At 35.3% G+C, this 71,767-nt stretch overlaps 5 protein-coding genes and 1 pseudogene across 8 annotated transcripts; 4 read left to right on the top strand and 2 right to left on the bottom strand.

Moving 5' to 3' along the window:
- The first annotated feature begins 2,629 nt into the window (after positions 1-2,629).
- LOC132188310 (Core-2/I-branching beta-1,6-N-acetylglucosaminyltransferase family protein) lies at positions 2,630-7,082 on the top strand. The gene is made up of 2 exons (XM_059602734.2): positions 2,630-3,888; positions 6,093-7,082. Exons 1-2 carry the CDS (start codon positions 3,370-3,372, stop codon positions 6,729-6,731), a joined length of 1,158 nt encoding a protein of 385 aa, XP_059458717.2. The 5' UTR covers positions 2,630-3,369; the 3' UTR covers positions 6,732-7,082.
- A 1,071-nt stretch (positions 7,083-8,153) lies between these two features.
- On the bottom strand, positions 8,154-12,190 carry LOC132187770 (IAA-amino acid hydrolase ILR1-like 4). 4 transcript variants are annotated; one of them, XM_059602192.2, is made up of 6 exons: positions 12,108-12,190; positions 11,601-11,890; positions 11,318-11,443; positions 10,494-10,808; positions 8,958-9,086; positions 8,154-8,800 (listed from the first exon to the last, which is right to left on the bottom strand). In XM_059602192.2, the coding sequence occupies exons 2-6, from the start codon at positions 11,805-11,807 to the stop codon at positions 8,393-8,395; spliced, it is 1,185 nt and encodes a 394-aa protein (XP_059458175.1). In that variant the 5' UTR covers positions 11,808-11,890; positions 12,108-12,190; the 3' UTR covers positions 8,154-8,392. The 4 variants fall into 4 exon arrangements, with proteins under 4 accessions (XP_059458175.1, XP_059458176.1, XP_059458177.1 ...); XM_059602193.2 differs by having other exon boundaries at positions 12,078-12,145; XM_059602194.2 differs by lacking the exon at positions 12,108-12,190 and adding an exon at positions 11,999-12,101.
- Positions 12,191-21,585: 9,395 nt separating this feature from the next.
- Positions 21,586-24,134, top strand: LOC132187835 (protein neprosin-like). Its single transcript, XM_059602270.2, has 7 exons — positions 21,586-21,735; positions 21,885-21,971; positions 22,533-22,730; positions 22,860-23,018; positions 23,199-23,243; positions 23,345-23,491; positions 23,754-24,134. The coding sequence occupies exons 1-7, from the start codon at positions 21,586-21,588 to the stop codon at positions 24,132-24,134; spliced, it is 1,167 nt and encodes a 388-aa protein (XP_059458253.2).
- A 5,557-nt stretch (positions 24,135-29,691) lies between these two features.
- LOC132186058 (protein neprosin-like) lies at positions 29,692-31,751 on the top strand. Its single transcript, XM_059599835.2, has 7 exons — positions 29,692-29,813; positions 30,031-30,117; positions 30,200-30,394; positions 30,551-30,709; positions 30,920-30,964; positions 31,087-31,233; positions 31,323-31,751. Exons 1-7 carry the CDS (start codon positions 29,718-29,720, stop codon positions 31,698-31,700), a joined length of 1,107 nt encoding a protein of 368 aa, XP_059455818.2. The 5' UTR covers positions 29,692-29,717; the 3' UTR covers positions 31,701-31,751.
- A 10,331-nt stretch (positions 31,752-42,082) lies between these two features.
- LOC132187833 (protein neprosin-like) lies at positions 42,083-44,682 on the bottom strand (annotated as a pseudogene).
- Positions 44,683-64,800: 20,118 nt separating this feature from the next.
- Positions 64,801-67,418, top strand: LOC132187832 (protein neprosin-like). The gene is made up of 7 exons (XM_088517519.1): positions 64,801-64,950; positions 65,101-65,187; positions 65,503-65,718; positions 65,875-66,033; positions 66,259-66,303; positions 66,806-66,952; positions 67,041-67,418. Exons 1-7 carry the CDS (start codon positions 64,801-64,803, stop codon positions 67,416-67,418), a joined length of 1,182 nt encoding a protein of 393 aa, XP_088373645.1.
- Positions 67,419-71,767: the final 4,349 nt, after the last annotated feature.

Here is a 71,767-nt window from a genome sequence, read left to right as displayed (position 1 = left end):
TGTTAATGTTATGGCATGTACAAGGTGTTTGTCAGAAGTAAAAGCTAGTTGACTGGATTGTCTAGATATGTGTTTACTTTTTTTATTGGACATGACAGTCTGATGATCATGTGTCAATCATCATTGTGAAAACATTAAGGGAACGGGTACTAAAAAGTTATTGTATAATAGTACAATTTTTAGAAAATAATTAAAAGTGATTTTATTAAATAAAAAACCTAAAAGAATAGTAGAGCATTTTTCTCTTAATTAAATGTATGAATTTTGAATTTGGGCAATTAGAACTTAAGGTTATTATCATGTGGTCAATCAAGCTAGTTGAGGTTAAATTTGTGAAGAAAACAATAATTTCTATAAAATGAAAACACACACAACACCAAAAGGTGATTGGACAACACTTAGTTCTGTTTCGAAGGTGATTGTACACCCATTAATAGAGTTTTAGTGGTAGTTTGTCTGGGTTTCAAGTTGGTTGGACCACCACCTTGGATAGTGGTAGGCCACTTTCAATTTTCTTTTGTTGTTAATTTTTTTTAAAAAATATAATAAAAAAAAAAATATTTAAACTTGTATCATTCATATATATATATATATATATATATATCATTGAAAACTTAGAAATTAGGTATAAATTTCCTTGGGGTTCTTATACTCCTTAATTCCACAAATTTCATCATTTTGGCGTAGAAACTAGTTGGATTTTGCAACAAACAGACCACACTTGAACACTTAACCATTGACAACTGTTAATCGATTAAGACGGAACAATTAACGGTGGTAGGGTAGGCAGATGTGGCTAATAATAGCTCAAAACCACATCATTTGGGTATAGAATTTCATATAAAAACAGTAAAATATGTTCAAAATAGACTCAAAACCGTCCAAAATAGACAGATAGTTACTCAAAACTGCTAACTCTTTAAAGTGGTGTGGTTAGCTTGTATGGCCCTACTAGACAACTTCATGAATTGAACATTCCTAATTTCCTAATGCAGAAGATATTAGAACTGGTTAATTGATCGAATGAATTATTTCTAGTAATGGGAATTATATGGAGCATTGAAATTTTGATCTGACCCCACTTGGCACAAGAAAATAACAAGAAAAACAAAGTATAAGATCATTAAGACAAAAGCTTTCTGTCAGCTTACTGCAACTGGATTTTCTTGTTGTCCTTCCTCGGTAGCATAAGAAACCTAACCTTTAACCTAATAGAGAGAGAGAGAGAGAGAAAAAAAAAAAAAATACAAGAAAAAAAAAAAAAAAGGAAGAAGAAAAGAAGTTGGTGGTCGAAAAATAAGCATACCCTAAGCCTAACATTATAAACGAAAAGATTTAGAGTACAAAATGGCTAAATTAACTAACATCTAAAGCTCTGTTTGTTGTGGTGTAAAATAATTTTTGAATAACATTTTTTGTATTTTTTGATATTTGGTACGATAAAAAATAATAGTCAATAAAAAATATATTTTTTAAGTAGCCCATTTGGAAAAGTAAAATATCAATTTTTAGAAATAAAAAATGGTGTCAGAAAAGAAAACCAAGTTTGCATTAGACATTGTTTTTTTGCTTTATTATTCAATATTTCTCTCAAACAATAATTGTTAATCAAATTTTGTTGACAAATTCAAAAATCTCAATCAAGAAGCCTTTAAATGTTACACATATTTTCATTTTCATATTGTTTGATGTGTCATTAAAAATTACTATTAAATTTTAGAAAAATCAATATTGAATTTTGAATATAATAGTTTTCAGTGTCACGTTATAAAATACACATTTAAAAAGGAGTGAGAATGTGTGTTATGGAAACCTTCTGCCATTATCACTATCTTAATATTATGGCTCGCTATCATTAATTATATAATTTACTTTAATTATCACCATTACTATTTAGTAAAAAAAAAAAAAAACTATAACCATTGTCATTATCATGATTTTTAAGTATCAAACATAAAAACGATAGCATGCTCCTCTCTTGTGATTGAAAAACAAGTAAAGTTGGCAGTACAACACTAATCATAACCTAGCTAAAATGTTCACGTTGTGAGAAAATCATGCTGAATTTAAACAAATAATAATAATAATAATTAAAAAGAGAATAATAGGAGGTAGGATTGAAGTTGGAAACTCAACCCGAGGAAAACTTCTACTGTTCTCCTCTTCTCAATTATTATTATTATTATTATTTTTTTTTTTTCAAAATATGATTCTCAAATAATGTGCTACGATCTTATATAATTTATTATTTTAAAAAATGTATTACATTCTCATGAGATTGTGACACATCATTTGAAATCAGACTTTGAAAAAAAAAATTTAGAAAGTATAACATTACCGCATAAAATTCCCAATAAGCGCACACCCACGAGCTGATCCGAATTTTTAGCAATTTGTTACGATTAAGACAACAAAAGTGAGAAAGTATCTTTTTAAGTATTCAACTGTCTAAAGAAATGGATCGCAGCCCAAAATTTGAGAAAGTATCTTTTAAGTATTCAACTGTCTAAACAAATGAATCGCAACCTAAAATTTATTTGAACAGATATTATATATTAAACTTTCATACATTTAATGCCTAAATTACTAATCATTTGGGGCTGAATTTTATATCCCACAAGAACTCACAAAATATACACATCAATGGACAAAATCAAAGTAATCAACCGACCCTGTAGAGTTCCCCAAGGAAGGGACAAAATCCATAAACCATGTCCAGAATTCTAGGTTTTTCCATCTCCAACCCTGATTATTGTCTTTCTCTGTCTCTACTTGATGCTTCGGTTTCAACAAACACCCCCAACGTAGATATCGAAGTCCCTTAAAACCTCTCCAATCACCCGCCCATTAATTCCACATTCATTGAGAGCTGGCGCAAGGAGAGAAAGAGTGAACTGATCCCCCACATTGTTTCTCTAACGTCTTTGGTATTAACTCAAACCTCTTATATGTAATCCATACCGTCTAAGTACCCACATGCTAAAATCACTGCCACTCTTTTCTCTTTTTCCTCTTTTATCACCGTCTTTCATGTTGTTTCCATATTTGCCAAGAAATTGGAACATCAAGTTTTGATTTTGTTCAAGGGTTTCCTTTTCTTGAGAGCAACCGGGTTTTGGGGAATTACTCATTTGGTGAGGGGTTGAGTTTGGTGGGTTTGGAATCTGTCTACTATATAGATGTGTGCTGTGATTCTTGATGAAAATCAACTACCCATATGGCAAAACCAAACTTCCTTCGCGTCATAATTGCCGTTTTGAGATGAAATTTCAGTGTTATGGTTTTGCCGCTGGGAGAAGTATTGATATGAGGTGATGTTGTGAAAACATAATGCCCAGAAGCCGAATTTGATTGAAATTTTAGGTGAAGATGCAATCAAGATTGATGGCATTGGAGGAAGGCAAGAACCCTACCACTACACTGAGAACAAATCAATCCAGGACTTTACCTTTGAGACTCCTCCAATGGTTCTCGTTATTTTTGGTTCTGGGTTTTGGAGTTTCAATTGTTAGCATGTATATGATTCGATATTTTAAGGTTGCGAATGTTGCTTGGATAGGACAGTCCCCTCTTAGGCCATGCTTTGAAGAGCTAAGAACAATCGAGAGTTGGATTAGGCCTCCATCAAATCTGTTGCATATCATGAATGACACTGAATTGTTGTGGCGGGCTTCCTTTGTTCCTCGAATAAAATCTTATCCGTACGAGAGAGTTCCCAAGATTGCCTTCATGTTCTTGACAAAGGGGCCACTGCCAATGGCACCTCTCTGGGAACGGTTCTTTAAGGGGCATGAGGAGCTTTATTCAATCTATGTTCATACACTGCCATCTTACAATGACAGCTTTTCACCTGCATCAGTTTTTTACAAGAGACAAATCCCAAGCCAGGTATCAGCAACCTTTAATTTTTTGATATATTCGGTGGCGTGAGTTGCTGTACTCTTTTATCAAAAAGCAATTTATTTTTTCTCTCTCAATATTATTGTTGTCTCGTCAATATCCGTTAAAACTTTTTCTATAGAGTTCTTAAATATAATTTGGGAATACTGAAAAATTGCCCTTTTGAGGTGCATAGGGAGCCATCAGCTACAGAATTTTGGAAGGAAGCAATGCTTGTAATGGCCCTTTTCTACATGAATGCTAATGGGATTTCCATCTTGATAAAATTCATAATTATGTTCTTAATGTTCTAGTCAAATTCCTAGATGTTGGTTTCTCTCTAATTTGGGCAACAGTAAAATAATTTTGATATTGGTCATTTCAGAGGTGACTTTGATACTTGATAAAGACCATATAGAGTTATTTTGAGATGTTTAAGCATTTGTGTTGGAAACTATTAACTGAATTGGTGAGGAATGACATGTTTTAAGTTGAAAGGTGGGAAATGCGAGAGAGTTGATTTAGTGCTTAGTGGAAATTCATTGATGGCATGTGGTTTAAAAAAACTCTGTTCCATTTGAACGTTGAAAGGTGATTCATTTGGCTGGCTCAAATGGAAAAAAGGACTCTTTTAGTTGACCTGCCCAAATATTTGGGACAAGGCTTTTTTGGGTCTTGGCTCAATTTGCTAAGGAGGTATCATAGAACCGTATTTGGTTTTATATCAAAGCTTTTTGGCTCCTTCTCATTGCAAGACAATGTGTAGAAAGCAAAACGAGGCCTTATTATTGAAAAAAATGATATTAGTATATTCTATACATTGCCTATGTTGTGCCAGTTATTGGTATGAAACTTCCTCATTGGCAAGTGTGCTTCGGCATTATCTTTTGAGCAAAAACAATGGAAAGGGTGTAAAAACTAGTTACTAATGCTACTTACCATTTGCTACATGGACTTAGCACCATGAAACTTATAATTATATGTTGTTTAATCAGCTGTTGCTTAATCCCAAAACCTCTCCAGGAAAAAGTAGAATACTCGTTTTCATTTGAGCGTTTTGTTTTACAAGTATGTGCTCTGAACTTTTGACAACTTCTTGACACATGGTGCAAGCCAACCTGTGACCAGGAAATGCTTGTGGCTGGTTTCTTAAGTAAATATTTTATAGGTTTTTTGGGACCATTTCATGCTTCCTGTCATCACTCATTTTGAGCATAAGGCAGGGACTCCACTCTTTTGGTTAACTGCCTTTCAACCATGGTTTTGTGCCTAGATGGGGTAAAATGTGAGAGCACGTTTTGCCAATCCAACCTTGAATTGAGCGTGGACATTATTTGAGTTGTTTGAGTTGCATCTCACAATAATATGTTGAGGTTCTAGCATTTGGAGTAGGAAATAATTGGTGACCACGATAGAAGTTGTGGACCATGCAACCATGCGACATACTTGTAGGATTAGGCCTTTCATCCCAACCCACTGCTTTTCTTAATTTTCACTATAGTACTCTTCAGTGATGCATTATCATAGAGCTACTTATGCTTTACATGCTCCTATTATTATTGTTAAGCACTTTGTTATAGGTTGTTGCTTCTCCGTTTATGTATGCTGCTTTGTTTTTTGGATCATGTACTGGATTTGGATTGACCATTGATTTCCATTTTCTATACAAAGAGTCTCTTTTAAGCTCCAAAGGGGCAACATTTTGAAATTTCAATGAGAAATATAGATGCATTTTTTGTTGCCCTCGAATCTGTGTTTACTGCATTGAACTTAGAGTGTGAGCAAGAATCTTTTGTTCAGCGGGGTATATTTTGTTGTTTTAACTTGCCTCCCCTCTTGATGAAAATAGCCTACTATCAGAGATTGTATACAGTCATCTATGTGCCTTGAAATTCCTGTTCAGCAATGGTATAGCACTTTCTTCTCATCAAGCACTTGTATGCTGACATCATTAGGGCATTTACTTTTGAAATCCAGTTTGGTTGTCAAAATTATGCTAGCAAGCCAGTTTCTTGAGAAGCTTCCGGACCCTACCCTGTATGCTTTTTCTAGCTGGATTTTACTGTTTCTAAACTGTTACTCAAGCACATTTTTGTTTCAGCATTTTTTCTTTCATAAAAAAAAAAAAATTAAAATGAATAAATAATAAATAAAGAAATCATCATTTTTTCGCTTGTTGGAAATTAGAACCACTCATATTCCTGTGGCGGCAGGTGGCAGAGTGGGGAAGAATGAGTATGTGTGATGCTGAAAGGAGACTCCTAGCTAATGCATTGCTTGATATCTCAAATGAATGGTTTGTCCTCCTGTCTGAGGCATGCATTCCTCTCCACAACTTCAGCATTGTTTATCGCTACATATCAAGATCCAGGTACAGCTTTATGGGTTCATTTGATGAAATTGGACCCTATGGGAGAGGGCGCTATAATCAAAACATGGCGCCCACGGTCAACCTCAGCGACTGGCGTAAAGGGTCTCAGTGGTTTGAACTTAATCGGGAACTTGCGGTTAAGATAGTTGAAGACACCACTTACCATCCCTTGTTCAATGAGTTCTGCCAGCCAGCATGTTATGTGGATGAGCACTACTTCCAGACAATGCTGAGCATCCAAACTCCACATCTTTTGGCAAACAGGAGCCTTACTTATGTGGACTGGTCAAGAGGTGGTGCTCACCCAGCTACATTTGGCAAGGCTGATATTAAAGAGGAATTTTTCAAGAAGATATTTGAAAGTACGACCTGCCTATACAATAATCAGCCATCTTCACTTTGTTTCCTTTTTGCAAGAAAGTTGGCTCCAAGTGCTTTGGATCCTCTGTTGGAATTATCACCCAAAGTTCTAGGCTTTTGACATATGGATATTTGGATCCTCTGTCTGACATGCATATTTGGATAATGCGATTTGGAGCATTTCTAAACCCAATTGGTCAGATGTTATTGATCTCTAGTTACTCCTTCACAAGATTTTGAAACTTCAGTTTTACAGTATTCAGATGAATAGAGAATTAGAACCTGAAATTAGCATCTATTTCGAGCTCAGGCATACTGAATATTATATTTTATTGGCTGTCAGTCGATTAATAATTAGCATCTGGGTGGATGCCTTTTCAGCTTTCCACTGAAATTCTTTAAATTCTTGTAGTATGATGATTGCATGGATACCTTTACAAAAATTTGAAGCAACTGGATTAAGTTAGGTGGCTTTTGGGAATATTTGATCTACTTATTAGATTTTTACTTAAATCACTACTCATATTTCATTGTTGCTTGCTGTTATTGGTGGCAATCTAGCCCGAGTTTGGAAGCATGCGAAATCCCAAATCCTACTCTCATTATCTACTCTTGAAGGGTCGAAGTGAAAGGACTAATGAGTCCTGAAAGATTGGTTGATACTAATACATCAGAATTGTTAGATAGTTGTTGAATACAAATGTACTTTATACCATTACTTTATATCATAAGGGCAGATGGTACTTCCATTTCAAAAACTATAACATATGGTATCTGTAGTGACTATTGGATGAAGCTACTATTATTGGAATATTTTAGCATAAGAAGGTTCCTTTAACTTCCTGCTTTACTATTCCTCTTCCAATTTTCACGCTTATTTTCAATGACTACCTTAAAATTTTATTTCAAAAATACATATTTTTTGAAAACCTCTTAAAAATAGCAAAAAAATATAAATAATAATAATGAAAAAGAAAGAAAAGGTGGGTTATAGAGGAATTCACTAAATTCAAACAATAGTTGATTTTTGTCCCATGGTGACGATTGGGTGAAGCAATATATATATATATATATATATATATATATATATATATATATAAACACTTGTCACAATTTTACCATGCCAATTATCACAATTTTAACACTCCTACAATTTGCCCAATGCAACCTTTGATTTTATTTTCTTTTCTTCTCTTTTTGGGGCAAAAGCAAAAGAGGATAAGTGGAATGGCCGAAAGTTGACAATTCTAAATTCTTACCTGAAAGTCATCATGATAGAACCTTGCCTTGACTTGCAAGCTGTGAAAAACATTAATATAGAGCAACAATTCTAATGGACTTGAATCAATTTGCAAGAGTTGACGATATAACTGGCTTCAATTGGTTGATCATAATCACATTTAAAACGTATCCCTGACAGCAGGTTGTTGGTATACGCATGCGAAAAATGATCAATAAAGACTTACTGATCTTTTAAGCATGCTTTTATAGTGTTGGATTAGTGTGCAAAAGAATGCATTATATATATATGAATAGTCTGTAATTGAATTATTCAAAGTTTTCAACTTAAAACAAACGGTCGAAAGTCAAAAAGAATGCTTGTAGAATGTGAAATACACAGGATTGAAGATGTGAAAATTGATAACTTTCTAGCTGCTAAACATAAGAAATCAACAGTGCTTACACTAATGAACCTAAAGTATTTGACAATAATGACTTCCAACTTCAACAAGAAGTCATCTACAGCTGATGCCTGACGAAAATTTGGTCATGCAAAAGCATTTACAATTCATCATGATGTTTTGTGTCTGAGAAAGAAACTTCTGGTTGGAATTCAAGGAGGTACCTAGCAGCCAACGACGCATGAAGTGCAGCACCATAAGGAAATGAGTCTTCATTAATTTGGAAGTATGGTGAATGCGACGACTCTAGCCGTCCACGTGTCTCATTCTCCATTCCAAGTAAGAAAAAGTATCCAGGTATTATCTCTTGGTAAAATGCAAAATCCTCTGATCCTGTCAGTGGTTTCAAGTCCTTGACTTTGTGGGTGCCAAGCATATCCCCTGTGACATTAAGGAAGTGCTCGTGCAAGCCTTTATGGTTTATGGTTGGAGGGAAGAAGGGTTTGTCTTGTGTAAAAAAATTCACAGTTGCATTGCACCTCTGCACAGCAGCCTGCCCTGTGATGACCTGTTATGGTGAAAAGAGTGGTGATTGAAAGGGAAATGACTATTGGAGAAAATCATTTTCAGTTATGCATGGAGAAGAAAAGCTACTTCTTGCCAATTTATTAGTTCCCAATATTTCACTATCAATTCCAAACTATGTGATATTCATATATGGCTACCTCCTCAATCCGCAGTCGGAGTTGCATAAAACTTTCCCTTGAAAATGCACGAAAAGTGCCACCAATCGTTACAGAATCTGGAATAACATTAAATGCACCACCTCCCTGGAATTTTGCAACAGTAACTACCTGCAAGGGCATTGAGCAGATTTACAGGATTATCACAATGAGGATATGTTCCACAGATTCAAAGTCCGGCTTGCATGAAAACGCGGTAATAGAAAAAGCAAATGTAATGGATTATTCATAAAATAGGGCTCTCAGAGATTATTGAAGGGGGCAACAAATTAGTTAAATGTCATGAATTTCGTAAGACGTTCAGGAGATCAGAAGAGAAGTTTTCATTGAAAGTTAAATCAAAGTCATGTCTTACATAAGGTCATTACCCACTGACCGTCTCTTGAAAGCAGAGTTCAAAACTTGAGATCTAGACAGAGTCCTAACTAACCTTCAGCACTTCATATGAAATGGCTGAAACTTGACAGCCTGAAAGTTTTATCAGTGCTCAGCTAATGCCCCTATCAATATCATTTGTCTCTTACTTAAGAGAGTGTACAGGACCTTATACTTTTGATTTTTGTTTTCTGATCTCAAAATAAAAATATTAACAAACAATTCAAAATACCAAGCACTTTCTATAAATCTGAATTCTTCCCTTGTTGTAGGAATATTTGACAAAACATGTGCTTACCTTTTGCTGAGGTAAGAGCTTTCTTATTATTTAAAAAAATTAATTTTTTTTTTAAAAAAAAAGAAAGATTAGACTGGTGGTGGTGTGGCCACCTTCTTTTTTTTTTTTTTTTTTTTTTTTTTTTTTTTTTCCACAAATAAACAGGTGCACTCAATAGAAAATATTTTCTCAAATGTGGATCCTACTAGAAAACACTTCTAAAAACAGTTTTCACGTTTAAGTCACGTCAAAACACTTATTCAAACAAAAAACCAAAAACAATTCCCAAAACATATTAACAAATATAACCAATGTTTCCTCTTAACGTTGTTTCCTGTTTCAACAATTGTTGTAGGCATGACAAGTTCTTGCTACAAATCTGTGTTCTACTTTAAAAGGGTACTTAAAAATTTAGTGATTAACCCTTAATTTACTCTCAGCAACAATAACGATTCCTTCTTCTACAAGCTACGCAGTTACTATTGTTTTGCTTATCATGATTTGTTCCTGTACAATTAATAAACGCAGATGACGATTTTAGGGTTGGTTTCTCAACAGTCGCACCTGTTGCCACCCCGCAGGTCAAACCACATCACCTTAGAGGAAGTGTTGCAGTCACTTTACCATGAGGTACAAATCTCTGTTACATGCCTACATAGGATACCTTACTTTTTCCCCACCAAATGCAATAAAGAACTTGAAATAGGAGTTATTGAGGAAGCTCTATAGCATATCAGGTACTGTAGATAGTGGTGCACTAGAAGTTAAAGGGCTCTGAAATTTCGCTAAATCATTTTATAATCTTGGATAGAAGGAAAGGGGGAAAGTAACCAGAAATAGATGTAATGTGAAGAAATGAAATGTACCTGTGGGTCCAGTGGATCGGCTTCACGTGAAATCAGGTGTTGTAAGCTAACAATCACGTTAGAAGCTGCCAATATTGGGTCCACTGAATGCTGAGGAATGGCTGCATGCCCTCCTTTTCCACTTATTACAGCTTCAAAGAAGCCACTCCCAGCCCCTATGGGACCAGCTCTGGAGTGAACTTCACCTATAGGTAAATTAGGTGCAACATGCAAGCCAAAGATGGCATTTACATTCTCTAAAACTCCAGCATCTATCATTTTCATAGCCCCTCCACGACCTTCCTCAGCTGGTTGGAAAACAAGCACAACTGTACCCTGGCAAAAGTTAAATAATACCAGTAACCATAACAGGGGGAAGAAAGAGCCCTTGAAGACCATCTGAATTAGAAGTGACTTGACTTGGGCTATTAGTTGGAGGGCCAGATTTTCTTTTCTAATACCTAATAATTGTTTTTAGCACTTCTGAGCCCCTTTCAAAAGGAATCTCACTGTAGAAAATTGACTTTTGCAACAATAATGGATCCTGAACCCATCAGCAAAATTGGCCATGTGATCTATACATACTGGAAAAAGGATATGTCTCACGAACCAATAAAACATCCATGTACAGTTCTAAAATTAAAAAGCCAAAAGAAAAAAAAAAGTTTATACTTGGCATGATTGCACTGATCATTGAATAATCACCACAGCTAGATTATCCACAAAACCTAAAACCTCATGGCAAGATAACAAGGCCGGCAAGAGATTTTTTTTTTTTTTTTAAAAAAGATCTATTTTTTAGTTGACAGGTTTTGAAATGAACAAGCAAAAATGAATCAACAGACCTTTAACTCTTCGCGATGCTCTTGAAGAATCTTTGCAGCTCCAAGAAGCATTGCAACATGGGCATCATGGCCACAAGCATGCATCTTCCCAGGATTTCTACTCTTGTGCTTCCACTCCACCATTTCCTGTATTCAAGACCGCATCAACACTGGTGCCCATAAAAGCACTCTTTTCCCAATCTACGGATTCAAATCATCGAAAAAATGGCACAATTTTACAACAACTAAACTCTAATAAGACAATGCATATATCAAATATATTTATCAAAAATTGGTGGAAAACCTGCATAGAAAGTGCATCCATATCAGCCCTTATGGCCACAAAAGGCGGTCCACCAGTCCCAACGAAGCCGATAACACCAGTAACTGCAACTGGGTACTTGTAACGAATACCCATCTTATCCAATTCTGCTCTGATAAGCTTACTGGTCTCAAATTCCTCAAAACCCAATTCAGGGTTTTCATGTATTTCCCTTCTGATTCCCACCATCCAATCAAACAGTTCTGGCTTCTTGGCAAATTGGAGAAACCTTTTGGGGATTCCTGAGAGCCCATTTGAGGTTGAAGAAGAACCTGAGAAAGCGGGTTTTGAACAAAAGAAGTTAAGGACAAAAATAAAAAAGACCCAATTGAAGAAACCCATGATTTCTCTGCAATCTAGCTAATTGGGATTGAAAATACCAGGAAGAGAAAAGCTTAGGAGAAAGCAACATGGGGTTCAAGCATTTTTTATACAAGAACTAGCATGAAAGTGACGCACAGTTTTAAAATGAGGAAAATGCGGAATTACAGAAATAGAATTTTCAAGACTCGTGCAAGAGTAACGAGACGTGGTCCACCCAACCATGAAGGAGTGTTTGACGGTGGTGGCTGCAACTATCAGTCACCGCTCGACACACGTGCTAAATTCTAATGCCCACATGTTGTTTCGAAGGTTTTTTCTGTTTATTTTAATATTCCTTTCATTTTCTGGGAAAGAGAAACGACAAGGGGGACAATTTCTAATTTGCTTGTCCTCTCCCACTTTATTTATTTATTATTTATCTTTATTTCCCCGCCTCTTCGTTGTGCCAACCAATCTCGTATTATAATCTTTCACTGCAATTTTTGGTTTCTACAATGACGAATGATGACGTCGAAATTTTACATCATATTGTGAGATTAAAATATAATATATGAAATTACTCTAAGTCTACTTGCTCGGTTGTTATGAAGGGCACTATATCCTTTATAATAAAATGGTATATTTGTCTAAAAATCCATCATTTAAATGCCTAGAAAAAAAAAAGAGTTTGAGGAGGTGCAAGTATTACAACATATTGGGAATATTTGGTAAGCTTTTATAGAATAATCATGGCTTGTTTTGTTAGGTCAAACCAATGTCAAAATAATTTCAAATAGATTTACATGTAATGATATGAGTGAAAATGCCGTTACGGTTAATGATTATTGATTATAACTGTTAATTGTAACCGCTTAGGTGGTTAGTAAAATTTACTAACTGCGTATGCAGTTAGCCGGCAGTTAGTTAATAACCACTAACTGCTTTTTAAAGATAAAATTAAAAAGTTCAAATAAAAAAAAAACTAAAACAATGTCGTTTTATAGTAATATGATAATACCCTACTATATACGACATAATTTCTAGATTTTTATATATATTTAAACAAAAAACGACATTGTTTATATATATATATATTGAGAGCCCCTACTATGCAGTTAGTGCATAAAAATGGGTGTTTTGTAGCATCCACTCATGTGATGACACATCAGCAAGTACATTTTAACAAAATAAGATCAAAACACTAGATAACAGCCAACCCAAAAAACCAGACCCGACACCAGCAAAACCAACAACCAAACCACCGGCGCTGGCCAACAAAACCAAACCACTGGCGTGACCCACAGCTGGGTCACGGTAGACCCAGCCAGACCCACGGCTGGGTCACCATCTTCGGCCAATCTTCGGCAGAAAACACCCATCTCCGAGCCATTTTTCTGTGAAATTGATCAATTTCAAAATCAGATTTTAATGCCTCAAAACTAATTTTTGGATTCAAAACTAAATCGTAGAAGAAAAGGTTAACCCTTTAGGGATTTTATCACCCTAAAGGGACTCACCGGAGACGGAAGCCGCTTGCCGTGACCCAGTCCTGGGTCACAGCAGCGTTTCAGTAGACCCAGCCACCTGGGTGGCTGGGTTTGGCCGGTCGTGAACCTACGGCTGGGTCACGACAGCATCTCTATGGTTGGGTCTTTCTCTCTCTCTCTCTCTCTCTCTCTCTCACAGCATCTTTCTTTTCTCTATCTTTCTCTGTTAAATGAAGAATAAATGGAAGATAAGGAAGAAGAAATTGAGGATAAGGAAGAAGGAATGGGACTTGTCGGTAGATAGGTAAGGAAAATGAAGAAAATGAAACCCTTTAAATATAGTGTTTTAGGTTGTAGGTTAGTTTTATGAATTTTTTGTACTTTTGGTGAGGTGTCAACCTACTATTGGGGGCTGCAAAAGTGGTATTTTGCAATATCCGCATATGAGGTTTATATATATATATGACAAGGCCTAACTGCTTTTGAAGGCGGTTAAGTAAAACCGCTAACCGCCTGTATATATAAGAAAATATATAAAAATACATGAAACAATGTCGTTTTTGTGCTTAAAATTTTAAATATATATAAAAATATAAAAACGATGTCGTATGATATTATCGTATTACCATATAAATGACATCGTTTTAGTTTTTATTTTTTTTAAATATTTTTTTAAAAAAAGCGGTTAGCTATTATTAGAGTTATTAATCTCTAACCGTTGGTTAACCGCCTAAGTAGTTAGTGAATTTTACTAACTGCCTAGGTCGTTACTGGTTTTAATAGAATGCCTTTGCGACACTTGTATTAGCTTCACTGCTACCTTAAATGCATATGGTATGTAAATGACACATCATTAAAAAAAAATCTAAAATTTATTTCCAAGGATGAAAATTATACAAAATCATATCGGCTAATAAAATATTGTCGTCAAAAATCAAACCCAAATAGGTGCAGAATTGATGGATACGCATAAATAAAGCACCTTAACAAGCATTAATGAATTCACAAAAGCATGTTATACGTATGCTCTTAAAAAATAAGGGTCGAGATTTAATCTAATCAATCGTTACTTTCTCCTTTTTCTCTCCATTTCTGCTCTTCCCTCTCTTTCTTTTTCTTTCTTTCTTCTCTATGTTTTCTTCGATATTTCTCTGTTTCTCTCTCTAAAATTCTCTAAAATTATATAATATAATTGAATGAGAAATCTAGAAGAGAAAAATTTCAACCCTTCATTTTTAACAGCATACGTGCCGTAGTTTTAATTGCAGCATGTAAGTTAGATCCGTATGAAAAATTGTCGACCCTAATTAAGACCCAAAAAATTCATAATAGGCTTGAGAAGTTGCACCCAATAACATCATCCAAATAAATCTAAACAAATTTGTTTGTTTACCTAGAAACTATAGGTAAAGAAAAGATAGAGAAAATTTTGTTTCTTAATTGTTTTCGACAAAATCGAAGCCTGCCCATTTGAATTTCATGCAATTGCTTATAGAATTTTTTTTCTTTTTATAAAATTCACGTCAAATGTAATAAATTTATCCCTAGGATCGTCTCAATTGCCAAATGGGTATGCTCCCACATTGTTGGTCGAGATTCAAGTCCTGATTGACCTAGTTTTATAATTGGAAATATTTTTGGTTGGTTTCTTTTATTTTTATTTATTTTTTTTTTTTTAAGTAATCGAGAATACGATGAACCCCACATTTTATAATTCAATTCAATTATAATACGATGAATAAAAGGTAACAATCTATATGGGTATCAAGCTTTAAGATATATAAGGAGTAATGCTAGATAATGTTGACGTAATACTCCAAATCAATCATTAACTTTACTTTTACTTAATAATAATGAATTTAATAGTTAATTGAGAATGTCTTGTTAGCCTTATTTGATGAATGTTGAATAGAATTATAATATTCCTTGAGTTACAAACATCTCGTGTCTACAAAAATCTACTCATACACAAAACCTGCAATATCTTTATGGGGCTATAAAGATGAGAAAAGTTTAACATCAGTACTTTATATAGGATGTAACGTATTTTCACTGGTATTAGGAGAGTAAATGAGTCAAGCATGAGGGAGCTTCCTTTGTTCGGGTTCGACTCGTTTAAATTTCACTCGAGCTCATAATAAGTTGAGCTAAGCCAAGCCAGCTCACGAGCTGACTTTTATATTTAATGTTTTTTATTTTATAAATTTAAATTTTAAGTACTTTTAAATGGCTTAAGAAGCGAGCTTGCATATAAGCATTTGCTTAGCCTAAGTAGCCGAGTATGGAGTCTGAGTCAATACGGCAAGGCACTTGGTTCAATCTCCCTCACCAGTCACAACGTCTCTCTCTCAATCTCCCTTACCAATCACCACGCATCTTCCACCCCAACTCTCATTTCCCACTCTCTCACTCTCAAAAAAATAGTGCAGTATTTGAGGTAATATTTTTCTAATAGATTACACTATCAAATTTTGGTATAAACCCATAACACAAAATTTGTTATGCTATGATCTCTCTTGAAGATTTTCAGAGGGTAAACGAGAAGGAAGATGAAGTGCAGGGTATTCTTCAAATTGACACCTCCTTTCTTTGGAAGTGACCTCCCACAAGTATCTTTAAGATTAATTAGGATGTTGCTGTGGATAAAGGGCTTAGAAGAATTGGTATTGGGATTATTGTATGAGACCATGATCACAACATTCTAGCCGCATGTAGCACGACAAAAAAATTATCTGGTTGAAAGGTTGAACCGACTGTTGTGGAAGCTCTAGCAGGCTTACAGGTGGTGGAATTTAATAGGGAGATGGAATTTTATGATGTTATTGTGGAGGGAGATACCCTACAAATTGTTTAATGCGCGCAGTTAGAGCGAGCAAACAAAATTGGAGCAATTTTGAGAATATTGTAGATGGTATTAAAAAAAGTATGCGTTTACTGAGACCATGAGAACATGTTATTGCAATCAGTGAGCAAACTGCAACTATTTGATTTTTTATCTACAAATCATCAATGAAGAAGAAATTTGTTAAAAAAACAAAATTAAATCCTATGAAAAAAAAAAAACAGAAAAAAAGAGATAAGTGGCGTTCCCATTGGGGAGCATCTATTGAAATCAAAAAAGAGATAAGTGGTTTGGTAAATCTCACGTTACCATTGGAGAGCATTTATTGAAATTAAGAGAGAAAGAGATAAGTGGCGTGAACTTTATTTAAAAAAGAAATAAAAAATGTTCATATTCATGACCAAGTGCACCTTAAAAATGAGGGAAAATTATAGTTTAACACCTAAAAGTTGACAGCGTTTTTTAATTCGAACATTAAAATTTTAATTTTTGCAATCCACCCTTATAGTCAAATGGGGTGGCCGGCCACCACTTTTTTCCTTTTTTTTTTTTTTTTTTTTTTCATTCTTTTTTAAATAAAAATAACAAAAAAACTAAGAGACATTATGAAAAATCAGGGATGAAGTTGGGGTAATTTAGGCATATTCTGTTTTTAAAGGCCAAAAGGACGGAATTTTTAAATGGAATGGTTACATTGAAAAAAAAAAAAAAAAAAAATTTGTTGGGTACATTGTCAATTTTTAAGCATTGAAGGTAGATAAAAAAAAGGTACAACTTTTGGGAGTAAAGTGTAATTTTTTTTTTTTATATAAAAAAAAAAAAATAATAAAATTTGAAGATAATTGGTGGAGCTAATTTTTGGTGTTTTGAAATTCAAACTTTGATAAGATAACAAGACTGAGTTGTTATTTTAAAACTCAAAGTCTAACTTAAAAAACAGTACCATATATATAGCAGGATAAGGATAAACGTTCCCCCCGTTTTTTTTTTTTTTTTTTTTTTTTTTTTTTTTAAAAAGGTCAAATATTAAAAAACCCCCTAGGGTTTGGACACTTTATTTATTTTTTTTCCCTAGGTTTTGATTTGTATCACAAGAGGTACCTGCGATTTTGATAAAGATCAAATTGGTCATTCCATCCATTGACCGTTAGTTGACTTAATAGAAGTTCATGTCACTGACACGTGGACCAATTAAAATTCGACACCTGACATAAGTGGCTACATCATCAATGATGACGTGGCCACCAAATTATTATTATTATTTTTTTTTTTTATAAAAAAAATATATTTTTTCAAAAAAAAAAAAGAAAAAAAAGAAAAAAAATTTTGGGGTGGCTTTGATGATGTGGCCACCTAATTAAATTTTTTTTTAAAAAAATATATTTTTTCCAAAAAAACAAAAGAAAAAAAAGAAAAAAAAATTTGGGGTGGCCGAAACCACCCCCAATGGGTATTGGGGGTGGCTCATGGAGCCTAGGGGGTGGCCGAAACCACCCCCAAACCACCATTGGGGGTGGTTTCGGCCACCCCCTTGGCTCCATGGGGTGGTCGAGCCACCCCCAGTACCCACTTTGGGGGTGGTTTTGGCCACCCCCATCCGGTTAGATGGGGGTGGCCAGGCCACCCCCATGGCCAAAGGGGGTGGCCGAGTCACCCCAAATGGCCAAGGCCACCTCCAATTTTTTTTCTTCTTTTTTATTTTATTTTATTTTTGAACAAAATATATTTTAAAATTTTTTCTTTTTTAAAATAAAAAATTTAATTAGGTGGCCACTTAATCACTGATGACGTGACAACTTATACTGGGTGTCGAATTTTAATTGATCCATATGTTAGTGACGTAGACTTTTGTTAAGTCAACTAACGGTCAATGGATGAAAGAACTAATTTGGTTTTTATCAGAATCACATGTACTTTCTGTGATATAAATTAAAACTTAAGGGAAAAAAAATAAAGTGTCCAAACCCTAAAAGGGTTTTTAGTATTTAACCCTAAAAAAAAAAAAAATTACTAGTAATAATCTACCCTCTAGTTTTTCAAACTTTGAATTTTGCTCCACAAAAATCTTTTAAAGCAACTACATGGATTTAAACTTTATACATGTCTAAAATACCCCTCCCTACTATTCAGTTTTAGTGATCCCCTCCCTACTATTCTAGTCCGAACTTCCCACAAAATTATTAAATGAAAGTCTGGGTTATATATATATATATATATATATATATATATATATATATATATATTTCTAAGCAAGCAAGGGAAAGGGGGTGGTTACATGAAAGTCTCGACTCTCTCCTGGGGTTTGGTATTTGCAACTTGCCCAACTCAGCTTCTGTTAAAGCTTTAGAGAATTCAGCCCAGCCCAGCCCAGCTGGTCTGCTTCCTAAAATTTGTTAATTTGGAGCTCTTATTTGCATTGGGTCATCTATACGGTGATTTGAATTGTAATTCTAGGTTCAGTTTTGTATCCGCGTAAAATATGACTAGGTAGATAAGTTCAGAGTTGTGTAGGCCCATTAGTATGATTCGGTTATTTTAGTAAAATGGTATCAGAGTCACATGACGTGACTATGATGAGAACGTCAGGAATTTAAGGGAGGGAGTTTGTAACACCCCAATCTCATATTGAGAAGATGAGCGGTCCATATAAAGAGTGAGTGATTTATAAAAATATTCGTAAGTACTAAGTCTCCATATTGCCTACTTAGTTGGTAAAATTGTGATTTTATTTTTTATTTTTTATTTTTATAAGTGATTATATGAAAACTTTAAATTGACCAATCATTTTAGGGTAATAACACATATGTGACAATCACCTTTCCTGAGGTCATTAAAGTCACTTAGTAATATCATGTTAGGGGTTTAAGAGAGAGTTTATACCACACCGATCACCTATTGGGATGATGAGTAACTCAATTTTGGTTTTTATTTATTTAAAATGAAAAACTCTCTTCAAATAAGTATTTAATTGATAATTTTTTTTTTGAACTTTTGAACTTTAGACTACGACAATATTCTTAATTAATAACAGATCCGACTTATGTTCTGTAGTCACGTTAAAAAATGAAGGGTAAAGTTTTAATCTAATCAATCGTTAGTCTCTCCCTTTTCTCTACATTTCTGCTATTTCCTCTCTTTCTTTCTTCACTGTGTTTTCTTTGACATTTCTCTGTTTCTCTCTCTAAAATTTTCTCTTAAATTATTTAATATAATTGAATGAGAAATCTAGAAGAGAAAAATCTCCTGTACGGCTCAAAAGAAAACAAAACAATATTATTAAAAGAGTTTCACAATAAAACCTGTCATAACCTACCAAAAGAAGAAGACAATTCCAATGAAATGAAGGGGTTGTGCAACAAAGTTACCGAGATGAAAGATAGTCAATTTGATAAATTTCGAATCCAAATTAACCACATATAAGAAATGTGTTGATATTTTTGTAGAGAATAATCATTAATGAATAGAAGAACCCCGGCCCCTAGTGGGATTATCATTGCACCCCTAATTGTTTCTCTTTGAATTCTTGCTGCTTTTGTGGTAGGCATATTTCGGCCTATCCTTCCTTAATCCTTATTATGGTCCTATTATAGTAAGAAAATGAAACTCTTTGAGAATTGATCGACTCCACAGAAGTTTTACTTTGCACTTGTCCTCCAACACTACCTACACTTGCACCAAAGACTCTCTCACAAATCACATGGTTTTGGTGATTCATGACATGAAATCTTGAAGGGCCTCGTCCAGCTAATTTTAAAGCTTATTGAGCTCATACGTACGTCTGGTCAACTAAACTTTACCTAAGGGTGAAAAGATGATTACGATTACTAGTTATTGGCTAAAACTACTAACCGTAACCGTGTAGGCGGTTAGTAAAATCTACTAATTGCCTTAGGCGGTTAGTAAAATCCACTAACTACCTTAGGCGGTTAGCGGTTAGTAACTTTAATAACCGTTAACTGCTTTTTAAAAGAAAAAACAAAAAACCAAAGAGATGTCCGATATCGTTTCTAGATTTTTATACATTTATTTAAAATTTTAAACACAAAAGCGTTTGATATATATATATATATATGCGGTTAACGGTTAGGGACCGCAAATCGCTAGCAGCGGCTAGTGGTTTTGAAAAAACCTATGCTCACCATAACTGTCTCGGCGGTTAGCAGCTTTTCCTAATTGCCTTCAAAAGTAGTTAGCAGTTAGCGGACTATTAATTTTCACCCCTAACTTTACATTCTTAAAAGAGAACCTAGAATTAAAAGTAGCAAATTTTTGTTTTTACTTTTGTTTTTGTTTTTTAATAAATTAACAAGTAATTTAAACCTAAAATACTCTTAAAAATATAAAAACAGTTAATTCATCTCGGAACACTTTTTTTAAATAAAAAATAAGGTTAAATACTTTTTTGCTTCATGTGATTTAACAACTTTGTTTTTTGCCTCTCAGTTTCATTTTGTATCATAAATGGTACATCGATAATGATAAAATCAAAGATGGTATCTTTGTCTAGTTTCCATCCAAATTTGACGAAAATCCACATCAACATTCTTAAAAAATATCGAAGGTGATCCTCCACGGAATGTTTGGCTAGAGACAAAAATAGGGTCTTCGGTTGTTTTCTTAAAATAAAAAGGGTATTTAAAACAATTGCAAGTAATGATTGTTTTATAAAAGTGTTTACTAGAAATATTTGTTTTTTTCTTAATGGCCGTGATTGGATTTTAAAGTTTTAGGGCATCACAATAATCAAACTTGACCACAATATTTTGTTAAGTGTATCCCTCTTACTTAGCAATAGGGTTACTAAACTCACATATTTACAAACTTTTTCGTAAAATCTCACTTTTCCTCCCGAACCTCATTCATTTGAAAAATGATTTTCTTTCAAAATTAATCTTCATTTAAAGCATGCATGTACATCACATGGCAACATAATTTCATATTCATAAATATATTTAAATATGCAAGGGTCAATATCACAATGAAAATTAAAAATTAAATAACTATCCGATCGATCTAATTTTTTTTATATGAATTAACATTTTTATAAAATTCTGTTTATTATTAAGTTCTCAAATTAGTTTATGTTTATCCGTATAGAAATTAAAATTAAGCTAATTATGTAAATGGTTCTCGATTAAGCTAAAATTTGGATGAAGATTGAATGGTTTGCTGACTGCCTTACCTTAACTTAGTTAAATGATTTTTATTTATAGAATATTCAGTTACAAAGGATTGCTACCAAAAAAAAAAAAAAAAAAAAAAAGCTTTGTATATTATAGAATGTTGATATGTTGTAAATATCAACATGCAACACCAGCACAATTTTTTTTTTTCGATGGCCAATCCCAAACTAATTAGAAGATGCATAACTTTCTTGCTAGCCCTATCTTTTGTTCTGAGTGATAGATTTGTTGGTGGAAAAAGGATTGGGGCCAAGGAAAGCAAAGAGTTTGTTAAGCATAAAGGAACTCTCAAAACTATTGAGGTCATAATGAATTTATTACATCTTTCTTAATTTTTAATTTTTATTTTGACTCGATCTCTTTCTTTCTTCTTCTTCTTTTTAGCAGCTATATATTTTTCAAAAATTTTCTGTCTTGCTTATCAATGGTCTAGTAATTAAAATCTTTGCAGGGTAAAGATGGTGACATAATAGATTGTGTAGATATCCATCAACAACCTGCTTTCGACCATCCATTACTCAAGAATCATACCATACAGGTTTCTTTATTGTTTTTTCTAACTCCACTTGATGTTTTACACTAAGTTGTAGCTTTAATTGAAAACATAGTTTAAATGTACAGTTTTTCTTCTCTTTGGTGGGCTGTCATTTCATATGATCATGTTATATATACCATGCAACAAAAGGTTACCTCCAATGGCTTCAAAATCTTCCTCAACATAAATATTTAATTGAAATTATGGGTTAATTATCGGAGTAAAATTTTGTACTCAAGACATATGCAGTTTTGATACTATATTAAATTACAAGTTGCTTTAAGATAAAAAAAATTATAAATTTTTTATTAATATGCTAATTAATTAACATGGATCTTGGGAAAGTTGTGACAGGAATTAATTAAGCTAGCTAACTAATTAAAAACATAATAATTTTCCTATATATCCTTTCAAATTAATGCATCATTTTCGAGATCTAAATTGATCAAATTAATATGAAATGCATTAGAAATTCTGGGGTACGTTGGCTTTTTATTCCGGTAATTGATCAGGACTAAGACTATAACTATATATAGTAATTTGCATTAATTTGTGGTTAATCAGATGGAATCCAGTTCAATTCCAAATATAATAAATGGAGAATTATACAATTCCGAGCTTTCTCAAAGTTGGCATGAGAATGGAGAATGCCCTGAAGGAACAATCCCAATTAGACGTTCACGAAATGATGAACATTATGCACCCCATAATACTACACCATCAGTTACAGCTGATCCAAATGATGACGCTAGTAGTAAAGAGGTAAATCATATATATATATATTATCATGAAAAACTAATTAAAATTCATTAAATTAGTAATTTCAAATTAGGTTTCTTTGATTTATTGATCATATATATATATTTTTTAATATTATTTCAAAATATATAGAGCGCTGTTGTTTATATGAATGATGGCCACTACTATGGAGTACATGCAGCACTTAACGTATGGGCCCCTGCGCTAAATGACGCGGACTATAGCGTTTCTCAATTATGGATTTTTTCAGGTACTTCGGCCGAACAAAACGTCATTGAAGCTGGATGGAAGGTAATTAATAAGTTTGACCAAATATAGTTTAATTAACAATTGCTTTTGATGAATTTTGGGTATGTGGAGAAAGAAAATTGATGCAATTATAATTAAAGAAATATTTCAAAACAAAAATCATATAACCTACAACTGAAGCATTTGGAGTATAATTTCTCACCAATAATTTCATGGTTCCAGGTAAATTATGCTTCCAAGGAACCCCAGCTTACCATATACTGGACTGTAAGTAATCCCCATCAAAGCATACACTTTTATATTGCATGCATGCAATTAATTACATCTAAGCTGATCCATAATTAGCATGCTATGTATGTGTTTGTAAGAGTGATGGCTACAGCAGCACTGGGTGCAGCAATCTCAACTGTCCTGGTTTCGTGCAAACTAGCCGTAAATTTGCACTCGGTGCTTCCATAAGGCCCGTTTCAAGCTACATGGGAAACCAATTTTACATAGAGATAACTGTATACAAGGTAATATATATAAGAAGTGCTAAAGAGTCAAATAAATAAATCCAAAAAAATTATCAAACTGACGTAGCAGACTGTGAGTGGCAGACACGGAAGAGAGAATTGCATTTTTTTTTTTATTTTAAAAACTCTTGCCACGTCAGTTTGAAAAATTTTTCTGGGTTCATTTATTTGGCTATCTAGCACTTCTCAATATATATAGATATATTTATTTATTTCTTGTAGATTCATTTCCTAGTTCATGAGTAATTATTATGTGCTTCAGAATTTCACAAATTGGAATCTACGAGTGCAAAATGAGGAACTTGGATATTGGCCTGGAACCCTCTTCACAAATTTAGCAGTCAGTGCTGAAAAAGTGGCCTTGGGTGGAGAGGTTTCCAGCTCAATGCCGAAAGACGGTCATCACACATCGGCTCAAATGGGGAGCGGACATTTTCCGAGTGAAGGCATTGGAAAAGCAAGTTTTATTCGCAATCTTCAATACATGGATGGGGATGGCAAATTCAATGATGCTATAGAGGGATTGACAACACATGCAACAAAACCTTCGTGCTACGATGTAATTTTGGAGAACAATAAGAATGGAGTCTATGGAACCCATTTATACTTTGGGGGTCCGGGATATTCAGCAACATGTCCTTAATTAGAAAGGGAAGAAGAAAAATAGATAGCGTTAGTACTAATAAATCACATATTGGAGGAGTCAAAATGTCCAAAAAATTACTGATGTTATCACATCCGGTGTCCTTCAATATTTGTATTTTCAATAATACCCTTAATAAGTACTTGAAATTTGGTCATTCCATAAGCTTTTGTGCGCTTATACCTAAATGTCAAATGACAAAAACAAAAGTATAAACAAAATCTCCACACTATAGTGACTCCAAAGTGCTCGAGATCAACTAGAGGAAGATTATGCAAATGTTGGACAAATTTTGCCCATTAATTATTATTATTATTATTATTAATTCAAATTGTGTTGTTAATTTCATTTTCTTTCATATAAAACTCAATCTTTGAAATTGATACAAGGAGGAGTGCCTCCGATACCAACCGACGTGAAAAAGTGAATGTCATATTCCGGGAAAAATGCTAGCTACATTTGCGCCAAAGTTACAATTGGAGTTTTTTTGAAATCACTTATAAAGTCTAATCTCACTTATTAACGAGTTAATGTCAGACTTAGTATCCATGTAATGCAACATCATATATATGAGTTAATGTCAGACTTAGTATCCATGTAATGCAACATCATATATATATATATATATATATATATATATATATATATAAGTTGAATCGATCAAGAGAATAGCTTACAATTATGACAAGTGACAGTCTAAAATGATTACAAGTATCACTTTAAATACAGTATATAACTGTACATCATAATATATTATGCTCTAAGGGTGCGCTTGGCAATGCATTTTTGAATGCGAAAAGCACGATTTTAATTAAAATTGCAAAAATGATCCCATTTGAGATTGTGATTGAAAAAACACAGTGAATTAAAAACGTAAAAATGCTACATTTTTGTGTAGCACGGAATGAGATGCTTATTTGAAAACGCCAATTTTAAGGTGAAGCAGTGTTTTCGCATAGCGCAGATCAGAAGTGTTAGTTATAAAAAATGCCCTCATTATTTCCTAACGTCTACATTTTGATATGGCAATATGTTAAGGAGCGTGTAATGTACTGTTAAACGTGTTAATTTTTCTGAAAAGTCAAGTTTGAAAACCAAACATTATTTTCACCAACATAACTAATGACATTAAAAATAATAATAATAATAATAATAAAAAGAACAAAAGAAAAATTAAAAGACAATAAATATCTTCCAATGTGCTGCTTGATCATTATTATTAGACATGTTTATGAAAAATGTGAAGTATATATGTCCATGTTGATAAGTTGTACAAAAAATACACCTTTATATCAATGTTATCCAAATACCAAATTAATAGAAACAACAAGTTTTAACAAATAAGTAAATAAATGGGGGAATATGTTTTCGTCCTTAATGTGCTATTATAGGAAAACAAATAATTAGTAGTAACCCATCGAATAAAAATTTATTTGTTTGTATTTCTTAATTTACTCCTCCTAAAAAAACTGTAAGTTCCTGCTTGATCGATACCTTCTCTTTGAATTCAAAATAATTAGCATATTTACAATTAATGGTCACAAAATAAGGAAAATGTTTGGCTACTACAACTTTTACTACAACAGTTTGAAGAAAGCCAAACCGATTTTCCTCCGACTCAATTTAATCCAGCCGAGGCTCGGCTAAACCCAGTTCTAGTACTTTGCTCCAACCCATTGAAAGGGATGCAAGACTTGAACCATGTAACTGCAAAAGCATGATAAAAAGGAAGGAAACATCTTTATATGAAAGAAGGCCAAAGAGGACATTAAAGACATTCAGCAAGTTGGCAGAAAACATGTTCTGAAGACAACTAATGCATGTATATAGTAAACAAATATAACTTGCCACTTCCATGCCATCAATGTAAACTCTCTTAGAAACAACTGTTCTAAGCCTCTTACAAAACCATCATATGTATGGCTTGATGGTTACAACCTGAGACTTTTCATCTAGACAAGAATGGACCCTTACTTTAGTACAAAATTAGAGGCTGATTTGATTACGAAAAGGAAAAAGTGAAGCAATAATGAACACTGAAAACAAACAACAAAATTACTTATGCAAAAGAAGAGCCCACTGTCCAAAAGGGCCCCTGCTTCAACAGCGACATTGCGACGTCTCCACCGCCCCAGGCTCCCATAGCTGACAATCATCGGCTTTAGAATCCATAAATTTTCTACAAATTCGCAGCAAGCAAACAGAGAACTAAGGTAGTAAAGATAAAAAGTCTTGTATATTAACGCAAATGAATCGGAGCTTGAACCATTAATGCCATTATTTTCTACTTTATAGCTGAAAACCAAAAAAAATAAAATAAAATCCTCCCAGGCCGGACCACAACACCACCGCCCAGGCCAAGTGGAGCAACCACCAGGAGCTTCTAACAACAAGTCAAAGAAACGATGGAAGAAAATATTTCAACATGTCGCATTACGAGATGGGCATTGTTGAAGGAGAAGAAGTTGTGTATGTGCGAAACGACTGAAACGCCCCTCACAAAAGCGAGTCAACTGTGAAGCTCAGTAAAGGTAAAAGCGTAAATAATACAGTGCACAAGAAAATAAACTGTAGACAAAATGAATGAAAAGACCAAAAACACTCAAAAATAACTTCTACTCTTTACAAGTCAAGAAGGCCAAAACAGTAACTAATGTATTTAAAAGACAAAAATGGTCATATAAATTCTTAGCTCTTACGCATTCAGGAAGGATTAAATTGTCATTTTCACCTTCAAACAAAAAGTTATTAATCTTGGGTCATAGCTGCTTTTTATATAGATTTAAGAATATGTTTAGATTGCGATTTTGAAAGAATAATATGCGTTTTTAAAAATTATTGTAAAACGTAAGATGTTTGGCATTGTGATTTAAAAAGTACTTAATTTAAAATTAAAAAAAAAATATGCGATTTTTATAAGCAGGCTAGGGAGTGCTTATTTGAAAAAGCTTAAATTTAAATCAAAATGACAATTTCTTATAACAAATATTTGATGAAAAAATAATTTTTAACATGTTTTACTAAACACGTACTTTTGTGATTTTAAAAAAATAACAATTTCAAAAGCGCAATTTTTAAAATCGCACTTATTGATAATTAAGTATACGAATTTGGTGAGCTTTTGATAAAATAATCATGGCTTATTTTGTTAGGTCGAATGATTTTTAAAATATGTTCAAATAGATTTACATGGATTTACGAATGCTTTGCAACAATTTTGGTATAAAATTTAGGAAAAAAGTTGTATTACTAGCTAGGGTTTGACCTTTTATCGAGTTACTCTTTAGGGTTTAAAGTTTGAAAAGTATAATGATTGATGATACGTTTAAATTTTAAAATTAAATTAAAGGTATTAATGAATACACGCAAACCTCCTCAGCCGAAATCCGGTAGGATACCTCACATTCACCTCTGGTGCTTCCTGGAAGAAAAATCCTAGAGAAACGACTTTTGAATGCAGCTTGATATATTGTGGAGGTAGTTTTCAGTAAAATTTCAAACTCCTCCAAACTCATATATATGAATTAAAGACTTTGGTAATATATAGTGTTTTATACTTGGAATTTGAACTCATATATATTAAACGACATATTAACAATTTGAACTTAGGCGGCAAGGGAGGAGGGAAACCCTCCTTCTCCTCCCCCCCCTTCTTCCTTTCTCTTCCTCTTTTCTTTTCTCCTTTACTTAGATCTGCCGCCGTCCAGACTCTCTACCGGTATGTCACATTATGTGCACCGCCATCCTATCTGATCTGATAGGGTTTCTAGGTCTATTTTCTTCAGAATCAGATCTAGACTTCTTCATCAGTTCCATCCATCCACTCAACCGCTTACCGTTCTCGCCGGCCACCCCTTCTTCCAACCACCGGCCTTCATGCATCATTCTGCTGACTACTAGGAATGTGGTGTTTTTTACTATTTTTTTGATTCTCTATTTTCGTTTTTGCTTCTAAATAAGACAAGTCTACTATTGCTCTGGCTGTAGTAGGCCTTGGATTTGTTGTTTTCTTTATGTTTTGTTTAAGAATAACGAAATGATTTCCAATAGGTCTTTTTTTTTTCTTCTTGTTCTTTTCTAGGAGCAAACTATTGACTGATGACGGATGAGTTATCAAGTTTATGAAAGAATTGTCATTGGCGGAAGAGACAATGACCAGAGACGTGATTTGTCGATTTATGCCGTAGATCTATATATTGATTGTGATGATGACATTTCTATGGTGTTGTTTAATTTGTAATAATCCTAAAGGCTGTACGTATTAGATATGTCATAGATTGTGTTGGGACCGTGGAGTTTTCAACTTGTATATTTGATATTGTATGATGAAGATAACTCGTATATTAAAAATAAAAATAAAAAATAAAAATTAGAACTTGATTGAAATTATCACCTAACGGTAAAATATATTTTTCCTTAAAAAAATAGTAATTTATAAATTAAAACATCAACCTAAAATCACAGTTAACTAAAAGCTGATTGTTTATCATTTTTGTTAATGCATCCAAAGTGGTCAAACCCAATATATTTTTGTAAGCAAATAAGGAAAGAGTTACATGGATTAAAACACTAAAAAAAGGGTAGGCTTCCTAACAATAGACTCGATAAGAAAATTACAGTGAGAAATACAAAAAAAAAGTAAAAACTAGGTCATAAAATGATCTGGTGCTCTAAACAAAGGCTGCAAAAAGCGGTTTAAACACCAAAAAAAGAAAAAAGAAAAAATGAATAGCTTTAATTGAGTATTGCTGAAATCATTTAGTTAGCAAGAATTAGTTTGAACTCCAGCTATATATGAAGACCAAACAAAAATTCTTTCCAAAATTAATTTGCAATAATTTTTCTTTACTCATTCTGGATATTAATTTTCTGAGTTTCCAAATCAAGACGGCTGAAAATAGGCTATCTAACAAATGTCTCAGATGCCAATAATTAGTTAATACAGATGGAATTGGCCAACTAAATGACATCATTATTTATCTAATATGCAATTAAGTTTCTATTGTATTAAAATATATGTTTTAAGAGCTCCTTTGGGTATACATAAATAACAAATTGCTCGATACTTTCAAATTTTGTCAAAAAAAAAGACCAATTCCGTTGAGCCAATAAAATTAAGAGACGTGTCAAGTACTTGTCTATGGTTAGATGTTTCTTAGAAATTGGTTTGTAAGAGTTTCCTATAAACTAGCCTTGAAAATGATATGTATTCTTTAAGCATATATATGTGCATGCTATTAATTAAAAAAACATGTAAGAAGCACATGCTATTAAAAAAAAAAAAAAAAAGCTTAGATACTAATTAAGAGACATATGTCATTTTTAGAGACTGATTTATATATAGAAAATTTCTTATAAACTAATTCTATCGGTTGTCAAGGGTTCTCCATAAATAACTTCTAAATTTGCGGTTGTTTTATCAGTTACTTAATTTGGTACCTACCTGAACAAGCTAATTCGGTAAAGTATATATATATCTTTGTGAAACTTGTTTTCAATAAGACAAGTTTTCAACTTTGTTTTTCAATGGCCAATACCAAACTAATTAAAAGATGCATATTTTTCTTGTTAGCTCTATCTTTCATGCTGAGTGATAGATTTGTTGGTGGAAGAAGCGTTGGTACCATGGAAAACAAAGAGTTGGTTAAGCCGCATAAAGGAACTGTCAAAACTATTGAGGTTATAATGAATATATTACATCTTTCTTAATTTTTAATTTTTATTTTGACTCGATCGATCTAGGTAATCTCTTTCTGATCTCTTCCTTTTCTTTTCAGTGGCTATATATATATATATATATATATATATATATATATATATATAGTTTTTTTGGAGAGTATTATTCAGGCTTGCTTATATATCCATGGTCTAGTATTAATTATTAAAATCTTTGCAGGGTAAGAATGGTGACGTAATAGACTGTGTAAATATCTATCAACAACCTGCTTTCAACCATCCATTACTCAAGAATCATACTATACAGGTTTCTTTATTGCTTTTCCTAACTCCAGTTGATGTTTTCCACTAAGTATTCTGGTAATTTGCATTAATCTGTTGTTAATCAGATGGAATCCGGTTCAATTCCAAATGTAAGAAATGAAGAATTACACAATGTTGAGCTATTTCAAGATTGGCATGAGAATGGAGAATGCCCTACAAGAACAATCCCAATTAGACGTTTACGGGCGGATGAACATTATGCACCCCATGGTACTACACCATCAGTTGCAGCTGAAACTGATAATTCTAACGGTTATGAGGTAATTAATTAAATCATATATATTATCATATAAAACTAATTAAAATTCATTAAATTATTAATTTCAAATTAGGTTTCTTTATTAATTTATTGATCATTTTTTCCTTTTATTTTTTTATTTTTATTTTTTTAACGTATGAATTATATTTCAAATTAGTTCGCTGGAGGTATTATAAGAGATGGCCACTTCTATGGAGCACATGCATCACTTAATGTATGGAGTCCTGCGCTAAATGATGGGTTCTTAAGCGCTTCCCAAGTATGGCTTATTTCAGGTTCTTCACCCGAACAAAACCGCATTGAAGTTGGATGGCAGGTAATTAAGTTTGACCAAATATAATTTAACAATTGCTTTTGATTAATTGAGTGTAGGTAAGTAAATCTAAATGTTGAAACAATTATGTTGGATTTCAATTGTGGGGTACTGAGAAAATTATAATGAAATATATATTTTAAAACAAAAATCATGTAACATACAAATCAAGCATTTGGAGAATAATTTCTAACAATAATTTCATGGTTACAGGTAGCTTCGCCTTCTAAGGAACCCAAACTCTACATATCCTGGACTGTAAGTAATCCATCTGCAGAGAGAAGGATTGAGATTACATAAAATTCTCTTTAAATTTAAGATTCTCAAATTCATAAATCTAAGCTGATCCTTAGCATGCTATATATGTATGTGTTTGTAAGCGTGATGCCTACAAGAGCACTGGGTGCTCGGATCTCAATTGTCCCGGTTTCGTGCAAACTAGCAATAAAATTGCACTTGGCTCTATCATAAAACCCTCTTCAAGCTACAATGGAAAACAATTCGAGTTTGGGATAACCATATACAAGGTAATACCTAAACCTTGTTGTAAATTCATTTTCTTGGTCATGAGTAATAAATATTTCTCCATGACTTAAGTAAGTATTATGTGCTTCAGAGTTATGGAGATTGGTATCTAAAAGTTAAAAATGAGGTACTTGGATATTGGCCCATGTCCCTCTTCACACATCTATCACATAGTGCTGAAACAGTGTTCTACGGTGGAATGATTTTTAACGCAAGATTGAACAATCATCACACATCAACTCACATGGGGAGCGGACATTTTCCGAGTGAAGGCCATGGAAAAGCAAGTTATGTTCGCAGTATTCAATACATGGATGGGCATGGTAAATTCAAGGACGCTAACGGGAAACTGGAAATAGATGTAACAAATCCTTCGTGCTACGATGTAAATGTGGTGAACAATAATGATATAGTCTATGGATCCCATTTATATTTTGGAGGTCCTGGCTATTCAGAAAAGTGTCCTTAATTAGAAAGGGAAGAAGAAAAAATGATAATGTTAGTACTAATAAATCATGTATTGGAGGGTCAAAATGTCCTAAATCACATGTTGCCATTAATTATTATTATTTCAAATTGTGTTGTTAATTTCATTTTCATTAAGAGTTACTTTCTCCACAAGAAAAGTAACTTTTGAGTGGAACTTGAAATATTGTGGAGTGGTAGTTTTTAATAAAATTTCAAACTCCTCCAAACTCTTATATGAATTAAAGACTTTGTTGGAACTATATAGAGTGTTTGATATTTGGAATTTAGAGTAATTTTAAAAGCTATTCGTGTTTCCTTCTTGTGTCACTCTAAGAATGAGGTGACTTTTAAAATTACAATTTGATCAAAATTCAATAATGATTAATTATAAGGCCAATGTAGATTTTAGAAGTTGCATCATTCTTGAAGAGATACAAGAGTGACTTCTAGTATTACTCTGTAATTTGTTTAATTTGATAAGGTTTATGAAATGGTATACCCAAAAAAAAAAAAAAAAAAAAAAAAAATTGGAGCTTTATGAAGAATCTAATAAGTACTCTTTCAAAATTCCCTCTATTTCCACCAAGAAATATTGGATGCAAACAAAACTAAGGATCCATTTGTTTTTGACGTAAAATGTTTTCCGTTGGAAAAATGATTTTTTGAAAAATATTTTCCGGTGTTACGCACCCACGAAAAATCACACACACACACACACACACACACACACACACACACACATATATATATATATATATATATATATATATATATATATATATATATCAATCATATTAAATTTTAAATTACGAAAATGATTCAACCAAGCCCTGCAAGTCACGATCGGGTCCAAGCGGGGTCCCAACGGAGTCTCAATTGAGTCCAGGCAGTGTCCTAACTACGTCGCGGTCAGCTCCCGACCGAGTTTCGACGGTGTCCTAACCAGGTCCAGATGGTGTCTCGGTTGATTCCCAATGATGTCCTAGTCAGGTCCCGGTGGGTCCCGACCCACTCTTGGAGGTTTCATAACTGGGTCTTGACGGTTTCTTGATCAAATCCCGAAGGGATCCCGTCGGTGTCCTGGTTGGTTCTCTGGGAGGTCCTGACGGATCTAGACTAGATCCTAACCAGCTCTTGGCATTGTCGTAACTGGTCCCCGATGGTGTTCCAGTCAAGTCCCGACGGGGTCCCAACCGAGTCCTAGCGGTGTCCAGTCATAGGTTTCTAACCACATAAAAGTCACGTTTTACATAAGGCCATTAGTCACTATTTGTCTCTTGTAAGCAAAGTTCAAAACTTGAGATCCTAGACAGGTGGCAGTCTAAAATGCTTACGCTATTCATTTAAATATAATATATAACCATAAATAATTTTATATATATTAGAAATCTAAATCAAGTAGGATTTCTTTTGTATCATAATATTAATAGGTAAAGTGTTATTAATCTCCAAATCAAGTAAAAAAAATACAAATCAAATTAGATTCAGGAATTTAGAGCAAACAAGAAATTTATTCTATCTGAATTTTAGGATTTAATCAAATAAGGAAATAAATAAATACATAGAGATTGCTAAGTTAAAAAAAAAAAAGAAAAAAAAAGAAAAAAAATATTTGCTAAAGTTCATGCCTCTAAATTTTCAGGTTCATGTTTGTGGAAAGATAACATACTTTTTTGAAACAATTTGGATCCAAAAGGATCTACAAGAAAAGTATTCTTTTTGGATCTCCATGGACCTTGGATCAAATAGATACAAATAATTGCCAAGTGTTCCCTTATAAACTAAAAAGTTAGTAGAATTAGAAAGAAGTAAGAGGGAGTTTTAATTCCGTACTTTGAATTAGATTTATATGTCATTGCATTGCGATCTATAGTAAGCCCTTTTTTTGGATTTAAAATAATACAACCGTAAAGGGCCATGTCTAGAACTTGTAAAGACAAAAGCATCATATATATATATAAAGCCGAATCACTCTCAGAAGTGCTTTAATATTGCGATATGTGGTGTAAATCCTTTTTATTTTAATGCTAAATCGGTTTTTTAAGGCATAATTTGTGAACCGGTTATTTAAGAGTGAACCGGTTTTTACTTAAAAAAAATTGGTCATTAAATTAGTGTAATTAATAGTTTTAAGAGTTTTCCATATATAAATTATTCAATAAATTAAGTATTAGTAGGGCTGTTAAGTGAGCGAAGCGTCTCGCGAGCAAGCTCGGGCTCGGCTCGCATAGGCTCGGCTCGTGCTCGACTCGAATATTAAATGAAGCACTTCATGAACACAAATCCTAGCTCGAATATTAAACGAAGCAAGCTCGGCTCGACTCGGCTAGGCTCGTGAGCAAGCTCGTTTAAGCTCGTGTGTGTCTGTATATATATATAAACTAAGTAATACATAATTAATTATAAATCTCATAATTATTAAAATCTTAAAATTGCATTTATATTTAAGCGTTAGAGAATGAAAAATTTTAAACCCTTCGTGATCAAAGAGAGAGAGAGCAATCATTAAAAGACCTCGATTAAATTAGAGCAGACCCAAACGAAAGGAAGAAGAATCAAGCAGAAACTATTGAGGGAGATTGCAAAAGGCATAAACTATTGAAGAATCATACAGACCCAAACACTATCACTACCTGTTTGATGAGCGAGAGCGAGAGTGAGAGAGTGGGAAATGAGAGTTCAGGTGGAAGATGCGCTGTGAATGATGAGGGGGATTGAGAGAGAGACGTTGAAAAGATAGTTTTTTGTAGGGGGCGTTGTCCCAATACAGTCTGAATGCAACCTATTAACTTGTCCCACATTGTTAAGAAAATATTATTCTCCAAGTTTGCTTATCTATAAAAGGATGCATATCCTCTCTCTTTAAAACCAAATGCCTTGCTGTATTGACTTAGGCTCCATACTTGACTAGCCAGGTTAAGCAAATACTCATATGCAAACTAACTTCTTAAGCCGTTTAAGAGTACTTGAAGTTAATTTAAAAAAAAAAAAAAAAAACATTAAATATAAGAGCCAGCTCGCGAGCTAGTTCGGCTCGACTTATTATTAGCTCGAGCTCGATTTTTTTGGTTCGCCCTTGAGCTCGAGTAAAATTTAAACGAGCCAAGCCTGAACAAGGGAAGCTCGCTCAAGCTCGGCTCGTTTACACCCCTAAGTATTAGTAATGCCAAAATCAAATAAGAAAACAAATAATAAAAATCAAATTATTATGTATTATTATGTTCAATCACTTTAATATGTATATAACATAATATTATATGTTATAATTGAATTAGATGAACTAAATGATAGGTTGTAGAAACAAAATTACAAAATAGAAAAAAATTTCATTGCATTATTAATCAAAAATAATAAAAAACTGGTTTAAAAATACTTAAGTACTTTTTATGGTCTTTTTTTTTTTTTTTTTTTTTTTTTTTTTTTTTTGAGTACTTTTTATGCTTTTGAAAGCAAAAGAAGGCAAAATTTTATTTGATTATTGTAAGTGTAAAATCACAATGGTCATCTTGGGACATATTTTTTCTTAATATCCATTAGTTTATAAAATCGTTAATTGTTCGATATAACATGCTTCTTATTTGATATTTGTCTGAGGCCTATTCCCCTATGAGATTTTTTGTTTATTTGTTTGATTTTCCCGGATTTTCATATTTTTTCAAAGTACTTTTATGCTTTTTTTTTTTTTGGTCTCTAACTATACTAGTATTTTTTTTTGAAAAGAAACATATTTCATTCATCATTGATGGGTTTGATCAGCCATTACAGACTCATGAATATCAGATGGGAGATTGTCCAACCAGAGATATTCTTGGCCTAATGAAAGGGCTAGCTTAGCTAAACAGTGTGCCACAACATTGCCTTGCCTAGATACATGAAGAGCCCGCCAGTCCAACATACTGGACAGTAAAGTTTCTGTCTCGTCCACCACTGCCCCGTAGCTCCCCATCCACTTATCTTCATTGTTGATCAACGTGATTACAGCCAAGGCATCACCCTCCAAGATCACCTTCCTCCATCCCAGCTGATGACCGATTTCCACCGCCTTTCGGGCAGCGAGAGCCTCTGCTGTGGCTGGGTCCGTGATATATGGCTAAGTTGAACAGAAAGCTGCTAGAGTCTTCCCTTCATCGTCCTTACCTATAATCCCCATTCCATCCTCTTTCCACTTGCATCAAGAGCCGCATCCCAGTTTATTTTAACGTAACCAAACAGGGTTTTTTTTCCAGGTTGCTGATATGGGTCTCCCTCTAGGAATGATATGGTTATAAGCCCGGACCTGCTCCCTTGCAATACCTAGAATTGTGGCTAGAGTCGTTAGCTCACCCCCATGGATCACATTGTTTCGACGATGCCAAATTTGTCGTGCAATTACAGCAAAAAACTGCAGTTCGTCAAGATCCAGTTTGTGGGTGAGGTGCTCAAAAACATCAGCAAAGTTTTCCCCTGCACTACTGCTTTTCTGAAACTAGGGACAGCACTCAAGCCAGATGTCTTGAGCAGATGCACAGCTCCATAGTATGTAACCCAATGTCTCTGTCTCCCTTCCGCAAATGGGACACCGTGGGTCCTGCAGTATACCCCGCCTGTGTAAGTTCTCCCTGGTGGGCAGTATGTTGTGGCATGCCTTCCATAAGAACATGTGTACCACACCCGGAACTCGCACATTCCACACGTCCCTCCATAGTTGTCTAATTCTATCATGATCAGAACATGTTCTTGCGTTTCATTCCTGCATGGATACTGCAAGATGGTACCCGCTCCGGACTGAATATACCCCATTAGTGGTTCCTTGCCAGACTAACCAATCTTCACACCCCACTGTGCTAAGAGCCATACCACAGATTCGTCCAACCTCTTCCATAGAAAAGATTGCCTGAATGAGTGGGATGGTCCACCCCTTGGTATCCGTGTCAATTAGTGCACTAACCATTGTATCCCTTGGGTGCAAGTGTGGAGGTGTTTGAATTTTGAAAGTACTTGGAGCCATTACCCATCGGTCTTCCCATCTTTTAATGGATTGCCCATTCCCCACTCGCCAGATCATGCCTGCATGGAGTAAGTTTTTAGTCTGCCATATGCTCCGCCACGCATAGCTGGGTTTATACCCCAATTTAGAACACATAAAGGACCCTTGAGGATAATACTTTTCCCGAAATATTTGAGCTACCAAAGAATGTGGATTTTGGATAAATCTCCATCCCTGTTTGGCAAGCAGTGTCTCATTAAAAAGTTCAAGGTCTCTGAAACCCAAACCGCCCCTATCTTTGGCCTTACCCAACCTTTTCCAGCTCAACCAAGAGATTTGGGAGGTATTTTCCTTGTGTCCCCACCAGAAACGAGACATCATAGAATTGATCCGATTGCATAAAGTTTTAGGGAGTTTGAACACACTCATTGTGTAGGTGGGAATGGCTTGAACCACAGCCTTTATGAGCACCTCTTTACCCGCCTGAGACAAAATGTTTTCCTTCCATCCATTGAGTCGCTCCCAAATTCTCCCTTGTATTGCTTTAAAGGACCGGGTGCGGAATTTTTCGATTAGAGCCGGGAGTCCAAGATACTTCTCATAAGAGTTAGTAGAATTTACTCCCGCAATGGAGAGAATATTGGCCTGTGTGGGTTCCTTGGTATTTTTGCTGAAAAAGATTGAGGTCTTCTTTCTATTTATTTTTTACCTTGAAGCTTGTTCATAAACATCAAGAAGCCCTTGTATTTTAACCCATTCCATTACGTTTGCCTTACAAAAAAGCAAACTATCGTCAGCAAAAAATAGATGGTTAAATCTTGTTCCTCCCCTAGTGATAGGAAGCCCTGTGATTCCCCTATCTTGTTTCGCTCTGAAGAGCAAATTGCTATGTCCTTCAGCACAAAGTATAAAAAAATAGGGGGACAAGGGATCCCCTTGGCGCAACCCTCGTGAAGGGGTTATTAGGCCTTGGGGCTGTCCATTCACCAAAATAGAGTAAGAGACTGTGCGCACACAAGTCATCACTAGATTAACCCATCTCGGAGCAAACCCCAATCTATGCATAATTTCTTCCAAAAATTGCCATTCCATCCTATCATATGCCTTACTCATGTCTAGTTTTAAGGCCATAAACCCCTGTTTACCATGCATTCTCCCATGCATTGTGTGAAGCATCTGAAAAGCCACCAATAAATTATCAGTGATGAGTTTTCCAGGTACAAAGGCACTTTGGGTTGGGATATAATATGGGGTAAAATCTTTTTTAGCCGGTTGGCTAAAATTTTTGCACAAATTTTATACAGTACGTTGCACAGACTAATTGGGTGATATTCAGAGACACTACGTGGATGCTTCTTTTTAGGGATAAGAGCTATATAAGTTTTATTCAAAGTGGGGTCAAACAAGTCATCATTTAGGAAACCAAGAGCTGCTTCACATAACTCCTTATTCATTGTGGGCCATGCTGTTTGGTAGAATCCTGCAGTGAAGCCGTCCGGGCCGGGGGACTTCAAGGGGTGCATCTGGCTAAGAGCTATCTCCACGTTCGACACTGTAAATTCATCCAGCAGCGAATTGTTCATCTCCCGAGTAACCCGTGGCTACAATCTTGTAAGGCAGTCCTTCATAGCACTTGTACCACATGTGGTGAAAAGGTTGTGGTAATACTGGGTGAAAGCAGCATTCACGTCCTTTGGAATGGTGCACTCCCGGCCAGTGTCATCCAAAATAGACTGAATTTTGTTGGTTCTTCTACGTTGAGATGCCCATGCATGAAAAAATGGGGTGTTCCGATCTCCCTTTTGATACCATGCTTGTTTTGCTCTCTGCCGCCACCTAACGTCATCTTTTTCTAACAGCAGATCATGCTCAGTTTTTAATCGGCTAATTTCCTCTCTGTCTCTGAGGGTCTCTACATGTTGAAGCCGTTCTAGCTTTTCACGTGTAACTTTTATGCGTCACCCAATGCTTCCTAGCTTCTCTATGCTCCATTTTTCTAATGCTAGCTGACACCGGTTGAGCTTTTCTCCTACTCCTTGCATCCCCGATTCAACCCTTTCTTTCCCAGACCACGCCTCACCCACTACCGACTGGAAATCTTCTTCCAACGCCTAGCATTTTTCAAACCGAAAACTTTTTTTCCTTCTCACTTCTGTTGCTTGTTTTCTGAAATGAAGAAGTAATGGTTTGTGGTCTGAAGAGAGTGCCACCAGCACTTGGGTTTCCATCTGTTGAAACATCCTGCACCATTCCGAATTGGCCAGCGCCCTGTCTAGTCGTTCTTTGATGAATTCAGATCCTTCTCTGCCTTTGGCCTAGGTGAATTTTGACCCAACAAACCCCAGATCGCTAAGAGCACATTCACTGATAGCATCTCGAAAACCTTCCATTTGGCTTTCACGTCTCAGTGACTTTCCCCATTTTTCAGATTGGTCAGCGATTTCGTTGAAATCCGCCACACAAAGCCAAGGTCCCGGTGAGAAATTTTTTAGGAACTTGAGGAGAGCCCATGATTCATGTCTCTTCGAAGCCTCTGGATGCCTAGAAAACCCTGTGAGTTTCCATACATCACCATTCGCCTGAGAGGTAATCGTAGCATTGATATGCCTCATAGAATAATTTTGTACAGAAACATCACACTCCTCCTGCCACAAAAGTGATAACCCCCCACTTCATCCCACCGAGTCCACTGTAAATAATCCCGCATAGCCCAGCTTAAGTCGAATTCGTTCCATTGTAAACTGAAAGCTTTTTGTTTCCATTAGAAACAAAAAGTTGGGTCTCTTTTCCTTTACTAGTTGGCAAAGGTCCCGAACTGCCTTTGTGTTCCCAAGCCCTTGGCAGTTCCAACTAAGGAGGATCATTGGGAATGGCGGGGATGCACCGCAGCCGCCACCAATTCTTGGGTTGTTTTCTCCGATACCCCATCAGTTTTCCTCCCCTACTTCGCACTGCCCCCCTCTCTTGCATCTGGCTCACCTGCTTCAAATTTTCGCTTAGTAACCTCCTCATTTCCAGTTCCCATTAGCAAGCCCATATTAGCCTTTGAACGGGCTTTCCGCTTCCAAGTTTGCACATTATTCTTTGCATGGATCCTTTGCAGGGACGGATCAGGCCCACCATGCAAGTGGGGTTTGCGCACGTGTGCCTGCATCACCAGACTTTGGTCCTTGCTTTTTATAACGTTTTCCTTTTGGGCCAGAGTTCGAGTGGCCCTTAGAGGCCCTTTTTGTGACACCTGGCTGATCACTTGGTTTCTCCATAGAAGATCGCTAACTGAATTTTTTTGAATCAACGACAGCATCCCGCACATCCTGTTCTTTCCTCTGCCTCGAAGAATCAGTTAGGGTTTCTATATGGCAGGATGCGTAACAGCTGCTTTCCTTTACAGGAGTTCTGGATTTCTTAGGGTTTCCTGAAAATCCGCTACTTGTCATCCCTGGAGATTGAGTTGTGTTCTGGTCACCGTTAGATGAGAAGGATGCCATCGGCATGTCGTTCCGATCAACAGCTTCTCTCTTAACTCCGATATCCTCCATTCTCCACGGGGGATCTTTTGAATGTAGCCACACCCCCCACTCCTTCACGCCCTCCTCATGGTTAAGGCGATGCCCTTGCATGGTTGGACATCCCTTTTCACCATGGATTATTCTACAGCAAAAGAAGCAGAAGGTTGGGAGTTTCTCGTACTTGAAATCCACCCAGATGGACTTACCTCCCATCTATAACGCTCTACCCCACTTGAGAGATTTGGTCAGGTCAAGATTCACTCGGATACGTAAATAACGTCCCCAACCCATCCCTTCTCCATCCACATCAATATCGTCTAGATCCCCCAGCGTCTTCCCAATTTTGGTGCCCACCACCTTTGTCATACAGTATAGCGGCATTTTATGGATCTGAATCCAACAGGGCGAGTGAATAAACTCCATCAGGGTTGGTGGGGTATTGCCGTCCAGTTCATTGATCACTAGGACTTGCATGTTGAACTACCATGGGCGTCCCTCCAAAACTCTGCACTTCTCGGCTTCATTTGAGAATTTGAAACACCAAACGTTATCTTGCAATTCCTTGAACGTCACCTTTCGGAAGTACGCCATAGTTTTGTTAACACTGACTTAAAGGCTTCCTTGTTAAATTTCTTGTCAGTCCAGAGTTTTCCAATCAGACATTTGGAACCTTTCTTCCGAACAACTTCGATATCATCATCTGTGATGGGAATGCCTTCCTGCTCCCTTTCTATCATAGAGAACTTCAAACCTTTGTTCTTCGTTTCCATGTGTTCACGTACAAACTCCCCCTCCATCATATGAGGAGACATAAACTTACAGCCAGATCTCCCAGGAAAACCTTAGAAAGAGAGCCTAGCGTAAGACAGGCTGGCTGAGGAATTCTAGCCGTACTCTTTTTATGCTTTTGAAAGCAAAAGAAGGCAAATTTTTATTTGATTATCATACAAAAAAAGGAACTTCGAAACACTTTAGAGATAATTAAGATTGAATATCATTTGGGATGATTATTTGAATGCATTGTTGATTGAATTTTTTTTTTGTTATTTTGCTATGTACTATTTTTAAGGCTCATAATTATATGGGTGTATTTGTATGAAATATAATAGGTATAACACTAATAATATTAATGATTCTTACTAACTTTTTATTAATGCTTTGATAATCACAATCTAAGTTTTCTTTTCGCTATTTTTTTTTGTTTATATTTTTCATTTTAAGCTATACATACGGGAACAAAGATTTTAACATGTTTTAATTTATATGGATTAAACTAATTAAAGTTAAAGGCCTTATGATAGTAAAATTTTATGCAACTTATACATTTTTGCAATGTTCTGTGTATGATTGTGTTATTATGTTGAGTAATATATTGATATATAACCTTTAGTATGTCTTTTTTATTTAAAAGGGCATGAAAGTTTTTTTATTTATTTATTTATTTTTTATTTTTTATTTTACAACTTATAATGAAAATTTCAATAGAGATGTGTTTAAATTTTGAAATTAAACTATAACAAAGAATCTTGCGTTTACTTTTTCTACAACCAAAGTACTTTTTTTAATGTTCATAATTTTGAGTTTTATTTGTGTTGAAATCTAATAAGTATTACACCAACAATATTAGAGATTCTTTACAATTTTACATTAATGTTTTGATTAAGCAAAATTCAAGTTTTCCTCTTGCAATTATGAAAAGTAAATTTCATAATACTTACGAAAAGTACGATTATAATATTTTTAAATTTTATAATTCAATTGTAATAAAAAATCATGCGCATTGCGCGGGTTATAACCTAGTTAAAAATAGTATTGAAAATACAATACAGGTTGTGGTAATATTCTTTTGAGGACATTTAGATCCCTCCTATCTGTGATTTATTACTATTAGTTTTTCTTCTTCCCTTTCTAAGACGGACATATTGGTGAATACCCAGGACCCCCAAAATAGAAATTGGTTCCATAGCCTCCATTCTTATTGTTGGAAACACTTATACTATAGCATGAAGGTTTTGTTGCATATGCTACCAGTCCTTGATCAGGGTCATTGAATTTTCCTGTGTAATCCATATATTGAATATTGCGAAAATAACTTGCTTTTCCATAGCCTTCACTCGGAAAATGTCCACTTCCCATTTGAGTTGATGTATGATGTCCCCCTTCCCCTTTGTTGTAAATCTCTCCACCCCAGCTAATTCCGGTAGCACTACTAGCCAAGTATGTGTAGATTAAGTGAGGCCAGTATCCAAGTACTTGATCTTGCACCCGTAGCCACCAATTTCCCTTATTCTGAATCATATAAGTTGGGGAATTTAGTGAGCAATATGTAGAGAATTTACAACAAAAATGTCAAGAATCCCAATCCTTGCATATTACCTTGTATATGGTTATCCCTATCTCATATTGCTTTGAGTTGTAGCTTGAGACAGGCTTAATGGGAGAACCAATTGCAAATCTACGGTTTACTTGCACGAAACCAGGACAATCAAGATTGTAGCACCCAGTTCTTTGGTACCCATCGCGCTTAAACCACATGTATAGCTTGATTAGTGATTTGACAAACATACACGCAATATGTAACAGTGTTTTGATGGGGATTCTTACTGCAAATTTAAGTGTTTTTTTTTTTAAATTTTAAATTTTATTATTTTTTATTTATTTAAAGGATGACAGTGCTACCCAAAAAGTAGTTGGGAATGAGTAAAATAAGTGATCTGACCCAAAGGGGTAACTGAGGCTGCCGTAAAAGGCTATAAGCGTAAGTAGGGTTTCGTAAACAGAACAGGTATAAGATGGGGCATAACTGTCTTGAAATCCTTAAACCCTACCCGGATCCTCAATGTAAGGGACACAAACAGGGATATGACATTCAAAATACCTTTCAACCATGCCCAAACCCTTAAGTGGCAATAAACACGACTAGTTCAATATATGCAAATTTAAGTTATTTCATGGAAGGAATTGAAATTATCCAACTTACAGTCCAGTATATGAAGAACCTGGTTTGCTTGTCACGGGAATTAACCTGAAGCCATGAAATTATTGATAAGAAACTATCCTCCAAATGCTTGATTTATATGTTACATTTTTGCTTTGAATTTCATTATGATATCAATTTTCTTCCCCACTTTTGAAATCCAAAAGTTTCTAATTGCTTTAACATTCAGATTTACACCTAAAATCAGAAGCATTTGCTAATCTTAATGATGTTTTTATCGATCAAACTTACCAGCCATCCAGCTTCAATGGTGTTTATTAGGTTCTTAGGACCGGATGCAAGCCATATTTGAGCAATGCTAATTTCCCCAGTATATGTTGCAGGGTTCCATACGTTAATTGATGCATGTGCTCCATAGTAATTGCCACCACGTAGATCAACTACAGCGTACTAATTTGAAAAATAATTCATAGGAATGAGTTACGCATTAATATAGTAAGTCTCTCTTGGTAAAAAATTTAGTACCCTTAGCATTTTTCTAATTCATATGTAAAAAGGAGAAAAAACAAAATGATATACCTCATGACCACGATTATAATCATAATCAAGGCTGATATTAAACTTTTTCCGATGTGCAACTGGGGGTATAGCACGATGTACATCATATTCATCTTCTCGCGCTGTCGAATTGGGATTGTTCCTTCAGGGCATTCTCCATTCTCAAGCCAACCTTGTGAAAACTCGACATTGTTGAATGCTCTGTTTGTTACATTTGGAATGGAACTGGGTTCCATCTTATTAACCACAAACAAATTACTATGTCAACATTGTGAGATCGTTGTGGGATAAAATGTGGTTTATCGCATTACCTTTTAGCAAGATTCAAGCATATATATGTCTCTTGTGCAATGACAAAAAAACTAGTTATTGAGTTAACTGACATCCATGGTCAATTAAAGCTCTTTGTTTTTTTTTTTTTTTTTTTTTTATATTTGTTTTATTTTTGTTTTAACACCCTCCATCCCGAAAGAAGAAAAACTGTAAAAAATAGAAACTTTTTGGGTATAAATTTTAACTATGTTTTCAATTATACAAATTATTTAAGCAAGAGAATGATTGAGACAATAATAAAGCAACTACATAGCACTGTAAAACATCAACCAAAGTTAGGAGAAACAATAAAGAAACCTGTATAGTATGATTCTTGAGTAATGGATGGTTGAATGCAGGTTGTTGATAGATATCAACACAGTCTATTACGTCACCATCCTTACCCTGCAAAGATTTTAATAGTTACTAGACCATGAATAAGCAAGCCTGAATATATATAGCCATACAAACGAAAAATAAAACGAAGAGAGGAAGAGATTTTCTAGAATCAAAATAAAAATTAAAAAAGATGTAATATATTCATTATGACCTCAATAGTTTTGACAGTTCCGTTATGCTTAACTAACTCTTTGCTTTCCTTGGTCTCAATCTTTCTTCCACCAACAAATCTATCACTCAGCACAAAAGATAGGGCTAGCAAGAAAAATATGCATCTTCTAATTACTTTTGTATTTGCCATTGAAAAACAAAGTTGCAAACTTCTCTTATAATTTTTGAATACTTCTATTTTGTCAAGGATATGTTTGCAACATCATCTCATGCTAGCAAAATAAAAGAGGATTCAAATCAAGAAAAGCACACTACTCAACAAGCCAAAGATGAGTTTAATGTATAGTTTAATTATCATATGTAAACAGCTTTCACAAAGACATATTTATACACTCTTTACATCAATGTCCTTTGTAACTGAATATTCTATAAATACAAAGCCTTTACCTAAGTTAAGGTAAGGCAGCTGTCCCAAACCATTATGAGTTCAACACTTTAAATAAACCAATGAAATGCAAACCACAGTTACAGCTTAACTCATACTTAACAACAACATAGCAAAATTTTTTTTGTTATTTTTTATTTTTTTATTTTAGAACAAACAGACAGATAAAAACAAACAAACAGACAGAGTGTCTTTCCATATCCCCAAACTCAAATTACACATTGTCCTCAATGTGCAGTATAAAAATACATTGCCCGAAGTAAGGAAACAACTGAGTGTGAAAAAGGTCAGGGCATCCCCCAAACTTAAACACTAAAACACCTGTCAACAAAACTAACATCAATATTTTCTCACATAAACAAACATCAAACAATTAATTGCTGTTAGAAACAAAAATAAAATGACAAGAAATAAAGTGAAAAAGGAAAAAGGAAATAAAAAATGAAGTGCAAAAAAAAAAAGAAAAAAAATTACCATACTTTTCCCGATCACTCGGATGTCCAACTAATCCCTTCCACCATTTCTTCTTTAAAATTTGATAGCATTCTAGAATGGTGTTTCACCATCTTAGGTAGCCAATTTGCTTGCTTCCAAGGATTTTCTTCGGAAGATGATTCCCAAATTTGTGCACTTGTGTGCATAAGTCCTTGAAGATCTTGACATAATATGGCTCTTTGAGACATTGAAGCCCTGAAACTTTAGGTTCATGATGTGTCTCAAGAGAGACTATGAAGAAGGAAGGAACTTCAGTTCTCACTTCCTTGTCCTTGGATAGACTAGTATCTGCTGGGGACTTAATTTGCTCTGGGTGCTCAACTTGCGCCTCTTTTTCTTCCTCCTCATGGTTATCCACAATTTCCTCACTTCCAAGTGTGGTGAAAAAATAAGCTTTGACAAGCTCATGATAAGAATTACTAGTATCATCCACATCAATCATGTAGTATCTATTGAATGGACATTTTCTTGCATAGTGATAAGGTTAAAACAATATGAAGATGACTTATGTGGTGCATAAGTGTGCGGAAACTGGGCATGGGCAAACCTAGCTGCCATGAATTGGTTTGCTCTCCCAGCTAAGTCATCGATGTGAGCAGTTGGAAAATGTTCCCCACCACAAGTGGAATCAAGTTGCACCCAATCAACATAATGGTTGCTTTAGTTCGGGTTATAAAAACAATTGCTAATATGATGATAAGGATTAGAGCAGCGTGAACATGGTCCATGTGGGTAAAAATTGTGAGGGTAGTTGGTAGGAGCTTGTGTGCTACAGCTAGGAGAAGCATGTTGTACAGAAAAATCATTAAAATTATCAAACAAACAATCCATGCTTCACTCTCACTCTTTAGCATGCACATATCTCACATGAAACACTCACAATTTTTTTTTTTTAAAAATAAAATAAACAAAAACAAAAATTATAAAATCAAAAATTATTACTAACAAAGAAGCATAAAACTAAAAAAAATAAAATAAAATACCAAAACCTAAAATTGAAAAACTCACAAAAGGGTCCAAAATAAATTTTGGCAAAATTCAGCTACTGCCAGTTTGTTGGGGTTGCCCACAGCGTTGGTGCACTCGAGCGCAGGCGTGCTGATCCGTCACCAGTGCTACCTTGAGTGCTGCTGCGCTCGAGTTGACGCAGGAAGTTGTCAAGCGCAAGTGCGCTCAACTAAGCCAGATGCTGCCTTGGCCGCTAATGCGCTCGAGCGTACTAGGTGTGCGCTCCATGACACTTGAGTTGTGCACTCCATCGCACTTCCGTTGGTATGCGGAAGGTGCTGTTTGTTGTGCGTTGGTCTGTTGACTAGTGCTCCTTGTGGCACGAGTGTGCTCAAGCGTTTTGCACTTGCGCTCGATCGCACTTGAGTTAGTGTGCGGACGAAGGTCGGTTAGAAGCTGCAAAACAGGCCAAAAAGGAAAAAGAAAAAAAGAAACTCTTTTTTTTTTTAAAATTTTTTTTTTTTTAATTTTTTTAAAAATTTCTTTTATTAGCAACAAGAATTAAAAAAAAAAAATCAAATTGCAAAATTAAAATCCTAACTATAACTACTAGAACGATAAAATCAATTTAGAAATAAGTTGTTTTCAAAAATCAAACAATTCTCTGGCAACGGCGCCAAAAACTTGTTGTGAAAATTTTAATGTACTCGCAAGTGCACGAATCGTTTGCAGTTAATGGATTGCAAGTGTGATGTCAATCTCCCAGGGAATTCTATCTTTGAAGAACAAATTATATCTAAACTAATTAAATCCTAACCTAGTTCCATAATAGATTTGATTTTTTGTTTGCAATAAAAAGAAACATAAACTAAATAAAAGGAAAATAAATCAAGAGATAAAGTACTAAGGTTTTGGAATCCACACTCACCAAATCATAGCAACATGTTCCATGTTCATCCATATTATCCAAAGTTCTCACAATAAAATCATAGGTTTGTTTTACTTTCGCTTCAAAGAGTTAATCAAAATCATCTCATGTATCCATTCTTTTACACAAATCACAAAAGAAATTTAATTTAAATCAAATCATCAAGTGTATCTATAAATCACAATAGATATCCAATTTAAATCAAAACATCAATTATATCCGTAGAATAAATCACAAGGGATATCCAATTGTTTTATAAATAAAAACCCAAGCAATCAATTATGTGAAATTATCACAAATCATCAAATGTATCATTGAATCACAAAAGATATCCAAGAATCACTCCACAAATTGATTAGAAGTAAAACAATTGAAATTTTAAAACTCAATAAAATTGGATAATATTAACTTACATGAAAACAATGTTGCGCTTCATTGATGAGGCTTCATTCTCAATCTTAGTTGAGAATTTAGCTACACATGATTATGAAAAATAAAACCTAAACCTAAAGAAAAACTAAACTAAAGGGGAGAAAAGTGGTGGAATTTCGTTCTCTGCAGCCCCTCTAGCCTCCTCTAATGTCTCTTCTATTTATAGAGCTATTTCTAGGGTTTTCTAGGGCTTTTTACCTTCAAAACGGCGCTGGGCTTTGAAGCTACGAAATCTGATAAGTGACCTGTCCAGACACATTTGCTTCTCCCGAGTGTGCTTGAGCGCGTGATTAGTACGCTTGAGTGCACACCTGTTCGGATAGTCGTTTCCAATGTCCGAACAGGTGCTGCTTTTCCCTTAATGAACTTTGTTCAAAACTCTGCATTTCTCATCTTAAATCAGCAGTTTTCCTTTAGCAACCTACAAAATACTAAGAGAACAAAACTAACCCAAAACATCATATGAAAACATAGCTAAATGATTAACAAATATAAATTAAGGGGCTCAATTATGCAACATTTGGCACTCATCAATACATGCTATAATCAAGAGAATCAATTATAGTTCAACTGTATGGTCTACTCGAGATATTACCTGTTCTCAATGGGGCTGGTGCTTTCCCGAAGGAGCTTTAATACAATGCCGAGGCCTCGACCATTGTACGCTACCGTCCATAACACTAGTAGCCTGACCGAGTTCAACCTTGGGTGGCCCACGCTACTAATGATATACGTCTTGTTGTGACTCCCCCGTTAAGGTTGCGCCAGTCATGAAATAACTATTGGATCTAAGGCCCTTATAATACACACATTTGACCATAGAGTTAACATGTATAGTAAGCCCATGGCCATTATCGCGCATGTACTGATGTACAATGTCATACGATGGAATTAGTCGTGTCTGTATTTTACATGTATACTTTTACAAGTCTAATTGTTCCATTATCTTGTTAAGTTGCAAATTTTTACAAATGATAGAGTTCATGATGCAGTAAAATGTATTTAATTAGAGTTGTAAATATGCATGTTTAGTACACAAAATAGTTGTGTAATGCGGGAAAAGAAATGGCTAGCATTATGTGAGTTCGTACTCACCCGGGTCGTATAAATCCTCCAAGGGGTTCGAGTTCTCCAAATCTGTGGAAAACCTAACATTAGTCCTAAGTCCAAACTAAAACGAACCTAGAATATAAAACCAGGAGCTATTGAATGACTGGCCAAAATGGTGCCCCCCTGAAGTGCTCCTGGGCGAGCGTTCAGGCTTGAGACCAAATGTTTGACTAGAAGGTTTAGATAGAACCTCATTTCGGTCCAACAATCTCCTAAGCCTCCTCAACTGGTCCTAAGGCGGCAAAAAAGGTTTCTAACACTTCGTAACCCAAAAAATCGTCTCCATGCATAAAGAAATATGTTCAATAAGAATGATATGCTAAACTAAGCTTAAGTCAAGATTAAAGATGACAACCTAACTAGAAGCTCAAACCAACAATTAAGTTAACTAGGAAAAGCGATAGAACGACTACGTAAGGAATAAACTTAAGCTTAGAAGATTACCTTCTTGAAGCAAGGTGTCTAAGGAATAACTCCTCGATCTTCAAGAATCTCACAACTCACAAAGGCACTCACATAGAGCTTTCAGAGGGCACAAGGGCAAAAATGGAGCTTATGGGTCGAGAAGGGGTAGGGTATTTATAGGTAGAAAAAGCTGTGAGCTTTGTAGGAGCAATTCTGAAAAGTAACGAATGTTTGGTACTACGGGAGCGAACATTCGTGAAAGTAAATAAACAGATTCCCAAGTACACCTAGAGGGGGGCAAATAGGTATATATCACAAATAATGCGGAATTTAAAATCACATGCAACAAAATCAATCACCAAAATATATGTAAAGCAATTAAAGCATATGATACAAGTATGTTGGTGACGAAGTGGAAACCAAGAAGAACCTCTTCAAGGAAAAACCACTTCGATGCAGCCAAAACCATAAATATCACTATTAGACAAAGTCTCAAGAGATTACAGACACGGGACACTTACAACCCTTTACAAGTTCTTGGTTCTGTAAGAATCAATAAGCCTCCAGCTCGTCTTCCTAGCTTACAATCCTCTTCAAGTGATACTCCTTGATCGGACCCTTCCGATAGGCTTCTTCTTCTTCAAAGCCTTTTACACAAGTAAAGTACTTAAACAAATACAAACACTTTAATAGAGTATAGAGCCTAAGCTCACAAAATAAAACCTCTCTTAGAACACAAGGAAAAACTTCACTCAAGCACTTAGAATTTTTCTCTCAATTTCATGCTTCTGCCTTCTGTTTTCCTTGATCCAAATGAGCAGCATGAGTGCTCAATTTATAGGCAGCAAAGGGGTGCCACTTCAGCATGCATTTAATGTTGTTTGGGCCGTCCGGGCGGACTTTGTTGGTGCAATGGCCTAGTGACATGTTGACAACATCTTGACAATTTCGGCAAGCATTTAATGCATGGTGCTGACTTTTGACCACAAGCCGTCCGAACGTGTTGGGAGGCCATTCAAATGGGCTAACATTTATGGCACTAATTCGTGATTCCCGGGAAGCATTAAATTTGTCGGGGAAAATTCAGCGTAGCTCTGACCTGAGTCTGTCTGGACGGGCATAAGGTTTGTCTAGATGACCTAGTATTAAATGCTGCAGCATCGTGTCTCCCAGAGAGCATTCAATGTGATGGCTGACTTTTTCTTACGCGGTTTGATAATTTCAGCATGGAAGCTTCCTTCGTTCGGAACGCCTAGTCTCTGTCCGGACGGCCTGCAATAATTGCACCAAAAACTGCATTAAATGTATCGGGCAATTTTTCAACGTTGTTGACTTCATCAGCAGCTTCCTCGATGCTTCGTCTGTCCAGACGCCCATGTGTCCATCCGGATGGCCGTGCACGGCCTTCCTTGAAATGCTCCGAAGTGTCTCTGAATTCAGAAATTCTGACCACTCTTGATCAACAGCTCTGATCGATGAGCGTTTATGGTCCGATTGAGTTGAAACTTTGCAAGGATGTTCATGACACATGAATCCTCAATATGAAATGTGAAGATTGGATTTTGAGCATTCTTTATTAGTGTTTCAACTTGTGGATAATAGCCTCTGGCAGAGGGCAAACGGAGAACACTAACCTCTCCTTTAACTGCTGCAAAGTGCTTCTACTGCACCCAGAGTTGCCAAATTACATGTGGAATGCAGTTACAATGTTTTGATTACCGAAATATGCCAGATACATATTTGACAAAAATATCTAACAGTTCACGTACTGTTTATCCAGCAGTTTTGGGGTTGCATCTTACGCTTGGGCAATATCCACTAGTCAACCAAAAGTCAACGAATGTGTGGCCGGTCCCCACATGAACGTTCATGTACTGCATGCAGGTGAACATTCGCGTGGTCCCTCATATGAATGTTCGGCTAGAAAGTTTAAAGTTCTCAAAATGCCCCCTCCAACTGTTCCTTGTGACCCAAAGTCTAATGAAGCCTCTAACCAAGGCACCTAAGCCTAGTTAATTATTTGGGTCACTACAGTATTCTATTAGACTAGGGACTCTTATAGTGTATATATAGGGAATGCTAAGCACGAATTCTATATAGATTCTATGTGAGAATCGAGTGTGCTAAGAGAACTTTTGAGATATAGAACATTAGGGTGTTCTCTATTAGAGTAAAGGGTTGTGCCTTCATCATAGATAAAAAATAACCGAAGCCTATCAAAATTCTAGTAAAGGAGATCACATAGAATAAATATTCCAGAGGTTCTGGGAGAACTACAATGGCAGCGGGCAAGTGGCTCTCTTTTCTAGTACATGGGATTGTCCATTTCAAAGGTTTTATAAGTATTAACATTGTGTAATTTCTCGTTTTTTCTATAGTGAAGTGAATTTCTAGGTTTGGCTGCCCGGGAGTAATTTTACTTTTGAAGAGTTCTTTTAAAGGTTTTCACTTCTTAACTAAATATTTGTGTCACATTGATTTACTATATATATATATATATATATATATATTTCCTTAAGTTTATTGGTTGACTAATTGTCACACCCTTTGTCATTTCATGACAACAAATGGGGAGAGAAAGTTTAGAGAGCTTGACTAGGGGAATAGATAGAACACCATAAATGGTATTGATATTGATATACTTGTTGCATCTATGATTGATATTTTGCATTCTAACAGATTTGGTGAGCTATTCATGATTATATTCTATTCAAATCTGTTATATTATTTGTTACATTGGGTATTCTAGTTCCACATACGTTTGATATGTTGTTGAAAGAATGACTAGGATCGTGTTCGACCTCTAATTGCCAAATAATCAAAACAACGAACTACACATATAACAAATTAAATCAAGCACAGTGGAATATAAATAATCATCACAATTACAACACAAGATTTGTTTACGAAGTGGAAAACCCTTTGAACACATCAATGGTAAAAACCACTACGGGGTAGCCAAACTCGAAAAATCACTATATAAAGATTCAGAGTACAGACTAGACGATACTCACAACCTTACAGACCTCTAGACTTAGTAAGAACAACAAGCGTCTTAGATTGTGTCCATCCTCATTATCTTCATTGAGTGCATTTTCTCACCGACCCTTCGATAGACTTTCTTCTTTGAGCTCACAAAACTCATGATCTTTTTATCAACAAGCGAACATGGTAACAAGCCAACAATCAAGAGCAAAGGACAGCCCAAGGCTATATCACGTCCTCTCTTGTACAAAACTCTCGAGACACCTCGCCTGAAGAGAAACAATTGAGACTTTAGTGAAAGTGCTTTGAGAGAATAAAATCCAAAGTCTACTTTGAACAGTGACAAGAAAATCCTTTATAACAGAGACGTTTTACCCTTCACGTCCTAACGGAATGCATTTCTCGTTATGACGGGAAGAACAAATCCGTAGATTTAAGAATTCCACGTTCTAACGAGAAAGCTAATACATTATGACTGGAAGGATAAAAGTCTCATTTTCGTCACATGTCCCGTCTGAATGTGCCATTTGACGAGAAAACAGGGAGCCCAACATTGGTCTCATTACATGTTCTGTTCTGACGAGAAAACAGTAGCTGCAGCTTCACTCCCGTCACATCCCCGTCCTGACACAACTCCTGACGAGAAAATAGTAGCTCCCCGTTACATGTTCCATCTTGACGCAGCTCCTATCGAGAAAACAGTAACTCCTTGTTACATGTCTTGTTCTGACAGCACTCTTGACGAGGAAATAGTAACTCCCAGTTATATGTCTCGTTCTGACAGGAAAACAGAGAGTTCACCAAAAACCGCTTGAAGACATAAGAGCTATTTCCTTAAAGTTTTAAACACAAAAAACGTTACAAGAGATTTCATTGAATTAGGCCAGCCTAAAACCTAACATTTTTGTGAGTGTTTCAGGAAATAAGATTTATCTATTTCGATGTAACTTGTGAATTTTGACACAAAATTGCTAAAGGGGGAGTTTGTTAAATTTTGAATTGCCAAATTCAGTGATAAAATACGCCCATTTACAATTGCGTCTAAAGCATGTTCGAACAAGACATCATTTACAGATTCACAGAAATGCTCGTTTGAAATCTCATTACCACCACATTCGAACAAGGCCCTCACAAAGACTCTCGTCTGAAGTCTCATTTGGACCTTGTTGAAACAAGACCCTTATAGAGAGTCTCTTTTGAATTCTCATCTATATAGCGTCTGGGTATGCTGCACCAGGAAACCTAATTGCGTTCGAACAAGAAAGGACCACATTGAACGCTGACTAAGTTTTGCGGTTTTTCTTCACAGTTTGTATTCTACTAGACTAAGGAATCTTGTAGTCTATATATAGGGAACTACTAAGCATGAATTCTATATAGATTCTACGTGAGAATCATGTGTGCTAAGAGAGATTTTGAGATATAGAGTGTTAGGATTATTCTCTTTTAGAGTAAAAGGTTGTATCTTCATCACATGGCAAAAATAACTGAAGCCTACCGGAGTTCCAATAAAGATCACATAGAAGAAATGTTCGAGAGGTTCTAGGAGAATTATTGCGGCGGTAGGCAAGTGATCATTTGCCTAGTATTGTAACACCACCCCACTAACACACAATATTGTCCGTTTTTAGCTCCCTTAAACGACACTTCCCAAGAGTTCACTCATCTTGGTACTATTCCTGCATAAGCTCGCTTAATTGAGAAGTTTTGAGTGGATCATGATCATCTAAGATTTAAACCACATTATTGTCATGAAAGGTGTAAGTATACATATAAGCACATCTCCATTTCCATACCAAGGCAATGTGGTATGCCACAATCACCCCACTTGGGACCCATCGTCCTAGCTAGAGACCTTCATGGGATTAGCCAATTCTTGGCATCACAACGAGTGCCCACTGGCGACCCTCATGGGCTTGTGCACGATCCCTCCATCTTAGGCTGGGCAATGGCTCTGATACCATTTGTAACAACCCACCCCATTAACACACAATATTGTTCGCTTTTTTCTTCCCTGAACCAAATTTTCGAAGAGGTAACCCATCTTGGTACTACTCCCACATAAGCTCGCTTAACTAAGGAGTTTTGATAGGATCATGATCATCACGACTTTAATACGCGTTGTTGTCATGAAGGGTGTAAGTATACATATAAGAACATGTTTATCTCCATACACAGGCAATATGGGAAACCACAAGTATAGGAGATTTTTAGTTGCAAAGGTTTTGCAAGTATTGACATTGTGTATTTTCTTGTTTTTCTATAATAAAATGATTTATTGGATTTGGCTACCTCGTAGTGATTTTACTTTTGAAACATTCTTCAAAAGGTTTCAACTTCATAACCAAATATTTCTGTCTCATTGATCTACTGCACATATATACTTGGTGAATGCTTGCATGATTATTAATTTTTAAGTCTGCATATTGTTGCTAAACACCTATTCAATCCCCTTATAGGTGTAGATTGGAGTCTATTAGGTTTTTCAGTAGTGTTTGTACGAGAATCTTCCCTTGTTAGAGTATGAAATAAAATCATTTGTAACGAAAACGATATTAACAATCACAATTTGAAAAAATAAAATAAAACAATTAATGGTCACATTAATTTTTCATCCAACATTTGTATAATCTTTAGGTAGTTGATCTCAAACATTTTGGTATCACTATAGCTCAGAGAGTTTGTTTGTTTGTTTATTTTTATTTTTATTTCATTTTTACGTGTTTGTGGACTTTGATCAGCTTCATTTAACATTTAAGGATTGACTAAATTGACATTTCAAATTATCAACTTATTTTTTTGCCTCTTATGGAATGACCGAATTTCAACTTATTAAGGATATTATTGAAAATAAAAAAATATTGGATGATAAAGGTTGTGGTGATGTCATTTTGATCCTTCCAATATGTGATTTATTAGTACTAATGCTATCAATTTTTCGTTTTCCCTTTCTAAGGAGATATTTCTGAATATCCAGGATCCTCCAAATAGAAATGGGTTCCAAAGCCTACATTCTTATGTTTTGCAACACTTAAACTATAGCACAAAGTTTTTGTATCATATGTTACCAGTCCTTTATGAGCGTCATTGAATTTTCCACTGCCATCCATGTATTGAACATTGCAAAAATAACTTGCTTTTCCAAAGCTTTCACTCGAAAAATGTCCACTCCCCATTTGAGTTAATATGTGATGACCCTCTTCTCCTAAATTGACAATCTCTCCTCCCCAACTGGGGGGCTATAAATGAGCCGACACACTCAACAGCTTGCTCGATATCCACTCAGTTATGCTTGACCCGAACTGAAACTTGACACTGTACAAGCTCGTTCGCTATTGTTGAAACTCGCTCGATTAGTTAGTGATACATACTTAGCTTGCTCAATTAAACTCGACGGGGGCTCGTGAGTTCGACTTGTTGAAGTCGTGAATCGCTCGACTCATTTAGAACTTGAATGAAAACTTATTACACTTAATCCTATTATTCATAGTTTCATACAATCATATCATATACAATGTTAATGTGATTGGAATTGTCCCAAATGAATTGATTAGCATTATAATCAACAATAACAATGTATGTCATGTCATATAATCACAAATTAAGTATTGTCATTTGAATTGATATAATAAGATTATATGATGATGATCATATGATCTAAGTTTTATATGATAATATGATCTAAGTATTATTATATAATCATATGATATAATATAATAAATTCAATGATATTAAATCTTAAGTGATGTATATAACACAATATATCTTTATTATATAATGTAATAACAATATGATCCATTGAATAGTATATAACTCCTAGTTCCAAAATTGTTGAATTTTGTGAGGCATTTGTGTTGTTACAACTAGAGTGATGATGTATAGGTGATATTGAAGAAAAAAAAAGGGTTGACTCAGTGCACTAAAGAATATGAACCAGTCGATTGGTTTTCAAATGTATGAATTTCCTCCCAATGTGCTTTGATATATTGAATGGTGATGCCCAAATCATGGGACACACTCGATTGGGCGGAATTGTGAGTGCAGCTGGAAGACAGGTATTGGAGAAGCTGAACTCGGTTAGGAAGAACTTCCCCATGAAGATATTTTTGCTTGTTTTGGGTTTCTACATAGCAAATGCATTGGCAACAATCCTTGGGCAGACTGGTGATTGGGATGTACTGGTTGTAAGTGTTGTTGTTGCTGCCATTTGGGGATTGGGATGCTTATGTACAGAAAGCCTCCTCCTCTGTCTACTACTAGATTGTAGTCTTTTGTAGCGATGATGAATTACTCTTAGAGGAGATAATTCATATGCTTGTCCTTGTCCTTATCTTTGTCCCACATCGAAAAAAGAAGCAAACACTTCGACTTCACACTTCTATAAATTAGATGGTCCAATCATTCGTAGGTTAAGTGTTTGCCAACTAATGGGTAGTGAATGCAATCACTAAAATGCCCTTGGTGCTAAACCATTTGAAATTTAAATGGTGAGAGGAAATCAATTTTTTAACAGTAATTGATTCAGCTAAGTCAAGATGATTTATTTTTTTAAAAAAATTCAGGCCGAGTGGCTCGGTTATTAGCCTAGCTCAAGCTTGCACAAGGTTTTTCCTTAGCAAGTTACTCAAGCTCAAGCAGAATTGAGCTACATGACGGCTCGGCTCGAAATTATTTTTTTGTCGATCCCAAGCTCGATCTCGAGCTATTAAATCTTCCAAACGAGCCGAGCCAAGATGAGGTTTTCCTAGCTCGGCTTGAGCTTGACCTTGGCTCGTTTACAAGTCTTCTAAAATGAGCACATTCGAGTTTGCCAAAGCTCAACTCGGCTCGGCTCGTTTACAGCCTTAACCCCAGCCCACTTGGGTAGTACTAGTTGCTAAATTCACAAAGAGGGAGCAAGGCCAATATCCAAATACATGGTCTTGCTCTCGTAACCACCGATTTCCCATATTCTAAAGCAAATAAGTTGGAGAAGTTCATTATGAACTACAAAATGAATTTACAACAAAAATGTCAAGATCTCCTCCCCCCCCCCCCCCCACGCACGCACGCACACACACACACACACAAACACACATTTCTTTCAACAGAAAATAGACATGTGCATATTGCATTGTTATGGTTATTCCTTTTGAGTATTGGCTCCCCAAGTGCAAATCTACTGTTTACTTGCACGAAACCAGGACAATTGAGATTGTAGCACCTAGTTCTTTAGTATCCATCAACTTTACAACCACATATAGAGCTTGATTAGTGATTTGATATATTCATCCTAAGGATTAGCGCAAAAAACTCAAGATTATCTTTTTGTTTGAGAAGCATGCAAACAATATATAACCGTGCTGTGATGGGGAAGGAAATGAGCTAACTTACAGTTAAGTATTTGAACAACTTGGCTTCCTTGTAACGTGAAGTAGCCTGGACCCATGAAATTATTGGTGAGAAATTATTCTCCAAATACTTGATTCATATGTTACAATTTTTGTTTTGAATTTCATTTTGACATCAATTTTCTCCTACTCATTTGAAACCCAAAGTTTCTACTTGTTTCAACATTTAGATTTACACTCAAATTCAAAAGAAATTGTTTAACTCAATTAACTTTTATCTTTCTAGGAAGGACTATATTTGGTCAAACATACCTGTTGATAAGTGTCAAATGTTGCATATTTGAGCGCCTTAATTTGCATCCGTTAATCCTTTAGTCGTATTATAACGTAATGTTTTGTGTTAGTTCTGTGATTTTAGTGTTTTACAGTTGCTAAGAGAAAATTGCAGATTTAATGTGAGAAAAGCAATGATGGAAAAAGCCACCTAAGAGTTAAGGATCGAGCCGATCAGCTTTATGCTCGAACGTATCTGTGCTTGAGCCCAGAAGACAGACGCTCGAGCGCATAAGCGCTCGAGCATGGTCTATCAGCGCTCAAGCACCTGCACCCTAGGAAGGCACCCCACAAGCACGAGTGCGCTCGAGTGCACGCATCAGATAGACTTGCCTAGCGCCGATTTCGGAAAAAAAGAAAAGAAAAGAAAGAAACCCTACAAAAAAGCGATATAGAAAGAAAAAGAAAGAGAAGAGAGTGGGGACGGCTAGCAGTGAGGGAGAAGAGAAGAGGAGGCTGCTGGCTCTCTCTTGGCGACAACATAAGAAGCATTGTTTTTCTCTCTTTAGTTTAATTTTTCCTTCATGTTTAGCATTTTGTTTGTAGGGTTTAGTTTCTTAGTTATGTGTTACTAAACCCTCAACTAAGGTTGAGGATGAACACCAATGAACAACAACCTTATTTTCATGTAATTTTTCTACATTTCGAATTTTTATGTTTCCAATGTTCTACTTCAATTTAATTAGTGGGTTAATTTCATTTAATTGATTGCTTAGATTTTCATTTGTCAAAATATTGGATATTCATTGTGACTCGTCTTACGAATACATTGGATGATTTGATTCAAATTGGATATCCATTGTGCAAACTGATATATTGAATAATTTTTTTTGAATTGGGTATTTATTGTGATTTATGCCATAAACGGATACATTAAATGATTTAATTTAATATTTATGCAAAGTAGAACGTGCATAGGACTTTTATTGCCTATAACAATCTTGATGAGAATCAAGAGTGTTATGCAGAGAATTTCGGATGTATGGATAACCACGATAATATGTTATTATGATTTGGTGAGTGTGAATTGCAAAAACCTTAGTGCTTTGTCAATTCATAAATTTAGTTTGTCTATTTTATGTTCTTTATTTGCTGTTTGGAAATCACCCATCTTGTGGAACTAGGTTAAGAGTTAGTTGGTGTAGATACATTTGGTTTTTATAAATAAAATTCCTTGTGAGATCAACCTCGCACTTGCAATACTATATTGCAAAATAATTCTTGCACTTGCGAGCACATTAAAATTTACACAACACCTGCCATCTAGCTTCAAAGATGAAAGCCTTATTTGATCAATGGTAAATCCCCCATCATAGGTTGCAGGGTTCCATACATTAGTAAATGCATGTGGTCCATATATAGTAATTGCCACTTATCAGATAAACTTTAGTGTACTAGTTTCAAATATAATTCATATGTAGAAAAAAGATAAAAAAAAAAGAAAAGAAAAGAAATTGATCAATAAATTAAAGAAACCTAGCAAATTTGAAATTAGTTTAAGGAATTTTAATTAGTCTGTCATAATACATGCAAAAACAATAGTCATTTGATTATTTGATAATATGAAATACCTCATGACCAACATTAAAATCATAATCAAGGCAGATATAAGGGTATAGCATGTTGTGCATAATATTCATCCTGCCATGAATGTTTAATTGGGATTGTTCCTTTAGAGCATTGTACATTCTCAAACCAAACTTGATGGTTATGAACCCATCAAAATTCCGTAGTTAAGCGTGCTTCTGCGAGAGTAGTACCAGAATTGGTGACCTCAAGGAAAGTTTGGTTTGGGAGAGCAAAAAATGGACAATATTGTGTGTTATAGGGGTGAGTGTTACAAGTGGTATCAAAGTCATTGCCCAGCTTGAGGTGGGGGGAGCATGCACAAGCTCATGAAGATGACCAAGATGACCCGCTGTGGGCCACTTTTGTGGCCTACGATGGGTCCCTTTTTATTTTTATTTTTATTTATTTTTATTTTAAAAAATAATAATAATAATATGACCCGTGGGTCACAAGGTGGGTGGGCTAGATCCACAAGTGAAACCACGGGTGAGGAGTTTTTTTCAAATAAAATTATTTTTTAATAGAAAATGAGGGTATTTTAGGAATTTCATACCCTTCCATTAGGATTTAATAGAAAATCCTATCGAATGGGGGTAATTGGAAAAAAATCAAAAGATTAATACACCAAAATAAGAGTTTTAAACTTTGAGGAGGTGTTTGCAAAATGCGTGACATTTTAGAGGGTAAGTGAAGTTACCCCTTTAATATTCATTATGACCTCAATAGTTAGGCAGCTCCTTTATGCATAGCTAACCTGTTATAAGAATCATAGGTATTTGATAGTTTATTTGATTCAGAGAGTGACTAGCATCCGTTCACTTACTTAAAAAGTTGTGTCAAACAAAGCTGGCATAGTTGGTAAAAAATTTCAAAAGCACTTTTTTAACTTTTTTACTCTAAAAATGACCAAAATCACTCCTCTCTCTCTCTCTCTCTCTCTCTACTTCCTTATATGGAAGATTCGTTCTCTCGGAATGATGATTGTTGAACCCGCGATATTCGCTTCTTGGTGCTGCGCCTGGCCTAACCGTGCCCCTGAATTCAAACTTCATCTGCAAGGGTGGAGTATTCCCGTCAAAATCATTCAACACCCAAAGATGCCACCGATCAAACAGCCATGGTCACCGATTCACCACACGTCGTCCCACGACTCACCTTCAAGAGAATTGAGAGAGAAATTCAAGATTCTAGAGAATGATATTCCTCCGCTAAAGATAATATAATGATGTTAAGACGCTACATATATATTGTTCTTAGAACTTGACTGAAATCACCTAACGGTAAAATGTATTATTGTTCCTTAAATTGAATAATAGTTTATAAATTAACACATCATTCTAAAATCACAGTTAACCATTAAATGATTGTTTATCATTTTCGTTAAGCATCCAAAGTGATCATTTAGATAGCCAGAATTAGTTGAATTCCAGTTGCGAATACCAAACAAAAACTCTTTTCAAAAATTAATTTGCAGTAATTTTTCTCTACCCATTCCGGATATTAATTTTCTGAGTTTCCAATCAAAAGGGCTGGAAATAGGCTATCTTACTAATCTCCCATATGCCTATAATTAGTTAATAATGATGGCATCATTTTTAATTTACGTTTTTAAAAAAGAGAAATCACTTTCTAAAGATCAAAGTATTTTTTAGTCAAATTAAAATCATTTTGGATTGTACAAAACACCAAAAATTACAAAAAAAAAAAAAAAAAGAAAAAAAAAATCTTTAAATAATATACTTTACGTTACAACAAACGGAGCATAAATAACAACTATCAAATACCTATGATTAATTTTACACAGAGACCCTATAAATTCAATGGCAATCTAAACGGAAAAGAATGAAAGAAGAATCAGGAAATGATGTACATCGGTTCTAATAAGGTACTCATCAGACGGCGTGACACGATGGCTTGAGGGTTTCCAAAATGACTCTTGGCTACAATTTGTACCAACCTTTTTTTAATAGAACAGCTGGGGCATCTGCAGAATTTTCCCTAAACCAGAACCTGCTATTATGATAAAAATCGAAGTTTCCATTGGATAATAATACTTATATCTAAGATCCATTTTACCCTAGCCGTCTCTTTTCTCTTTAGCCGCCAGAGAGAAAAGTGAAACCCTTCAGCCACATAGGGGAGGAGGGTTGGCTGTTTGGCAGCCTCCCTTCTCCCCTCGTCCTCCTCGCTCCAGTGCTAGCTATTTACTTGATGCCCTAGCCCTGGTGCCTCTTCTTTTCCCCTTACTTGCCGCTCCTTTCCCCCTCCGTTTTTCTTCGTTTTTGCCCATTCCCTGCCGCTTTTCTTCCCCCGCCATCATTTTCTGCAGCGGGCTCCTTGGCCTTGTTTTGGCTCTTTGTGGGTTTTGATTTTGTCTGTGGTCATCGCCGACCTGTGTCGCCGCTTCGCTGCCCGCTATTAGGGTTTTCTTTCATGCGTCCCCACCGCGTCAAGCTCCCACGGCCCTTACGAAGGCGGTTTCCCGCCTGCACGGGTCCGGCTCCCTTTTGGCTACCGTCTTCCCACTTTATGCTCATTTTCCCTGTTTTGGTGGCTCCTTGTTGTTTTGTTTTGGTTTGTTTTTGTTTTTGTTTTTGTTTTTGTTTTTGTTTTGTTTTATTTTTTGTTTTTTTTTCTTTTCTTGTTTGTGGTTGTTTTCAGGTCCTGCTTTGCTGGTCTTCTCTGCTCCTGTTCGCCGCCCACCGTCCACTGTTGGGCCTTTCGACGCGTCCCCGCTGCGATAAGCTTCCAACACCCCTTCGGTTTTCGGTTCCCAGCGTGTGCGTAATCGGAGTGTGCTGTTTTTTTCTTGTTTTATTTTCCTATTCTGTTGCTTCTTTAAGATGTATTTGTGTTTAGGCGTGTGTTTTTTTCCCTGTATTGTTTAATTTCCATGTTTGGTTCGGTTTGTAATAAGGCTCTTTCCCCCCTCACTCGATCTATGTCGCTTTCGGATTAATTAGTTTTGGTCCAGGGCTTTGGGTTGTGGATGTGATCATTATCCTGGCCTTCGGGTCAAGGAGGAAGAGTTTCGGCTTGAGAGTCTTTCCGCTCTCAGGGTCGAGGAATAATTGCTATCCATGCATTTGGTTGAGTCTGTCTGTCACAGATATAGTATTAAATATGATTTTAGTCATGGGTTAGCGGATTGGTCTCGAATCTTGTACTAAACCTAGTAATCTTATAGCTTTATGTTATGGTTGCTTCAGAGCTTTGCTCTGTGATGTAAGAGCTTTATGCTCGTGGTATTATTGAATGAAATGTTATGTTTTTCTCAAAATAATAATAATACTAATAATAATAATACTTATATCTAGAAAAGCATCATATAATATTTTTAAGGTAAAAAAAATGCAAAAATCAACCCACGTTATTTATCTAATTTGCAATAAAGTTATTATTGTATTAAAATATATGTTTTAAGAGCTCTTTGGAGTATATATAAATAAGAAATTGCTCAATATTGTCAAATTTCGTTAAAAAAAAAAAAATGACTGATTCGATTAGAGTACAGTAAAATCAATAGACGTGTCGGTGTTAATTTTGAGGATATGGACTTGGTGTGGCTTAAATCCAAGTGGGATGCTGGAGGACCTACCCGTCAGGAGTTGATCGAGATTGTGATTATGTTATCTTTAGTTAAGCTCAGGCTTTGATACTATTTCAGAACAATTACTAGTAGTGTGTATTATTATTTTGATGACCGGTCTCTCACCGATACATTTGAAGATCCACTTATGTTATGATGCTTTATGTTTACTCTGGTTATTTGTGATTATGGTTTAAGTTATTGCTATCTTTGTCCCTTAGTCGAAAGTATTCCCTTGTAGTCAATCTTCGGAGAGGATGGGATCCTTGAGTCATGTTTCGAGAGGAACAAGGCTGGGGGCGAACCATAGAGTCAATTACTAGTTAATTGATTTCCATGGGGCGTTACAAGACCTGGCGGGTCCTGAGCGGGGTTGACAAGGTCTCGCTTGAGTCCTGGGCGGGTCTCAACGAGGTCCTAGTCGGGTCCCGGCAAGTTCCTTGGTGAGTCTTGGTAGGGTTTTGGGTGGGTCCCAGTGAAGTCTAGGCAAGTCCCGGTCAAGTCCTGAAGGGGTCCCGACATGGCCTAGTGAAGTCCTGGCGAGTTCTCGATGACGTTTCGACTAAGTCTATCAATTTGAGAATGAAATGGTCAAACTCGAAAAATTATTTACAGTTTTCAAATATGGAAACTATTTTCTGAAAATTAAAGAATAATTTTCGGTCAAACGGAAAATATTTTTCGTTGACTATTATTTTACGTTGCACGAAATATTAAAAAAAATACGAAAAATATTTTGCATAAATTATTTTACGTCGAAACAAACGGAGCATTAGTGTTTCGTTTTTCGTGGTGGGTTTTATGAATACAACTCTTTATTGAGATCACCGAAGATTTCAATGATTGCTCAAAACAAGTACTACTTTAATTTCTTGCGTTTAAATAGTTATCTAATTTGTGTTTTTTAAATATTTTTGTGTTTAATTTGTGTAATATGATGCAAATTAAAACAGCTTCATTTTCATCTGAAATACATATCTCTACGCAGGATTCAAGGAAAAAAAAAAGGGTTGGGAATGGGTACTCAGTACTCTGTTGGTATGAGACAAGTAAGGGATATAAAGGATTGAATAAAGAAAAAAAGGTTTTAGGTAATATGAAATAATGAATTAGAAATCATACCAAAATTAACACCGTTTGCTCTTTTCTGGCCAATTCACATATCTGAGTACAACACATTCTAATTCAATTAATTTTAATTACCAACTCATGGGTTTTCAAACAGGCCAGAAAAAACTTTAATTTATATTGCAACTGTTTCGTCATTACACAACTAGTCCGAGTCATGAGACTGGACAAAGGTGGCAATTCTGTTTTAAGTAAAAACTAAACAACGGTAAAATCTAAAAATTTATTTATAAGAATAAATCTTTTTATTAAATTCCCATATTTATGAAGATGTCAAATTAGCTTACGTTTATCCGTACATAAATTAAAATTAAGCTAATTATGTAAATGTTTCTAGACTAAACTAATATAAGCACATATTTCCATTAAAACTCTGCCCAGGGTTCTCCACGGACAACCTAATTATGTAAAGATTTGGATGAAGATTGAATGGTTTGTTACATTCACTTTAAGTAAAAAGGCCTTCTATTTAAGGAATATTCAATGATCTTTCTGAAAGTTGTTTAAAAAAAGTAAACTATAAAACAAACTATAAAACGAATTCAGACATATCCTTGAATAAATAGCATATACTATTCAGAAATAAGAGAAGCTTACAACTTTGTTTTCCAATGGCCAATACCAAAGTAATTAGAAGATGCATATTTTTCTTGCTAGCCCTATCTTTTGTGCTGAGTAATAGGTTTGTTGGTGGAAGAAGTATTGGGACCAAGGAAAGCAAAGAGTTTGTTAAGCATAAAGGAACTCTCAAAACCATTGAGGTTATAATGAATATATTACATCTTTCTTCATTTTTAATTTTAATTTTAATTTTAGATAATCTCTTTCATTCTTCTTCTTTCCGCGGCTATATATTTTTCAAAATTTTTCTGTCTTGCTTATCAATGTTCTAGTAGTTAAAATCTTTGCAGGGTAAGGATGGTGACGTAATTGACTGTGTAGATATCCATCAACAACCTGCTTTCGACCATCCATTACTCAAAAATCATACCATACAGGTTAATTTCTTTAATGTTGTTTTTCCTAACTCCGGTTGATGTTTTATAGTACTGTGTAATTGCTTTATTATTGTCATGCTTAAATGATTTGTATAATTGAAAATGCAGTTAAAATGAATATCTAAAATCAATTTTTAGCACAATTTTTTTGTTTTTTTTTTTTTCTTTTTGGTTGAGCTGCCATTTCATATAGAGAAACGATTATTCTCCTTCTCATGGGTCCTCTCCCATTAAACTTTTGCAAATCCGCCAATAGCATGTGTCTTTGATATAATGATGGATAAATTGTAATTTTGTTTGTGGTTAATTAATTAGATGGAACCCAGTTTCATTCGGAAGGTAACAAATGGAGAATTATACAATGCCGAGGTATTTCAAGGTTGGCATGAGGATGAAGAATGCCCTGAAGGAACAATCCCAATTAGACATGCCCGAGAGGATGAATATTATGGCCACCGAACAATACCCCCACTTGCACGTCGGAAAGAGCTTAATATTCGCGTTGATGATGATGTTCATAAAGGGCATGAGGTATATCATATTATCAAAGGACTATTGTTTTTACATGTATAACAATGACAATTGCAAACTAATTAGAGTTCCTTAAACTAATCTCAAATTATGTTTCTTCAATTTATTGATCAATTTTTTTTTTCTTTTTAATATATGAATTATATTTGAAATTAGTACGCTACAACTCATTTGAATTCTGGCAACTACTATGGAGGACATGCAGCAATTAACATATGGAGCCCTTTGACAATGGATGGGGACTTTAGCCTTGCTCAAATATGGGTTGTGGCAGGTCATGGCAAAGAACTAAACACCGTTGAAGCAGGATGGAAGGTAAGTTTGTCAACCAAATTTAGTCATTTCTGGAATGATAAACGTCAATTACTTTTGATTTTGTGTGTAATTTAATTTAAATGTTGAAACAATTACAATCTTTTGGATTATAGATATGGGGGAGAAAATTGATGTCATTATGAAATTCAAAACAAAAACCATGTAACATCTGTATCAAGCATTTGGATAACAATTTCTCACCAATACTTAATTTCTTGGTTCTAGGTTGTTTCGAATAACAAGAAACCCAAGCTTTTCATATACTGGACTGTAAGTTGACTCATTTCGTCCAATGATATTGTTAAATCACCTTTTATACTAAAGCTTAAAGTGATAGAAATAGGTAAATTTAATCGATTAATCAAAACTATATCATTTTCTATAAAGTGTAGGCTCAAATTCTCTTTTAATAGGTGGGTCCAACACGTGAAATATTTAATTTTAAAATGGCCATGAGTTCAAACCTTGACTCCGTCAATTCACCCCATATTTTAATTAAAATATTTCATGTGCTGAGCCTGACCTATTAAAAGGAAGTTTGAATCCACACGTGAGAAAGAGTGTTAAAGTGCTATATATGGTTAAGCTTTGAAGATAAATAGTGAAACTTAAATTCACATTAGGAATTTCCATTAAAGCATTGTCAAACAAAGAGATCACCTCGAGTTTTGAGCTAATCATTACCATGCACATGTCAAATTGTAATCAATATTGCATATATTGCTAAATTAATTTCCTCAAACTAACTAATTAATCAAGCTTGGTTGTAAAGCGGGATGCATACGTTAAAACTGGGTGCTACAATCTTGCTTGTCCTGGTTTTGTGCAAGTAAATCGTAAATTTGTAGTTGGTACTCCCCTAAAGCATGTTTCAAGCTACAAAGGGACGCAATACGATATAGAGCTAACCATACACAAGGTATGTAATTTATATGCACAAGTTTATTCTTTAAATTTTTAGAAGTAAGTAAATTAGGCTAAATTCTCCAACTTATAATACAAATCAGGATAAAGGAAATTGGTGGCTACAAGTGCAAGATCAAGCTATTGGATATTGGCCTCAGTCAATCTTCACACATTTAGCAAGCAAGGCTACGTCAATCAGCTGGGGTGGAGAGATTTATTCCCGAGGAAAAGAGGGACATCACACATCAACTCATATGGGGAGTGGACATTTTCCTAGTGAAGGTTATGGAAAAGCAAGTTATTTTCGTAATATTCAATATATGAATAGAAATGGCAAATTCATTGATGCTGGTAAGAAATTGCATCGAGATACAACAAAATCTTCGTGCTATAGTACAAGTATTGTGAGCAATAAGAATGGAGGCAATGGAACCCAAATCTATTTTGGGGGTCCTGGGTATTCGGTAAAATGTCCTTAGAAAGAGAAGAAGACAAATTAATAGTATTAGCAATAATAAATTACATCTTGGAGGTATCAAAATGTCCTGAAGAAGATATTAACACAACTTTTGGAGTCCAATTTTATTATTATAAGTAATATCCTTAATAAGTTGAAATTTGGTTATCTGCTAAGTTTTTTTGTTCTTATACTTAAATGTCAAATGAAGATGCTCAAAGCACAAAAACAAAAGCAAAATAACAATCTCCACGCTATAGTGAGATCAACTAGCAGAAGATTATGCAAATATTGGACAAAAAATTAAATTAGTCATTAATTAATCTTTTCTTTCAAAATGAGATTGTTAATCATTACAAGCGAGTGATTTTATTTCATACTCTAACAGGGGAAGATTTTTGTACAATACACCACTTTATATGTGGCACACTAGAAGTTTGAACGCACCCATCAAACAAAACTCTCTGAAATTGATACAGGGAAGTGCATGTGCCTCCAATATCATTTAATACGAAAAATTTAATGTCATGATCCGGAGAAAATGCTAACAAAATCTGCACCAAAATTATAGTTAGAGCTCATTGAAATCAGTTATTGTTGGGAATAATTTTGCACTACAAGCTCGTCAGATCTTGGGCCTCAAGACTAATAACAGGCCACAGAGTTATAATTAAAGTCATAAGATACAATCCAAGTGGCGTTCTATTAAAAGAATCTAGGTCAAGATGTCCTACTCAAAGTCTAAATTGGAGTAGGAACCCAAGTCCAATTCCAGCTCTCAAGACTACCAAATCAATTCAAAGAAGAAGATATATTTTAAGTATACCTCAACTCCTTAGCCTATAAATACGCCCCTACACATGGTATAAGAGCCTGTTTGGGATTACGTTTAAGAAATAGAGCTTTTAAGTTAAAAATAGCTTTTGGATAAAAACTTCATTTTTAAGTTTTTTGCCAAAAGTGCTTTTTGGCCATTTTTAAGTTTTTTGGACCCTTAAAAGCATTATTTAATTTTTTTACCAAATGAATGATTTTTTCTTCAAATAGACTTTTTGAGTGTTAAAAGCACTTTTAAACCTCTTAAATGCAATCCCAAATAGGCCATAAATCTCAGATTATCATACTCTCATAATCTCTCACACTCAAGAGTACTCAAACTCAAGTAGATTGAATTATTGAGTTTTGTGCATAGTATTGCTCTTCTCCACGGAACTGATTTAGGCATCGGAGTTTCCCTGGCATAGTGGCTGGGACGCTCTTGTTATTTTGTAGGAATTGTGTGAAAGTGAAGACGTATTGCAGATCTAGAACGCCCCAAAGAACGCGCACTACACATCGTGTCGAAAAGTATTCTAACAATTTGGCACTGTCTATGGAAAACACTATTTGTTTCTTATAAAAACAATTCGTCATGGTGGTAAGCACCCTGAGTAAAAACAAGTAACAAGAGACAACCCAATCAAAAAACAAGTCGTCCCCAGCAACAAGGAAAAAAACTTGGATAAAAACAAGTACAGGGAAAAAACCTTAAGTAAAACCAAGTAGTCCTCGAAGACAGGGAGAAAACCCTGAGTAAAAACAAGTCGTCCCAAAAATAGGGAGAAAACCTTGAGTAAAAACAAGTAGCGGGAGACAACCCGATCAAACAACAAGTCTTCCCCGAAGACAGGGAGAAAACCCTAAGTAAAAACAAGTCGTCTCCTAAAACAGGGAGAAAACCCTGAGTAAAAACAAGTTGTCCCCAGAAACAAGGAGAAAACCCTAGACAAGTAACGGGAGATAATTCGGTCAAAAAAAAGGAGACACCACAAGGCTAAGGAGAGCAATAGACTCGAAGAGAGGGTCGGATGTTGTCCTTGGATATGTTGAAGAGAGGGTCAGATGCCCCCTTTCGGATATGTTGAAGGGAGAATCGGATGTAACCTCCGGTTGTCTCGAAGAGAGGGTTGAATGTCACACTCAAATATGTTGAAGTGAGGGCCGGGTGTAATCCCCCGGGTATCTTGAAGGTAGGGTCAATGGTAACCCTCAGTCAAAGAAGAGAGTTGGAGGGTACTCTTGGGAATCAAAGCAATGTCGTGAACAAACGGAGATAAGGAGCTCTAGTTGCCGAGCTCAAAAGAGTCAATGTACACTCTGAGGAAGACATAAGTCTTGGACAAGACCAAACATCAAGTCATCGTGAGACCTTAACTTAAATTCTCATTACCCGAGTACCCGGGGTAAAGGAATTGGGGGGTAACTGTTGGGAATAATTTTGCACTACAAGCCCATCAGATCTTGGGCCTCTAGGCCAATAACATGCCCACAAAGTTATTAATTAAAGTCAGGAGATACAATCCAAGTGGGGTTCTATTGGAAGAATATGGATCAAGAAGTCCTACTCAAAGTCTAAATTGGAGTAGGAACCCAAGTTGAATTCCAGCTCTCAAGACGCCCAAATCAATTTAAATAAGAAGATCTAGTTCAAGTCTACCTCAACTTCTCAGCCTATAAGTAGGCCTCTACACAAGGTATAAATCTTAAACTCTCATAATCTCTCACACTCAAGAGTACTCTGACTCAAGTAAATTAAGTTGTTGAGTATTGTGTATAGTATTGCTCTTCTTCCTGGAACTGACTTAGGCATCAGAGTTTCCCTGACATAGTGGCTAGCAAATTTTTTTACGCACTTGTTATTTTGTAGCAATTGTGGGAAAGCGAAGATGTATTGCAGATTTAGAAGGCCCCGAAGAACACACAGTCCACACCATGTTGAAAACTGTTCTAAGAGTTATAAAGCTTAATCTCACATATTAAGGAATTAATGTCGGACTTAGCATTCGTGAGCACCTAGCATTTCCCCTATTTCTTGAACCCTTTCTAAGGGAATACCTACTTAGCAACTATTTATATAGGGAAAATGCACTTTACCTCTCTAAACTATCAATTAATTTGCACTTTTAACCCCAATGTTTAAAAAGTGACACTTTACCCCTAAAGTAATTAAGTTTTGGGGGTAAAGTGTCAACTCAGGGGGGTAAAGCGTCAATTCAAAATACTTAGGGGGTAAAGTATACTTCATGGGGGTCAAGTGTCAATGTCAGATACTTTGGGGGAGGTAAAGTCACTAAAGTGTCACTTTTTTAAACATTGTGGTTAAAAGTGTAAATGGGTGGATAGTTTAGGGGGACAAAGTCTATTTTCCCCTATTTATATTTATGTTGATCCATTGGGACCCATGATGTGCAAAATATCTCCCTAAATTAATAGGTAGATAATTGTACGTTTTACCTGTAAGTGCACAAGGTCAACATAGTAGTATATGGTGCAAGTACAGGATCATTCTCACGAGGATTGCTAAATTTATGTTTAAAAATAAATTCCTTAAGTAAAACAAAGATTGATTGTCTAAGTGATGATAATAAAAGGTAGGGCTTTGATATCCACCACTTATTATATTTAGCTAATATAACAATATGCCAATACTTTGATCATGTTATGCATATCTAATGTTTGTCAACCTAAGGGCATGGCGTATACTCCTAAGGCTATAGATTTTCCTAAGCAACGAGTTAGGCATGGCGTATAATCTAACTCTTTTCTTTTCTAAGGGATTTAGCATGGTGTATACTAAGTTGTTCCTTAGGAAAGCATATGTTCTAGGAAATCGACAAACACATGAGGCCTAGGGCATGGTATATACTCTCGGTTCCCCATGTTGATTAACCCAAGAATCGCGGTGTGGATTCTTTTGTTACTTATGTTAAACCCAAGATTCGGCCATCCAAATTGATTTAACTAACTAGTCCATACCATATGCATATGTTGATCAGGCACACACATATGAGGAATTCATGCAAGTAGGTATTAATCAAGTTAAATAGCACAACAAGATCATCACAAGGGCGCCAATATTAAAATATTAACTAAACATAACTAGGGCTTCAATCTAGCCCTACTAATTAAATTATCTACACATAAAATTGATGTTAAACATCTTCATAAATAAAAGAAAAGAAAAGAAAAGAATAAATCCGAGACTTGAACTTCAAGAGCTCTTCTTCTTCTCCTTACAAAGCATACATATTCTAAAGGCTTAAGGGTCTATTTATAAGCTTTAGAAGTCCTTGACAAAGTAGTAAACCTAGGGATTTCGTACTGTTTCAAAACCTATTACACTTGGGAGTTGGAAAACCCTATTATGGAAAGAATGACAATCTGGCCGCCACTTGATATATCTCTTGCGCACGGGTGCGATCGATCGCAACCCGTGTGCGCTCGATCGCAGGTCTGTGATCAATCCTCTTCTAGCATGCGCTCGATCGCTCCTAGCCTGAATTGTGCTTTGTCTTCTCGGGTACTGCGCTCGATCGTAGGTACCCTGTGATC

Source organism: Corylus avellana, chromosome 6 (genome assembly GCF_965113065.1).
Source record: "Corylus avellana chromosome 6, dhCorAvel1.hap1.2, whole genome shotgun sequence".
Lineage (NCBI taxonomy): Eukaryota > Viridiplantae > Streptophyta > Magnoliopsida > Fagales > Betulaceae > Corylus > Corylus avellana.
Note: the sequence above shows the minus strand (reverse complement) of the source record. Positions and strands in the feature narration are given on the sequence as shown.

What these genes read in the sequence shown, in the direction of transcription:
- LOC132187835 (XM_059602270.2), top strand. Translation starts at nt 21,586, where the DNA reads ATGGCCAATCCCAAACTAATTAGAAGATGCATAACTTTCTTGCTAGCC. An exon ending in ATGACGCTAGTAGTAAAGAG is followed by an intron (nt 22,731 to 22,859) that starts GTAAATCATATA and finishes CAAAATATATAG; the next exon opens with AGCGCTGTTGTTTATATGAA. An exon ending in AGCTTACCATATACTGGACT is followed by an intron (nt 23,244 to 23,344) that starts GTAAGTAATCCC and finishes TGTGTTTGTAAG; the next exon opens with AGTGATGGCTACAGCAGCAC.
- LOC132187770 (XM_059602191.2), bottom strand. Translation starts at nt 11,960, where the DNA reads ATGGGTTTCTTCAATTGGGTCTTTTTTATTTTTGTCCTTAACTTCTTT. An exon ending in TGGATGCACTTTCTATGCAG is followed by an intron (nt 11,444 to 11,600) that starts GTTTTCCACCAA and finishes TCTTGAATACAG; the next exon opens with GAAATGGTGGAGTGGAAGCA. An exon ending in CCGATCCACTGGACCCACAG is followed by an intron (nt 9,087 to 10,493) that starts GTACATTTCATT and finishes ATGCCCTTGCAG; the next exon opens with GTAGTTACTGTTGCAAAATT.
- LOC132186058 (XM_059599835.2), top strand. Translation starts at nt 29,718, where the DNA reads ATGCTGAGTGATAGATTTGTTGGTGGAAGAAGCGTTGGTACCATGGAA. An exon ending in GAACTGTCAAAACTATTGAG is followed by an intron (nt 29,814 to 30,030) that starts GTTATAATGAAT and finishes AAATCTTTGCAG; the next exon opens with GGTAAGAATGGTGACGTAAT. An exon ending in TCAAGAATCATACTATACAG is followed by an intron (nt 30,118 to 30,199) that starts GTTTCTTTATTG and finishes GTTGTTAATCAG; the next exon opens with ATGGAATCCGGTTCAATTCC.
- LOC132188310 (XM_059602734.2), top strand. Translation starts at nt 3,370, where the DNA reads ATGCAATCAAGATTGATGGCATTGGAGGAAGGCAAGAACCCTACCACT. An exon ending in AGAGACAAATCCCAAGCCAG is followed by an intron (nt 3,889 to 6,092) that starts GTATCAGCAACC and finishes CTGTGGCGGCAG; the next exon opens with GTGGCAGAGTGGGGAAGAAT.
- LOC132187832 (XM_088517519.1), top strand. Translation starts at nt 64,801, where the DNA reads ATGGCCAATACCAAAGTAATTAGAAGATGCATATTTTTCTTGCTAGCC. An exon ending in ATGTTCATAAAGGGCATGAG is followed by an intron (nt 65,719 to 65,874) that starts GTATATCATATT and finishes ATTTGAAATTAG; the next exon opens with TACGCTACAACTCATTTGAA. An exon ending in CCGTTGAAGCAGGATGGAAG is followed by an intron (nt 66,034 to 66,258) that starts GTAAGTTTGTCA and finishes TCTTGGTTCTAG; the next exon opens with GTTGTTTCGAATAACAAGAA.